Below are 72089 nucleotides of genomic sequence, written 5' to 3'. Positions count from 1 at the left end.
AAGTGACGTCAGTAAGTTCTCTGGGCCCCATCATGATGTATGTTTTATATCCACACCTTCCATCCATTTGCAATATCCAAAGAATGAGTTAAATCCACAGCTCCAGTGGACCCCAACACAAAACAGTGGGACAAGGAAGCCCACCGTTAAAAACTTTTAAAGGCCACAAAAGTTTTAGACCAAGCTGATATTTGTGTTTTCCCTTATTTCATGTCTTTTTTAACTTTTGAACAGGTTGGATTTCAAATAAACATTATGATGGGCCTTTGGATAGTTTCAACGGTGGGAATCACTATCCCGCTGTTTTCTGTGGTGGGGTCCACTACAAATTTTTATCTGCCTCATTCTTTGGCTCATGACTTAACATGATATCTAAAAATGGATGACGGTGTGGATATAACACATACATCATAGTAGGGCCGACAAAGCACCGACCAGCATCACTGGCCAAACCCGTCCGTAATGGAAACGTAAGTGGTCGTTCGTAGTTGTGGATATAATGTAAAATGGTGGTGATTTGTTCTTATCACTTGTGGCAATGATTTAGGGTTATCCAGACCATTCAAATAGTGGTTACACTTGTAGATTGTTAATATTGATAATTTTACCATATAATAAAATTACAAACAACTATTAGATGTTCCTTTAAATGTACGGATAATAACATATGACATTATTTAAATGATGTAAAACACACATTTTGTGGATTTGAATGCAAATTTCATTTTCGAAGAGGGATTTCTAAAACCCTTTATCGAATTCCATTTCCCCCCTCTTTTGTATTCCATTTCTGTTCTGTTCTTCGTCGAAAACGGCCTCCCTTTCGCCTTTTTCAAGCTGAGGTCTTCAATCTAGGTATGTACTCATTTATCTAATTTAGATCCCCAAAACCTAGTCATAGCTCCCTTCCATCTTTCTATTTTCGTTTCAAATTCGATTGCGTTGGTTATTGGATTCTGATATCTGGGTTTTTTGGAGTGTAGGATTTACGGATTTCTGGATTTGGGTTTTCTGGATATATATATATATATATATATATATATGTTGCTTTCTGGAATTGGGTTTTTCTACACTTTTTTTTCCAGGGAACAGGTGTTTGATGTTTGGTTATCGCTGTTTGTTTGTTTTTTTTTTTTTTTTTTTTGTGAAACCAGTAGTTTTCAGAAGTGAGTTTGTTTTACTTGGAATTTGGGTTTTTCTGTAATTGGGTTTTTGGTATGTTAGCTTATTACTCTTTGCAGTGGTGGGCAATATCTGGATGTTGGATTTTTACAAATCGGGTTCTGGGTTTGGGTTTTCTACTTTGAAGCTTGGCTGTTTGGAATTGCAGATGGTCGAGGGTTCTTTCATGTAATGCGTTCTTCAATTCTTGGCTTATTTCATTCCTTTTTTGGATATGTCAGTTTCATCCTAGAGGAGAAATGGGAATGGCGATAGTCTAATATTCATCTAACTGGAGTTTCTTTTGGCTCGGGTTTTTATTTTTTGTTGGAAAACATTATATGGTTGAGAGGTTTTTCAATGGTGTATACATTTTGGGAAGATTGAGACTGTTTCAGTTTTCGGAGTATAGGCTTGAGTGATAATGTTTATTTATTTATTTCGGAGTATGTTTCAACATTAATCTGGTGCCGTAATCAAACCAAATCTGCAATCTCTTCTCTACATATTAACAACTGACTTGTTAGAAACTGAAAGACGAAGAGGACATGACATAGCTTGTGTGTGTGTGGAAATGAGTCTCTTTGCATTTTGTTATGTGCCGGCACTGTGCATATTGGTGCCAATCGTGGACCCACCCAAATTGTGGAATAGAGCATGGCTAAAATTGCCACCGTTTTGGCAAAAATAAAATAAAAAATGTTTTAACATTAATTGCTGAAACTTGCTAAGATTTCTTTTCTTGAAAGATAATATGCCATTACTCGTTTGTGATTCGTATACATTTTACCATCGCATCTGAAGTCTAAGCCATCCTCTGCTTCATTCATACAAAGAAAGTTACCTTTTACACTGACCACTGCCAACTTCAGAATACTCATCTAGACATCAACATGCATTGGCTATGCATTTATCTAAGTTGGTCTTCATTATTTCACTTTGTATTGAAGATTCTGATCTTGGCTTTGTATCTGTTAATGCTTCAGCAATCTAGTTTCAGTCTGTTGCATTTGAAACCTTAAAACTCATATGATATTCCATTATGACAATAGAAATGGACTTGGTTGTCTCTCAAGAGCTAGATGTCTTAGACTTTTTCACCCCTAGTTTATTATGAAATAGTTCATCCTTAAATAGCTGTGATGGTACTTAGTTTAAGGTAATTGGAAATATCGTTGGTTGCAAAACCCAACGCTTTTTAGCCCATCATTCTTTCAGACTACTAAAAGGGTCAACTGGACTATTCCTGAACTGAATCATGATCTCAAAAATTATCTATGAACCAAGGGAGATTTAGAAGGAAACAAGAAGAACAATGGACTTGGAAAAATGGACATTTTATCATGATCTCAAATTTTAATTATTAGCTTAAGATATGCTTTGGAATTGGGAAAATGGACTTGATTTTACCACTATATTGGGTAATGTAAAGGGAATACTTGTATGCTAATTGAAGCTGTGATTTATCTAAAAACATCCTACTGCTCCCAGAGCTGTCACAGCAACCATACACCATGTTTGCAAACCTTACTCTGGATTCCCCTCACACTATCAAAAATCAAAGATGCGTCCCTCTTTAGTACCAAAATAGTATGTTTCCATTTCAATCTGCTGGAAAGGAAGCTTTTCTCGTGACATAGAACATCAAGATCCATTTCAAACTGGTTTTCTCCTCCTTTTGTTCAAGTTAGAAAAAGAAAGAAGATCCATTGGTACTTGTTTGTTCCCTTGGAGATTGGAGCCAATCTCCATAAAACCTGTTTCCTTTTGTCCGTATTGTTTTCCCAACTATACTTTGTATTGCTTTTATTTGGAGCTTGTTTATCCTTAATTTTATCGTTTGAGTTTTTGCCAATCTCCTCTGTAATTTTTGTTGTTCTTTGCTGATCAAGTTGCTATGTTACAACTTTTATTTTCCTTCCTGCTGCAAAACTTATGATTCTTCTTTGTTAGTAGATTCCCTATGATAAATTTCATTTGAGAACTTCTCTCTAGGCATTGTGAAGTTGGAGTTTGCTGTTAGTGGTCCTCAGTGGCAAGAGAAAGAGCAAATGATTACATCATTGGCTGCAGTTTACAAGGCTAGATGAAATTCCATGCTTAAGTAAGTTTTTGACTGCCTGTTTATAGTTTGCATCCTTGTTTCTGTTATTGTTATATGCAAAGATGAATTGCAGCTTTTGTTGTTGGTTGGAAAAGAGACGTGCCCAACCCAAGAGCCAAGGATCCAGCCTTGAGCCTAGCCTGGTCTGCAAGGCATCATCCAATGATGTAGCACTACTTGAAAGAATTGAACTAGGATACATTACTAGAAGATCAGAACCTCCAAGACTGTACCAAAAAATTGAAGGCATAGGATTAAGAAGTTTTGGAATCATAAACCTTCTTAATCCTATGTGGGATGCCTATCATTGATTTGAACCGTCTTTTCATTCACAAAACTTGGGGCAAGCCATAGTTCAAAAGTCACACCAAGATGATCGTAAACATCTGATCAATAGTGCGGAAAATGGACCGTCGATATTTTGTAAAACAAAATAGGTCCAGTCATCACTTGAAACATCTATTATATAGATCTCACTTTGTACTGTTTATGATTCCAAAGTAGCGTTTTGGTTCAATGATTCTAACCATGTGAGCTATGGCCCTTAAACAACAAGTAGTTGTAACAAATTGGCCCCATTCAAAAGCTTGGGATCATCAGATCGACGTGATTCTTGCACCATGGCTTGTTCCTAGTAGTACTACTGAATAAATTGTCCCGATTGATGATTGGATGTCTTACATGTCATTCAAAAGGATTGGGGACATTGCTAACATCCCCATAAATGTGTGGACGTTAGCAAAACCCATGTGCGCGCGTGCGCATGATGCATGCATGTAAACATGTGTATGCTTATATACAGGAGAAATGCTCCATTGCTCTCAGAGCACTATAAGTTAAAGAGTTCTCCTAATTACAGTCCAATTGATCAATCTGAACTAAGTCTAGGACACATTTCATGGACCACCACATAAAAATCACATTGATCCGATATCTCATTCATCCTTGGTTTATTTTATTCCAACGTATCTGTTTTCTATTGTTCTGATATTTTATTCAATCAGATCCATTCTCACTCTAAAGTTTTATTTCTTAACCATATGCATCATATATGCAGATGATATCCTAACCATATGTTCAGCAGGTCCAATTGGGAATGGACCTCTAAAAAAAGAAGATCAGTGGTTGGGCAATCCTGTTTAACCAATTTTGTATAAATGGACACTAAAGACAGGCTAGCAATGGCTCATCTTGAATGAAAAGTTCATTGATAAGACGGTCGGGAATGGGTAGGATTGTCCAGAGAAGGCAATCACTAGATCCATTCTCACTTTAAGTTTTTTTTTGGTTTGTGGCCAAATAATGGTAGGGTACATTGGATGAATGGTCTGAAACAAGTCCATCCCTGCATATGTATATAATCGTATGATACATTTATGTGTATGTATTTATGACTATAACTATATGATGGTTGAATGGATGGATGGGGGAATCAAAGATATTTTTTTGGGTATGGTTTCATGGACCAAATGGTAATAGAGATGTAGTTTCATAAATGAAAGCAGTTACAAGCACTGACAAGTTGTTGCTATCTTCTGATTGTGCAGGTGTATCTTGTTGGGAAATAGGAATTTTGTAGTTCCTACACTTTCATTTGGTCATTTTGTTAGACACTAGTGCATTAAATGCAGATTGCATTGCGCTATTGTGTATTGATTCCAACATCTAAAGATCTTTTCAAACTGTATTGTGCTCACACTGATTATCCAATTACTGATCTTTTGCAGATAATGGGCCATGCAAGCAGACCTCTATTGGACAATGCTGGGAAATGTGTCATCCTGTGTCATGCTTCCCGTAAGGAGTACTACAAGTAGTTTGTCTATGAGGCACTGCCTGTGGAAAGTCATCTACAACACTTCCTGTATGACAATTTGAATGCTGAAGTTGTTGTTGGAACTATTGAGAACAAGCAAGATGCTGTAGACTACTTGACATGGACATTCATGTACCGGAGGCTTACCCAAAACCCAAACTACTACAATCTCTAGGGCATCAGCCATAGGCATCTTTCGGATCACCTTTCCGAGCTCGTTGAGAACACTAAGTGATTTGGAAGCAAGTAAATGCGTGGCCATAGAAGAAATGTATCTCTCTCCTCTGAACCTTGGCATGATTGCAATTGCATCATACTATTGCATCAGTTACACTACCATCGAGCGCTTCAGTTCATCATTGACTTCGAAAACAAAGATGAAGGGTCTTCTGGAAAATTTGGCTTCAGCTTCTGAATATGCTCAGCTTCCAATTCGACCAGGTGAGGAAGAGCTGAAAAGAGTATTGATCAACCACCAGAGGTTTTCTGTTGAAAACCCCAAGTGCATGGATCCGCATGAGAAGGCAAATGTGTTGTTACAAGCCCACTTCTCGAGACATAGTGGTAGGAAATCTAGCAGCCGATCAGAGAGAGGTTCTCCTCTCTGCTAACAGGTTGCTTCAGGCTATGGTTGATGTTATTTCCAGCAATGGGTGGCTCAATCTAGCTCTTCTCGCGATGGAAGTGAGTCAGATGGTGACTCAAGGCATGTGGGAGCGTGACTCCATTCTTCTGCAACTTCCACACTTCACAAGGGAGCTGGCAAAGAGGTGTGAAGAAATCCAGGGAAGAGTACTGGAACAGTCTTTGATTTGATGGAGATGGAGAATGATGAAGGGCATGAGCTACTCCAGATATCAGAGTCACAGCTGCAGGACATCATCCACTTTTGCAACCGCTTTCCTAACATTGATATGGTGTACGAGGTGCTGGATAGTAATGATGTGAGGCCTGGGGAAAATGTTACCTTGCAGGTCACCCTTGAGCGAGACTTTGAGGGGCGCTCAGAGGTTGGACCAGTTGATGCACCCAGATACCCGAAAGCCAAGAAGAGGGGTGGTGGCTTGTGGATGGTGACAGCAAAAGCCAGCAGCTGCTGGTGATAAAGAGGGTGTCGCTGCAACAGAGGGCATAAGTCAAGCTTGACTTCACTGCTCCTGCTGAAGTTGGAAAGAAGTCATATATGCTGTATTTTGTGTGATTCGTATCTAGGATGTGACCAGGAATACAGTTTTACAATTGATGTCAGAGACGCAGCAGAAGGTGATTGAGATGGGAGAGTGAGTCAATTGCCATGGCAGCCTTTTGATCCTGGGCGATGAGGGCATGCTTGATGTACAAAGTGGGCCTCTGTTTATCTGTCAATTTTGCACTTATGTTCTGGTATTATCTCTTTCCATACGCGGTTTTTTCCCTTGCATCAGGTAAACACTGTTTCTGATGTTGCTTTCTGTTTTCCTCAATGATTGTAACTTAACACAAGGAACAACGTTAACTCTAGCGTTTAGCAGCCATAGACCAAATTTATCTGTTGCTACTGTTTGCTTTGGATGCTTTAGAACATAACTGTTTTCAGTCTTTCCCTCTGGATGAGAATAATTTTTCATTGTGAAAAAAAAAAAACTGTATTGTGCTCTCCCAGTGAATGCTATGTAGTTAAGAAATGCTTTTACCTGAACCTCTAATGGCTAGGATGAATTCTAATCTTTTATTTTGTTAAATGGTTTCAGTTGATTAAACTATGCACTTTTCATGGATTTGAGCTGGTTATTTGTAATATATGAAGGGTTGACTAAAGTAGTCTTTTCTTGGATTCAATCTGGTTGTTTGTAATATATGTAGGAAGGGCTCAAAAGAAGGTTGAACAAGAGAAGATACCAAGTAGCCAATTCAAGGCAAGGCATAGCCAATAGATGAAGTCCTGGGTAATTTCTTTTGTATGGGTCCTAGTTTAGGGGGGCAAGTGTTTAGAGGGTTAAAAGTCAATTTTTGTTGGAGTGGGCCACTTAGGTCATTTCCTCTTTTATTGAATCGAGTTGTTACCAATTTTGTGAATAGGATTCTTATCAAATAATAGTGTGAATTATTTTTTGAATGACTATCAGGTGCAAAATTAAAATAATAATAATAATAATTTATCAATATTTTATGGTATTCACAGATATTTTAGCGACGGACCAAATCCGTCGCTAATTTCTGAACATTGAAAATCAACGACGAATTCGCCGTCCGTCGCTTACTCATATTAGCGACGGATCTTATCCGTTGCTAATGTTTTAAGTGACGACCAATTTTTTGAATTTTACTGACGGATTTTTTATTTTTTACGACGGATTATATCCGTCGCGATGATGCGACGGACCTTATCCATCGCAGATTAAACGACGGATTTTATCCGTCGAAAATAAAAAACGACCCAGTAAACAGCGACGGACCAAGCGACGGACGAAGTCCGTCGTTTATTTGGTTTTATGACGGATTTTGACATTCAATTTCAGGATCTTAAAAAGAAAATCTAAATCTTGATAATTAAATTTACATAAACATATAATTTTAATTATTTGATTATTTTAGATTTGGCCACTTAGAATGTTAATCAAAGGTGGACCCCACTATGTAATACAAATAAATGAATAATAATATCATTGATATAATTGATAGGACTCCGGAATTCAAATTAACCTAATTACATTGCAGAGTCAATACTACCAAACTCAAGTGAGTAACGCAACTTGTCTCATAATTCATTAAAATTAAAATAAATCATGATGATTGTTTGATTGATTTACTGGTTTGAATATTTTGATATGATAATTGTATGATAAATTTATATGTGAATATTTTAATCGAGACAACTATGCCAAATATGAAAAATATACATTTACATATCATCTCTCATTCATTGCATTGCATAATGCATGGTCGATCCTAAGGGCCCTCCTTGGAAGAAATGTTCAATCTTAATAGAGCATTACCGGATGTGGGCTATACCCAAGCCTACCGAAAGGTGGAAGCCTACCCAACGGGTGGATGCAAGTTGACGACCTCCAACCCAAGCAGATGGACGATCATCTCATCTGATGCATTTACACACCATTTGCATCCATATCATTTTATATACATTTTTATGTAATTTTAATTACTATGATTATGAACCATGCTGGGTTATATCACTAAGCCTGGCCAGCTTACATTTTTATTGATGGAAAAACCGTACAGAGGAGCTATTAGCAGATGATGTGACGCAAGAACCGGAAGGATCTACTGTACCTGAACACGACCCACCTGAAACATGGGCATACTTATCTGAAGATGAAGTGGCGGCATTAGACAATTTTTTATTATATGTTTTATTTTGTTAGCATAGTTTGATAATGCATACTAGTATTTATTTTGAGACTTTAAGCAATTATTTAGATTTATTTCTTTGAAATAATGTTAGCATGGAATAAATATCATTATAGTATAATGGTATAATAAGTGAATGATTTTAAGGTTCATTTTATTTTAAGGGTCGTCAAGATTTATATATGTTTAGTTGATTGGTGCTAAGTATTATGTATGTGTGCTTGAGATTATGTTGAACCTTATATTAAATATAATTATTATCTCTGATTAAACCGATTAAGAAATTAAATTAGTATACTTTGTGTACGAGTTACGAACTGAAACTCGAGTCTGAGGGTGCACACTCTGTACCCGAATTTTGGGGTGTGACAAGAGTGGAGAGAGAGAGAGGGTTAGCTGGTTAGGGTTCGTGTGGGCGGCTGTGCGGCAATTAGTCTAGCATGGGGTGATGCACCTGTTAGGTGGGTGGATTTCACATAAACATGGGGTCGTCTTTTATGTGCTTTCTACTTTCTTGTGTTTTTTTTTTTTTTTTTGTCAAGGCTCTATATTACTTCCATTTTAAATCCGCATGGAACCACCACAAATAATGTATGCTCTTTCATGTTTCCCTTGGAACTAAAAAGTGAGGTTAATCCAAATCTGAAGTGGGCCAAACCCATATCAAATCGTTCTGAATACATCTAAAATTATTTGGAATGACCTGAATTTTGGGCTATCCATCCATCTAAGGTGAGAGCATCTATTGATGGCAAAAAAAAAAAAAAAGTGTAGGCGTGCACAATAAAAAGACATGGCTAGCCTCACACAATTTGGAAGCTTTTTAGTCATCAATGTCTCTGTCTTAATTGCTCTGTTATGGGTTTTGCATTAATGAATTATATTTGGATTAGCATGATGAGTATGCTGATGGTGGACCCCACATGGACAGGTGAATAACCATTAGACGGAGGTAATAAGTCCTCCAATTAGGTGATTACTGTTACACTGACCTCCTTGTATAATCAATATAAAGCAAAACAATCTAACTTCAGATTGGAATTGAAGCAACTTAACTATGAAAACTTGTTTCTATTGTATGTTTAACTTCATAGAACTTAGTAAGAAAATGAAAATCTAAATTTCTAAATGCACATAGATATTATGGTCAAACTTCCAAGTTTACTTCTTCACTCTCTCATCAAATTACTAAACATCTAATAATATAAACTAACAAGAATAGTGGAAAGAAATAATGTTAATCCAATGTGTATTTGAGAAATAATTTTAAAAAAAAAAAACATTAAATGCAATTATTCTTCCAACGCATCATTACGACGATAAGATGTGTGCAACCATATGGGTGGAGGCCAAATCATTCCCAAGTCATTGCTTGAATGGTATTGGCATGGCAAGGATGTGATGCTATTATCCTCCAAGTTGAACATGCCTAAATCATGACCCCCTCGTACACCAGCCTTATACGAATATACTGCGTCATCAGTAAAGTAAATACAATTTCTTTTGAATCTGGGAAAATCGTGAGCCGAGAGAGATAATGAGTAATTTGAGCCTAAGAACAACATACAATCACCAAGAGTTTTCACCTCAAACCTCTTCCCCCTACTTATATCCATCTTAAAAACTTTAAATCTAACGGTATAATATATCCAATTATGAATGTCTTCACAATATCTAACATCCTCACCGGTATGAATGTCTTGACAATATCTAACAACCTGTAACAGCTCCCCCATTGATTCCACTAAATACATTGTCTGTTGATAGATATCCCTTTGTAGCGGCACATAGATATTCATTTGTGGCATGACCTCCACTGCATCGGGAGGCCCATCAATGTTGCAAATTGCAACTCTTCCATTAGAGTCTACCACATAGAATTGTTCTTTATAACACACAATGTCACAATAAGGACACCATATCTTTTCAATTACGGTCCACTCCTTGTCTCCATGTCTACAGAATGCTAATTTTTGAAGCTCACCATGGATGGCCATAACAACATAGTTGGGGTTCGATGTAGGGTCTGAGGATACCACAGCCTTTTTTATAAAGCGGGTTCTTATCCATTCCGAGTTTGGAGTTTCTACTACACCATCGAATAAAGACCGTACATTGTACTCTGCACCCACTCTGGATTTGTCAAACCCTAGTACTTCGGAAAACGTTGTTATTGGAGGAAGTTCGATCTGGGTCTTAGTAAATGGATTAAATAAACGAATGACAGGGGTCTCATCTACTGCAACCAGCCAACCATTGGAAGAACCACAATACCTTCGCCCATGAACCTCTGATAGCTTGAGGTAAAATATCTTGTTATCAGATAAACTAAAGGCACTGTAGGCCTTGACGTTCTTGTCATATGGAAGCATTAACAGTGGTAGCTGGTAAGGGTAATGAAGAGGCATTTCCTCTACGGCTGATCGCCATGACTTGCAAGTGGCACGAAATGCTAGATAATCCCTATTGGCAGATAGTAATTCCGCGATTGTACGTAACAGTTCATTTTGAAGTTGGGACCAGTCAGCCATGTATATCCTTCTCAATATTACTGATCACTCAAGATTATGCAACTGTGTTTCCTTGGAGCTGGAAAAAAAAAGTGAAAAAAAAAAATGATATTAGATGAAGGGATCATGGTAAATATTACATTTCTATTACAAAAATACTTGGAGCAAAGTAAATCAATAATACATCTCAAATCCAAACATGCTTTAGCTTATACTACTAAATTAGGCTCATAAAACTTAAAGAATTTAAAATTTGTAGCAATCACCAGTGCAAGTGGATTTGGTGAGACCCCGGCCTCATCAAGATGGTGAGGCCCTTATTGTGGGCCCCACCTTGATATATGTATTATGTATCTACTCCATCCATCTGTTTTTCCGGATCATTTTAGGGTATTATCCTAAACATGAAGTAAATCCAATTATTGGATAGACCGTTTCATTAGAATTAATGATTATTAACCTTTAATAGGCCATGGAGGTTCTGGATCAAGCTAATATCTATTTTTTCCCTTCATCCATGCCTATGTGACCTTATCAATAGATTAGATGGCAAATAAACACTACGGAAACATTAAGGTGTGTCTTAAGAAGTTTTTAATTGTAGGTGGTTCAATCACCACAGTTTCTTATGAAACATTCCCCCCATAATTGGATCTGCTTCATGTTTGGGATAATGCCCTAAAAAAATATTAAAAAAACGGAGGGACAGTGTTGGTATGCAGGAGCATGTAAGTGTGCATGAACTTTCACAAATATCTGTCAGGCCTGCAAATCTGGCCTCTTGTACACACTCGGGCACTCACCCAATTCGCTACGTTCAATAGAATAAACACCAGACAATAATTGGTAAATTGGACACACCCGGGCACTTATCTAACCCAAATACAATTGATGAAGTATACTGTCTATTGCACACACGTAAGTGCTTAGCTGGAGAATATTGCAAACGATTATTGTACACACTTGGATGCTCACCATAAGGTAATTAAGGGACCTATTGTACACACCAGGATACTTACCCAAAGGTAATAATTGGAGTTTTCAACCCTGCAATGCATGAATCAAACAAAGTTCTTTCCAAAGTCTTTCACAATCAAGCACTTAATTTTTAAGACTTTTTGAGGCGTCAAAATATATTAATGTAATTATAAGATTTCTAACCATAGATCATTAAATTTTACATAAATCATTAAGATCGTCTCAAATTTATACCCTCTCAAAAGATAACCTCAAAAACAGAAAATAGCAATATGAATTTTCAACAAGTGACGACAGTGAAAACAAAATAACGAAATTCCAATTCATAAATTCAAACTACTAAAGAAGTCACAAATCCAACGATAATGTTACATAAGTCTAACATTCTTGAATCGAATTTTGAATCATGCTCATATGAGATTACTAATGCGAGAAGAGGTAAGCGGCAACTCACTTTATTAAATCAGACTAAACTCGGCGTAACTCGCCCTGACTCAGCTCTGACTCGGTTTCGACTCAATTCCTTTATCCTTCCTGTATCTCTCTTTCTCTCGTCAGGTAGGGTTTGTATAGCCATCTCTTGGACTCCACTAAGATCCGGAAATCCTGCTGCGAAGAACGAACGGTCTGGAATCATTCTTGGAGCCGAAGTTTCTTTTACTCAGTACGCAATCCGATTTCCGCATCAAGTTCGTGTGGAAGGATGCTGGGTGGGGCCCACTTCAATGTATGTGATAAATCCATTCCGTCCATCCGTTTTGCAAGCCCATTTTATGACGTGCACCTAGAAATGAAGTAGATACAAAACTCAATTGGGTCACACGAGAGGGAAATTTTGGAAAAGAAATGCCTACCGTTGAAACCTTCATGGGGCACCACATTAATGTTTATATGCTATCCAAACCGTTTATAAGGTCTTAAAATCATCTCTAAAAATGGATGGACGGGGTAGATTTCTCACAAACATTTCGTGGTTGAATCTAGGGGTGCACATTTAATCGGTAGAACCGTGGAACCGGGCTAGAACCAAACGGTCCGGTTTGATCCGGTTCTAGAGTGCACCGGTTCCGGTTCCAAAAATCAAAGAACCGGTGACATCGGTTCGGTTCTTGGTTTGGGGGTATATAGAACCGAACCGAACCGTGAACCGATCCGTAGAACTAAACCGTGGATCCGAGCCGTGGAACCGAACCGATGTATTTTTGCATATCTTATAATTATTTTCTCTAGAATAATTATTTTCGTAAACGTATTTTTGAACACCTTATACAACATCTAAACTATTCATCAAATGGACCACAACATGGATGGACATGGGCTTGCAATTGGGTTGGATTATAAAAGCCCGAATCGTGGAATCGATCCGGAATCGAACCGGTTTTAACGGTTCGGTTTCGATTCGGTTCTAGGGTGCCAACGGTCCGGTTTCGATTCCAAATTTCCTAGAACCATTAGGAATGGTTCGGTTCGATTTCACCCCAGGAACCCGGACCAAACCCCGTGTGCACCCCTTGAATCTCTGTTTTCTCTCTTCCTATCATTAGGTAGGGTTTTTATTATAGCCATTCCTCCTGGTTCGGAAATCGCGGGCGTATGCAGCAATGTGTTTCGAAGTTTTATCTATCGGTGGGGCCCAGCGTGATTTATTTATTTTATCCACTCCGTCCATCCATTTTATCAGATAATTTTAATGCTTTAGACAAAAAATGAAGCATTTTAAAACTCATTTGGATCACATCACAAGAAACGGTATGAATTTAATGAACACCTACCGTTGAAAAATTCTACAAGTTTTGGATCATGCCGATATTTGTGTTTTCCTCACATTCATATCTGTGTGATCTCATGAAGAGTTTGGATGACAAATAAACATTACTGTGGGCCCTATAAGGTTTCAACGGTGGAAATCATTATTCTGCCTATTTTATGTGGTGTAGTCCACTTGAGATTTAGATATTTTTAAGCTTGGCTCAACCCTTAAAATGAGCTGAAAAACATATGGACGGCTTGGATAAACCACATACATTCACGGTGGGCCCAACAAAGTTTACTCAATACGGAATCGGATTTCATCCGCCGGATCCTTGGTGCGTTCCAAAGGAAACAAAAAGAAGGGAGACGGTAGGAATTTTCCAACCCAACTTTTCCTTTAGTGCGGTCCACTTGAGTTTTGGATTCTTCTCAAAAAATGAGCACACAAAACGGATGAACGGGATGGATGTCTCACAGACATCAGGGTGGGCTACAACTAAGTTTCCGGTGCTGGAACTTCACCTAAGTTTCCGGCGCAGGAACTTCCTGCGAAAGTCTCTTGCAGGAAATTCGCGTCCGTGCGTTCCAAAGGAAACAAAAAGAAGGGAAACGGATTGGCTACTCCCTTGGCACCAGCCAATGGCTGGTGGTCGGTGCTCTGTCGGCCACCATGTTGTATGTGTTTCATCCATGCCATCCGTACATTTTTTCAGATCATTTTATCATACCGTGCTTTAATTGAATGGTCAGATGGGCTTAAAACAATGATTTGAGTAGCTCACGGACCTGCTTTGCATGTCAGGGTGTAGAGATGTGATTGGTTTATCATATCAAAGGTCATGCCATGCTTTAATTGAACGATGGTGTACGGTTTAAGGTGTACGCTCTACAACTACACTGCTTGTTGTATTTAGAAAGCAGGTGTATCAATGGGACGGGTTAGGGCCAGTCTAAACATCTGTCAAAGGCCGGCCCGTACCACTCAATGGAGGTCCAAAAACAGCCCGCGCCACAACGGGTGAAGCCCAAGCATGACCTAAGAATCCGCTACAAAGCCCATCCCGAGCCTGAACCCGGGCCCTGTAACTGATGGTGACGGTTCTAATTCATTAACTCTGTTTTGGAGACCGCTGAGAAAAGGACGTGGATTGATGCCCTAAAATGGACGATGTAGATATAGAATACTTACGTGAAGGTGGGGCCCACATTAAGAGCTGCACCATCTTCGGTGAGTCCTGGTGTAACACCTCAGAATTTGGCATGTAGGAGTATGTATGTGTGGATGAACTTTCTCGGTACCGTTATCAATAAAACATTTAGAGCAAGTTTCATTCAGTCGGGCTTACACTATTAACAAATCTTTGTGGGGCGTACAAATCTGGCCTCCTGTACACACCTGGGCACTCACCCAATTCACCACAATCAACTGAATACATAATAATTGGTAAATTGGACAAACCTGGGCACTTATCCAACCCGATCACAATTGATTAAGTACATGGTCTATTGCACACACGTAAGCGCTTAGCTAGAGAATATTGCACACGCTTTGACGCTCACCCGAAAATATTCAATTAGCTTATTGTACACACTTGGATGCTCACCTTAAGATAATTAAAGGAACTATTGCACACACTAGGATACTCTCCCAAAGGTAATAACTGACAGTCCCCCTGATAATTGGATCTGCTTCATGTTTGGGATAATGCCCTCAAAAACAGAAAATAGCAATATGAATTTTCAATAAGTCACCACAGTGAAAACAAAATAACAAGATTCTAAATTATTAGTTTTAACTATGTCTATAAGTCACAAATCCAAAGATTAAGGATGTCATATCAAGAGCCCCACTTTTATATTATGCAAAGAGGCCGGGTCTCTTGAGCAATATCGAAATGCAGCTCAGCAATCTCTGCAAAGGAGCTTCTAGAAGTTGCCCTTCCTGTATCTCTCTTTCTCTCGTCAGGTAGGGTTTTTATAGCCATCTCTTGGACTCCACTAAGATCCGGAAATCCTGCTGCGAAGAACGAACGGTCTGGATTCATTCTTGGATCCGAAGTTTCTTTTAAAAAAAAAAAACTTTCGTAAACAGTTCTGTCATGACGCCTGTGGTTTCTTACTAGGTTGGATTGGATTAGTGTTGCACGGATGAGATTTAACCGTTTGAACGGGTAGGATCTATTTAGGGTTGATTTCATGGATTGATCGAATTCCGGCCGGGACGCGGATTTCCTGCGAATACCTTTCGCATGTTCGTGTGGAAGGATGCTGGGTGGGGCCCACTTCAATGTATGTGATAAATCCATTCCGTCCATCCGTTTTGCAAGCCCATTTTATGACGTGCAACTAAAAATGAAGTAGATACAAAACTCAATTGGGTCACACGAGGGGGAAATTTTGGAAAAGAAATGCCTACCGTTGAAACCTTCATGGGGCACCACATTAATGTTTATATGCTATCCAAACCGTTTATAAGGTCTTAAAATCATCTCTAAAAACGGATGGACGGGGTGGATTTCTTACAAACATTTCTGTGCCCCCACCCAACATCCTTGCGCAGGAACTTCTTCGGGAAGGCTTTGGCAGGAAATCCGTTTCCGAATTTCCGGAACGAAAGAAAAGGAAGAGGAAGTTCCCCGGAAACTCTTTGGGGTCCACCATTATTTATGTATCTTATCCACTCTTGTCATCCATTTTATAAGATAAATTTAGAAATTTAGCCCAAAAATGAAGCATATCCAAGTTTTAATTGGACCACATCTCAATAAACAGTGTTAATTGAACGTAAAATTCTTGGAGTGCCACATAAGTTTTGGATCAATCTCATAATTTTTTTCCCTTCATCCATATATTTTTAATCTTATGAACAGGTTAGATGACAAATAAAAATCACTGTAGGCCCTAAGAAGATTTCAATGGTGGAAATCATTATTCCGATTGTTTCCTTATGGAGTGGTCCATTTGAGATTTGGATATGATTCAATGTCAGATTAACCTCTAAAATGAGCTGGAAAAACGGATGAACGGCGTGGATAAACCACATTCAATCACGGTGGGTCCAAAAAAGTTTATTTATTAAGTTAGTATTAGTGGGATCCTTGGTGCGTTCCAACAGAGAAAACGGAAAGAAGTGTTTCACGCTCGAGGATTCTTTCTTTCTTATTATTTTGTTTTTTTCATGCGAGTGGGCCTTGTTTCCCATGCGAGCATGCTAACGTGCGAGAGTATTCTTGTTTTAATCTACACGTGGGAATGGTCAGGGCTTGATTGTACGCTCGCTAAAAGATTTAGCATTTAATGGCCCACTAATTGAACAGTTTAGATCATCACAGTGAGTATTCAATTGACTTATCTAAGCCCAGTGGTTTAGATGAGTTTTTTTTTTTTTTCAAAATTAACAGTCAGATGGTCTTACAATTGGACTCGATTTCGCCCTACCCTCCGGTCTCTAGCCCCGAACGGGCAGTTCTATGGGCCAGCCCACTGTGATGTATCTGTTTATTCACACCGTCCATCCCTTCTCTCATATATTTTAAGGTATGTGCACGAAAATGAGTTAGATCCAACGCAATAATAAGCTTGTGTTGCATTAAATGCAAGATTCATCTATGGTGTGGTGTGGTTGGCAATCCGCTTTCGTTACAATTATGATTTGAGTGGCTCACTGAACTCCTTGACATATTAAGATATAAATATATAGACGGTTTGTCAAATCAATGGTCATACTTCAACATTCCCTATGAGAACTAATTAGGAATAATTATGTCTGATTTGTATAAATCAATGGATGTCTAATCGTCCAAATCAACATACAAGCTTGGATGATCTAATCAGTAGACCAGCCTGATTTTCATAGAAGGCCATCTTGATGGTCTGATGAATCTTTTGCACGGTTTGGATGTCCCACATACAAGACTATAAGTGAAAGCTCACATGCATGCAGTACCTGTACTTTACACATTAATACATTGCTAAGAAAGCACCAATCTTATTCCATCACGAATCGCTTTTCTCATTAATACATATGAGTACATGATTTATTACCAGATGGGCACTTCTTCCCACAAGTGTTCAATAGCAAGGTTAGGGAGACTGGGACATTGAGGTTTATGCCCAAGATATTGGCTTTAATGGCAGTGCAAAGACAGACAGCTGCTTCAAGGTCAACTATGCGGGAAAAAGATCCACGGAGACGTTTTCCAGATCCACCAACTGAAACAACCATAGGCGGGAAAAAGATCAGATTGCAGAAGCAATAGACAGTCCATCTACCACAAAAATGAACAAAGAGGGAAGATGGCAGAAACTATCTAATTAATTTTGAAATTTTTTGACCATTATTGTAAACAGCAATGCTGGATTCTGTTACACAGTATCATGTTCTGTTCAACAAATAATGCAAAGAAATGCTCTTCAGAAACATTTGAGGAACCAGACCTAGTAGATTACACTGGCTTTGCATTTACTCTGCCAGCTTGTCTCTTAGAATCAACTGTCTGTGTCGCCAATTAATTTCAGAAGCCCATCCTGTTTGACCATTATCAGACATGGACGACTTTTGAGACATTTCTGGATGCCCCCAGGCTTTTGGGGCAGCAGTTGAGGCTCCCCTCTGTTTCTCAGCACCATTCCCAGTTCAGTTCTTAGATTTCTTGCCACAGACCTCCCATGCACCATCTATGCTATGATGTGTCACTTCTTGAAACAGCTGATCAATCTTGGGGCTGTTGTTGCCAAAGTCAGAGCCTCCAGAGTAATGTCCATACAGGGGAACCACGCCTTTTCCATTACGTGATGAATTAGCAGCAGCAGCAGCCGAGGAGGCCATGCCACCAATCTTTTTCGAATTCGTTTCAGTATTGTGTTAATTACCTGACTGTTTTGGATAGGGTACTCCAGTCAAAAGCTAATAAAATAAGTCCAAAACCATTTAGCGTTCGGAAGAAATATGATAATAAACACATTGAAGAAACTGTGACATTAGTAAGATTCAACTAGATCCAAAGCTCCCAAGTAAACATACCATATACCAGTATACACAGTTCTGAACAAAGAAAATCACACTATCAAATAACTTACCATTCCAACCAATTTCATATGCTATAAGCATAATTGATTTCAATGATAATCCATTAGACTTGGATTAGAACTGGAAAATTTTACTAGATATATGCTAGTAAGTACACAAACGTCATCATGCCACCAGTTACACAAAGTAATCATTATGAAATTTTTACACACGGAAAATGTGGAATAATCATATAAAGCACCTGGAAGCCCATGCCAGTACAACCTATAGAACCATTGATTATGTGTTGGATTTGGCTGCCTGACTTGCGCTCTCAAAGTTGGTAAACATTAGCTCACTAATACTTTTTTTTTTCAAATAAGATTCTAGAGAGAATCAAGACATGATAGTGTTTGAACGATGGGCTTCGACAACCTGCGATACAATTACCAAACCTTTTAAACGGAACACAAGGTGACCTATTGTCGATTTGAACCATTCATGCAACTAGAAGCAAGCCATGTTGCAAGAATCATGCCGATTTGATGAACCTAACCCTTTGAATGGGATCAATTTGTTACATCTGTCTATGGCTTATGAGCCATAAATCACATGGTTAGAATCATCAAATCAAAGTGTTACTTTAGAATCATAAGAAATACAAAGAGTGATCTGTTACTAGATGCTTCAAAATGATGGATCTATTTTGTTTCTCCGGTCGACCTTGACTGTCCATTTTCATGTTATTGATCGGAAGCATAGGATCACCTAGTTGACATGTTTTTTTGCACCATAGCTTGCTCATTGTTGGATGAGGAGCAGTCTAATTTCTGTAGATTAACCTCCTAGAACTTGAAATTACAAACTTAACACCAAAATATTGCAAGATTATCCCCATTTCATAGATGTGAGACAATTCAGTCAAATTGAACTTACATAATGTTCAAGAATGGGAATAAAGGGTAAGGAGAAACAAAACAAGAAGTGATTGTATTCTTGCGCTCTGCATTCACTAGTCCTTCGACCTTCTTTCTCCCTTTCTTTAATAAAACTTTGTTAATGATCAAAAAACGGAACACGAACAAGAACACGGATTCATAGGAACATGCAAGGGCAAGACATTCAATGCCAATTAAATGGGTCGACACAACTTAGTATAGCCCAGATATATCCAACGCATTGCCTAGACACAAAACTTCACTCCCAATAGCATGCAGTTCTAAATCAAACAATTCTATGAGAACTGATGATGGGGATTTTGTAGGGCTTGACTACAAAATGAACTTCAGGCATGCATGCATATTATAACATTTCTACTAAAACTTAGAGACATGGAAGAAAACAAACGAATGGGATATAATAATTTGATTTTTCTAGAGCTCAAATGCTCATTACTACAACAACAACTTCACATCAAGTGGAGGTCCTTTTTCCTGAAGCTATGTTTTGAAAAAAAAAAAAAGAGTCAGATAATACTCTTAGTTTGTGATTTCCACACAAGATGCAAAGGTCATTAGAATTGACATAGAAATCCTAATGCTCGGATTGAAACAACAAAAGGTTAAGCTGAAAATTACTCAAAATTTGCCCGATACTAAACATCTGACAAGGGACCTTAACAATTGGACCTCTAATAGTATGAAAGGTTATATCAAAATGAGGAAAAACTGAGAAACAACAAAAAATCAAGCAGAAGTGAATGATTGGATGGAATTTGAACTGGATTTGAAGCCTTCAAGACATTTCAAATGATTGGATGGAATTTTAAGTTTGCCAAAAAAGACAACAACAACAACTATGCCATTTGTGCTAGATTTGAAGCCTCCAAAACATTTCAAGTCCTAAGTAATGTGATACTACATCAGTGCCACATATTAAAATAGAGACATTACTGGGTGAAAAGTAGCTACAGAAAACCCATTCCTACAAAAACCCATTTTTCAGAAAATCAATTAAGAAGACAGGGAGCCTCTATTTACAAAAAACTCCCTTTTCCTCATAAAACCAACACATAAACGTGGTTACAAGACAAGCGGCGAGAGGAGAAACAAAGGAGTTCAAGTAATGGCGAACGGTTATGGACCATCACAATGTGGGAAGGATCTAGACGGGTAGATAAATTAAAGACTATAAATAACAAAAGAATTCAGCAAGAAAAATACTCTCATACCAACCCAAACAAACCAAATCTATCCTTCAATTATCCTGTCAATTTACCAATCAAATTACATTTCATAGTGTAATCATTTACTTTTTGTGTCAAACAAGTTACATTTCCTAGTGTAATCTTTTACTTTTTAAGCTTACTGTTTTACATTCCATAGTAGTGTAATACGTAGCATTAACCAAGTAGCGGGTAACTTTTAGCTGTAATTTGAGCCTGCACTCGTGCGTTGGATTTTGTTCATCAATTGGAAAATTTTATCTGTATAGAAAAGTCCTTTCGTACAGAAGGCAAAGGTGCAACCCATCATCAAAGGACGAACCCCACCCTCTTAATATCACCTGATCCAATTTTACACATTGAGCGAGTGGTTGAATAGGCGACCGATCTCATCAAATCTCGATCATACACTACGTGTTTACCTATCTTGGTGCTTAGGGTCATTATTGTTCGGTTTGAATTGAAGCCGCAATTTCAATTCTGGCACGCCCACACACCCAGCGCCAAAAACAACAACAAGAAGTTTTTAGCATGCCCAATGGGACTGTGTCTAACTTACCGGTGTAGTATTGCCAACTATGAATAGAAGAAGTGCTCGTACTGCCGGGGTTGATCCCTCTACGCCAACCGCACCACCTCCAGTAGATGACGTGTGAGTTATGACAACCCCTGAGACATTGAATTTAAATAATAGTCCAACATCTGTTGCTAGGTATCAGGAAGGAGCATCAACTTCCCGAACTATTCTTCTAGACGAGGTAGTTATTGTGCTCCGAGATGTACAGATGAGCATTTAACTTGTGTGGGAATATGGAAGGGCCCAGGGAGAGTAATTTCATATTTAAGCTGAAAATATCAATCGATATATGGCTAATTAGACTGAAGCCATGCATCGATTGATAGCTATGATGGCCAAACGAACACTATCGGCAACATAATACAATGTCGAGGAAAGTTCTATTGGTAATGTAGCTTTATTGTCACACATGCCGTATCCGCAACGTAATCCACCATCGGTTCCTATCCAGGAGATGAGAAATGAGCCACCTCTTATGGGAGTTTGGTGACTAGAGAGAGAGGGTAGGAACTTTATACCTAAAAACATGAATCTAGGATTTCCAGGAGGATTCAATCTCCAACAGTTCCCTACATTCCAGGATAATGTGAACCGATTTGGTCCCGATCACCAACCAGTCTTAGAACCTCAGCAGATGGATCGTGACCAGATTGTACAAATTGTCCAAGAAGTTGTTGGCCAAGTACTCAGCCACAACACTCTCTCGGTGTATCATAAACCATACCCCGAATGGATAGATCAGTAACACTCATTGCCAAGAAACTATCGACCGGATTTTACCTTATTTTCTGGCGAGCCCGGTCAATCGACTATCGAATATGTTGGTCGATTTACAATGAAATGTGGAGAATTGGCCAACAACGACTATCATAAATTGCAATTGTTTGGACATTCACTAACGGCAATGGCCTTCACATAGTACTCAAACTTACTGTCAAACTCAATACACACTTGGCAAGAGATGGAAGAAAAGTTCCACGCTTAGTTCTTCTCTAAGAATAGAGATTACTATGTCCGACCTCGTACGTTTTCGGCAGTTGCTTAGAGAGACATGTGAGAGTTATATCATATGGTTTAAGCGGGCGAAGTGTTGTTATAAGGTTGTCATGGCCAAAGCTGAATTTATGCAACTTGCACAAGACAGGTTTGAATACAAACTTCGTAAGAAGTTTATAGGCACGGAGTTCGTAGATTTGTATGACTTGACCAAAAAAGTCTCTTGATATGAAGAACCTCTGCGAAAAGGAACTAAGCAAAGAACTCGTCATTAGGGACATATTTGATGCAGGACAATTGACCACTTGCTCTAAAAGCTCGAACTGTTAGAGTATGATGAATTAATCCATTTATAACATAGTCCAAGCCCCACGTCTCATGGGTTAGGACCTCGGCCGAACCCCCCTCGTGGGCTTGTGGGCCCAAAATCACATGGGTCACCCACCCCAAGTGTCTCCGCATCCCGCCCCACTCGAGCCCGATGTGAGATGCCCCTGTATTAATCACCCCCGGTGAGGAGTCTCGAACATGAGACCTCCCCCGTGGGCTCCAAATCACATGGGTCACCCACCCTGAGTGTGTCCCCGCATCGCACGGGCTACCCCACTCGAGCCTGGTGTGAAAATGCCCCTGCGTTAGTATTACAATGACTCAAATTACGAGATCACAATTGTTGTAGTGGTGGCTAAAAAGCCACCAGTGTGTTTTGTACTAGTCAAAGAGGAATCGACCGCTTCAGCCGAACAAAAGGCTCAAAAGGTTTACACCTTTAACGTCACAAAAGCTGAGGAAATATTTGATATTTTGTTGGCCGGGAAATTTATCAAAATACCATGAATCATAAGATACCCTCGGTCGATTGGTCAATGAGTTACAAAAGACCAAATACTGCAAATGGCACAGAACTCGGTCTCATTCAACTAACAAATGTGTCGTATTCAAGAACGTTATCTAGGATCACATCGATCCCGAATTACTGAAGTTTCCCGAGAAAGGTGAGGAAGCAATGTCGATCGATATAGACCCGTTACCATCCAACCTCGAAGTCAACATGGTCACGCCTAATTTGAGGAATCAACCAACCAGGCAATCAACGGAAAGTGTCACATCGAACAATACAAGGGCATCGATGGCCCTAACATTTGAACGAACGCCATTAGGAGAACCAGTCGGGGTTCCTAGCTATGCGACCGATGCGCTCGAAGGCTTTTTCTGGGTGGGGGGGACCCTCCCAAGTCAAGATGGGGAGGTCATTACATGGTCCTTGGCCAGTTAGAAGTCACGACTGTTCACAAACCCCTATTGCAAGGTTGCGAAGTAGTAATAACTCGATGAGACCGAGATCGAATCCACAGGGAATGGGGAATACAGCCTAGAACTAATTTAAGTCTAATGGTTTGTCTGGGTGTTTAATCCAGCGAGATAAAAATGGTTTTAAACAAGAAGAAAAATGACTATGTCCACTTATAGCAATCATAATATCTATTTTACTAATTCAAAGATTATAACTTAATAGGAATCGAAGTCCTATCCTATCCAATTGGAAGATAGAGCGGTTAAGCTAATCATAAACAATATTAGAATATGAATTTAATTAAACAATTCACTCATGAAGCACTCGAACATCAATTGTAGGGAATTAAAAGCATCTATAACATCCTTAGACAACCATAGATCAATCAATTATATAGATTGAATCATTCTCGAAATCAATGATAAACAATTGTTAAATCAAAGCATTCATTGTACCCAGAGTGCACAACAAATTCAAAAATAAACAACTAAAAGACTTTAAAGTAAATTCAAAATCTATTCAATCTAATATTATAATTCCAACCACTGTTTGTTGAATCAAATAAACTAAATAATGTAATGAACTATAAGCTTCATCCCTTAGCCTCAGCTAAGAGATTAGCCTAATATGGCTAATAACTTAGAAGAAAAATAAAAGAGACAAACTTGAATTGAGAAGCCGAAGAAGAAGAAAGCCTTTGTAGAGACTCCACCACCCACTGGTATCTTTCCCCAGCTCTAATTAGTATCTAAAACAACTAAGAAAACTCCTTTAAATAGTAAAAACTCACACCGACTTGCAACCAACTTCAATTTCCACACTTTTGTTATGCTTCGGTCGCACCAAAGTTGCATTCGGTCGCACATCGAATTTCATCTGAAAAATCTATGCAGAATCTATCTTTAGGTCCCACCTAAGCTGTCTTAGGTGGGACTGAAGTTGGCTTCAGTCGGACTGAAGGTCGAGCCAAATTAATTCTGAAAATTATAATTTCTTGTTGGGTTGTTTTGTGCACTTTTGATTGGCCGAACCGACCTTAGGTGGGACCGAGCACTCTGTTTTGTGTAATTGATTTTCTTGGATCTTTGGCATGTGAATTCCTCATTAATGACATCCAAATCTCCAATTCTTCAATATTTTCTTTTAAGCTCTAAATCCATCCTTTTAGGCGCATATTCATCTTTAGATCCAAAACTACCTCACATGATAAAAACATATATAATTATATTGGATTAACACTTAAATGGCAGGAAAGGTAATATAATTGAAAGGATAAATATGTAATATTTAGGTCTTAACAGTAACTGCCACCAACCACAATAGATGACTCCCAATCACCGCCCACGAAGGGAGCCATCGACCCAAAGGATGGTTAAACCTCCTACAACACGAGAAGGAATATGGAAACGGTTTACACACCCAAAATTTTCAGCAGTACCAAAAGCGTTGACCCAGACCCAAAAACGTTGATGGCAAGACATCGGGTTGCAGTAAGAAGGAAATCAAAGGAAAATGCAAGACCTCTTCGGTCATAAGTAAGCTTTCCTAGGCCTTTCTGGAGGATCCCAATAAACAAGGACCATGTGGCAGTGAATACTGTAGTAGTACTATCTCCCATGCTGCAAAACTGGGACTCAAATGCTCTCAACCAGACTGATCAGTCGTTAGTCCTAAGGAAGAAAGTTGTTGTAACTTATCAGACTACCTCAGCGAAGAGTGTTTCCTAGCTGATGAATGGTTGGCCAATGAGCTATCATCGACAGCCGAAGTACTGAAAATCATCTCACCTATTGATCCTTCAGCCAAGCTTGCGGCCAGTGAGTGTACAAGTTAGATGGAAAATGTCTTAAAAGAAGCAGGCCTCAAAACACCAAGGAGACGATGTCCATGTAATGAAATTGCATTTGGGACGTTGCCACCACTTGTATTTCATTGGAACATGGTTTTCACATTATCGTTTAGTTTTCAAGCTAAACCTACTCAGTCGAACAGGATGGTGGGCAATGTAGAAGAGTATACTCCTAGTAATAATACAATACGTTTCTTTTCTATTCGAAGATGTACTACAAAAAAAAAAAGGCAACACCGATGGCTAAAAACTGTCGGCAATCGCTTTCCTTGACAACGGGGCATCTGCGTTGCTCACCAATGGTTATAGCCATCGGACATGCCAACAGCTTTTTTCGACAGTTTTAGCCGTCATCATTTCTGACAAGTATTAACCGTCGAAATTATCTGTTTTTTTACGGTTATAGCCGTCGGCATTTATTTAAAAAAATAAAAATGCAATCCCAACATAAGTTCCCATGATTCATAAGAAAGTAGGTAGCAAATGCTTTTGGGTTGGATTTCGATGGATATTCTTTATTAGATATTTTGATTGAAGAAGAATTATAAGAAAAAAAATAAACGATATAAATAAACATGTGCACCCATAGCTTTGTTTACTAAATCACTTGAAATTGAGATTTTCTTGTCATGTGATAAGTGATAAGTGATAAGTAACAGAAGCAAACCAAAGTGCAGTTCAAATTGTATTTGGGACATTGCCATTCATTGGAACATGGTTTTCACATTATCGTTTAGTTTTCAAGCTAAACCTACTCAATCGAACAGGATGGTGGGCAATGTAGAAGAGTATACTCCTAGTAATAATACAATACGTTTCTTTTCTATTCGAAGATGTACTACCAAAAAAACAAGGCAACACCGATGGCTAAAAACTGTCGGCGATAGCTTTCCCCGACAACGGGGCGTCTGCGTTGCTCGCCAATGGTTATAGCCATCGGACATGCCAACAGCTTTTTTCAACAGTTGTAGCCGTCATCATTTCCGACAGGTATTAACTGTCAAAATTATCTGTTTTTTACCGTCGGCGTTTATTTAAAAAAATAAAAATGCAATCCCAAAATAAGTTCCCATGATTCATAAGAAAGTAAGTAGCGAATGCTTTTGGGTTGGATTTTGATGGATATTCTTTATTAGATATTTTGATTGAAGAAGAATTATAAGAAAAAAATAAACGATATAAATAAACATGTGCACCCATAGGTTTGTTTACTAAATCACTTGAAATTGAGATTTTCTTGTCATGTGATTAGTAACAGAAGCAAACCAAAGTGCAGTTCATCCAAGCTGTTGCTGGGCATGTATTCATATATCAATATCTTTTCTTCCACATGAATGCACCTTCTTTAGAAAGAGATGCTTGTGTTGGAGTTTTGCAATAAGTTCAACTTCATTCTTGTACTCTTCCAGGCATTGCCCATAACTCTTAGAAAGTACTTGTACTGATATTTCTTGACCTGTTAGCAACTTTACGTAAAAAAAAAAACCAGCATCACTGTTATTAATCCACTTTGCATTCACTATTTCTACCGACCTTCTTTCTAAAGAAAGGTTTAAAGTTCAACTAGTTGAACCACAAGTTGTCCACACTACAAGAAATGTGGGAATTGTCGGCGCATTTTTACCGGCAGCCAACACAAACTGTGGGTTTAGATATGAATCATTGGGGCTCACTCCTTAATGTAGGAAACAACTGCTGGAAAAATAAACACCAATGCTCTCTCGTAATAAAAATTCGTTTTCCCCTTGACTTTTTTTTACCATTTACGTCAAAAGCCTATTTCTTCTCCAAACCCCCAATCGTCGTTATTACAAACCCTAGCAGACTACCACTATTGTCCTGCTTTCTTCTCCAAACCCTAACCCATCAACCACCGCCGCTATCCAGAGTCTTCCCCATATCCGGTCGCAGCGGATCTTGTCCCAGTGGACAGCTACCCAACCTCCATCAACAGCAACTACCATCATAAGAGGCTGCCTGTCCCTCATCATCAACAGCAAAACCCATCTCCATCTGCAATCGTCCACCATTAAATCCAGCGCTTTAGTTCCATCATCCACCCGTAGTGGCAACCATCAAATCCAATAATCCCAAACCGGGAAGCCCAATCTGAGCTCGTGACACAAACATTGTTGTTCCGTCTTCATTGATGTCGTTCTCCAAATCCGCCATCAATGCACGCAATTGCTCTACATCTACATCTTGATCTGAGATCTAATGTGTTTTTCTGATTCATTGGATCAATGGCCCTCCTTACTGATGAAAGTGGCTGAAGATCGTATCTGGATCTGTTGTGCTCAAATTCCAAGTCTTCTTCATTGTTCGTATCTGCTGGACTCTGCATAGTTGTTGATCGCGAATATCTCTGGACCATTGAGAAGGAATCTGCCATTAATCTGTTATGGTGGGCCAGCATCTCTGATCACTTCTGGATCTTGATATGCTCGTGTTGACATTGTGGTCCCCCTTGGTTTGGACGCTCTCATCTGTTGTGATCGGACGAACTAGATGGTGCTGGATGGTTTAAGATGCTCTCTCTCTCTCTATGCTGAAATATGGCTTCCCTGCCCCTCATTTCCTTCACTTTCTTCTTCTACTCATCGCCTCTTTGCAGCTGCTCTTAAAAATGCCTGCTACTTGTTTGTTCAGAGCTGTAAATGAGATTCATAGCGATACTACGACGAAAAATAAGGAACAGCAATAGAAACTCCCCGTTGTGGTCTTGTAACCGGAGGAGATCATGTATTCCAGAGTCAATTCTGAGATACTGCTCTCTCTCTCTCTCTCTCTCTCGAGAGAGAGAGAGAGAGAGAGTTGTAGTCATTCTTTTATTTGGTTAGCTGACGTAGACCATTGTCACAAATGTTGCCGAGATTTTTAAAATACCACGACATTGTTTTGCAGAAAAATGATTAAACAATATTATCATGATAATATTGCAAGATATTTTAAAACACCGAAAATTTTAAATTTTCGCTATTTATTGCAAAATTATCTCAATCTTTTATGAAAAAATATATAAAAGTTAAAATAATTAATTTTATACCTGTATATTTAAAATTTTATAACTATTTATAAATTGATAATATTTTATTTTTGGGGAGATTTTACAAAAAAAAAATAAAAAATGAGAAAACATTGAAAATGAGAATACTCTATCCATATGTATGTATATCATGTCTAAACCATATCGCGGTATATGTATGTATTATCATGTCTAAACCATATCACGGGAACTACTGAATGTGCCATATAAACCATTTCTTGATGGATCTTCACACGGTGGCACAAGGGGTGAGCAGCTTGGGTGTGCATCTGGGGGCGAAACCGTCTTAGTATTCTTCTCCAACGACCAGATTTTGCTTGGTTTTTTTTGTTAGCTTTCATGTTTGATGAATCATGGCATTTTGTTAATTGGATTCTGTTATTTTTAAGTGCCATTCTTTTAAGGAGAACCCATTGAAGCTGAGATTTTGAGGATAATTTGCTACCTTGATCCTTAATTATTCAAGAAGGGTATTTCTTCAAGGTGTTTGGTTATATTTTTTTCAACCAAAGTACATCCTAGGAGAACTAATTGAGTACTGGATTTATTTTATTTTTGCTTGGATGTCCTTAGGAAGATGGGCCAATGGGATGCAGTTCTGCCAATTTAATGTCTGGTTTAGACAACCTGGTATGCAAAAGGCTGAAAAATCGTATTCTGGATGATGGGTTACTGATTTTCTGCAGTTGACACATATACATGCATTAAAACTAGTCATTTATAAAACAGGACAAGCTCCTAATGAACTTGACTGGAGTATTGACATTGGATCTTTATAGAGAGAATCTTCTTCCTTGACTATACATCTATACGGGCCCTTTGATTTGACCCTCGATGGATCTTTAGGATGCCAAGACAGTTTATGCATTATGTGCAAGTATTTAATGCGGCATCTTGCACTAACTATGCAAGCTTTCTTACCAATATCCACGCTATCCACCAACGTTTTTTAATTTATATACTTTTTTATATTCTTATGGTGAATTTCTCATGACTTAGTTGCTTTCTTGGAAATATCCAAGCTATCCACTAATGGTTTCGAATTTCAGGTTCCAAGTTCTCCGCATTGCTGTTAGTTCCATCTTAGCACTAATTGGCTTGCTTCGGAATTGGACTTCTGGATTTTTGGTGTGGAAACTTGGCTGACAGTCATGGTCAGCTGCAGTTGAGGCCACATGCACGCACATGTTGAAGGTGATACTTTTTCCCTTCTGTATTATATGTATGCAGCTGGTGCTTGATGTGGAAATCTGACCCCTGTTGATTTGGGGGTCCATGTTGATGTTTGGGTGGCGCTTTTACAATGACTTTTACTGGCGGTCACAAAACCACTGGAGGAAAGTTCACAAGAGTCTGCTTGTATCTTTAATTTCAGGTTCCATTTTTTAATGTCTGCTAGTTCTAGAAACAATTGATAGCTTAGACATGGCAATTTTTGGGTGGATCATTAGTTTGCATTTAGATTTGATAAAAATCATCTAAACAATGGGAAGGATCCTGTTACCATGGTTCCAATCGTAGTCCAGATTCCATGTTCCTATTGCTAGTTATGTTGCTCATTAATGTGATCATTCTAAAACTCTCACTTCTTATTTCTCTTGTTTGTGCATATTTAGCAGCTTTGACATGGAGGAGCATATGCGCACCGTCCATACTATTTATCTTGATCTACTAGATTTTCCTGAAGTGCAAGATGTCAAGGTGCGCCAATGTCCATTCCAAATTTGAGTTAGTCCAAACACCATGACCCTTGAATTGTTGGGACAGATCATGGGTGGGTCATGCCCTATTTTGGCTCTACTAATTTGCATTCGACAAGCTCTTTAAAGAAAGTAGCTTGTCAATGGTAGATTTTACTGTTATGTATGTACATACTAAAGATTTAAGATGATTTTGGATCCTCTATATTCCATTTCAGATATGCTTCTCGTGGCTAGTGATAGCATTCCATTTGGGCCAGTGCCAACCATAGCTTGCCAATCTCTCTCAATCAGATTCTCTCACAAATTTCATGTAGTCTCTCTCTCTCTCTCTCTCACAAAAGAAGTACTGGTTTTCACCTTAGATTTATTAAATAAATTAGTGAGGTGTGTGACACATCCAATTAAACCAGACTAACGAAAATGTAATGTAGCCAAAACTAATGCATATAAAATGAATGGGACTATGAGGTACTTGATAACATAAATTAAGGAAATTCTTGACATTGGATGGAAGCTTAGTTCAGAAAGGAAAAAAGAATAAGAATAAAAAAATGAAAGGAAGGATGTTGGGTTCACATTTTCCCTACTTGGATATAGGTATTTTCTCATGTCTGCATGCATGTAAGAAACTAGCTGGAACTTGTAAAGGCAACATCACCATTTGAGACTTTTGTACTATTGTTCTACTTCCTGGAACCCAAAACTGTATCTAGAGGTGCAATTGGACTTGACTGGAATGTGAAGCTTGAGTCCACCCTGGCCAGGTTTGGGCTTAGCCTAGAGGATTATAAGTCACATGTAAGCTGAGTTTTTAGTCCCACTTATGTAGATTGTATGTATGTGGATTGCAGATACACAATGATGGAACAACGATGTCACTTAGAACAAGAAGTTATCACAGTTTACTACTGATAATGCTCAGTGGGAAGATGAACAACTTCAGAGATCTGGGAATGTTAGAGGGTAGAAGTGCAGACTGAATTCGTCTGATCATAAATTAAGAAATTTCTTGCAAGCTATTTTTGATGGTCCATAACTATCTTGATAGACTGTTTCAACACACTCACATGACAGATACCGCCATGGCAGATTCTGCTACAGTGGAGTTGATAGTGAATGTGCTACACAGGTGCTTTCCATCATTTGATAATAGGTACTGTTTGAAATGGTTAACCAATAATTCTAGTTTTATATATGGAAATTCTTCTTTAGCCAGTCTATTATCAACAGGCTTTCACGTGATGCTTTCTTTGTTTGTTTCTTTCTTTTTTCTTTCATTTTTTTTTTTTTTTTAAAATATTCAGGTTCATGATTTCGAATATAGTCCAGAAGCACAAGAGAGCCAGAAACATGGTTTGGAAAGATTGATGCAAGATCAGGAATCCATGAGAAACTCTCTTCTGCAGTGGTGCTATGCTAGCTACGGGGAGGTACATTTTTCTTTTCTTTCATCTGTTCGTTATGAATAGAAGGATTAGATGCTTTAAATTCTAATTAGAAATTTTGAATGGGGTCATATGCTTGAAATTAAGTTTGTGCAGAAAAAAATTGATTTAGAAATATGATATCGAGTGATGATACCTGTGTGCAAACAGGTGAAGCATTGAAAAAGACTTTGGATAGAGTTAATGCTAATGGTAGCTGTTACGGGGAAATATAGTGCGACCATCCTCAGGGCCGGCTCGAGCTGACGAGCACACACTCCTACGCCACCGTGCCCAGAGGAGATGGAGTTCACTTCCCCAAGCGCAGTCTTCGGCAGTGCACGCCCCCAAGCTTCCACCTATGCACCTCACAAGGACTGTCTTGAAATGCCTTGGTCAATCCAGCTCAGCTCAGGACAGGCCCAAGGGGTTGATCGGCTCGGTAAAGTTGAGGAAGAGCTCATCGAGGACAGATGGAACTGACGAGAAGATAGGCCCAACCTCCAGCTCGGAAAAACCAATAGCCCAGATGACCAATATAGAATTTCCAAGCTCCTCAGAGCAATCCCTGGCCGATCAATCGTTGAGTTCAGCTCCGCTCAGGGAAACGCTCGGCTCGGTTCGGGTCTGCTCCATCCACTCAATCAGTTGGTCTAGTTCGGTTCTGACACAAGTAAACAGAGGTTCAGCCCGAATCTTTGTGATGTCCTACTGAGGGGTCCACACCGTGCTGACCCATAATGTCCTAACTAGAATCATGATGACCTACCTCCTCGGCTGGGCGGATGATTTTCCTCGACCATGCACGACTCTGGGGTAACCGTTGACGCCCATCAGTAGCGCCTAACCGTCCACCGCATAATTCCAGGGTAGCTGCCCACATTCACCACTCGCGCACATCCCGCCTAACAGCTGAAGTCGTGCCTAAGATTGTGGACGACCCTATCCTCCATACACTATAAATAGAGGACCTACTCCCACTGAAAGGGTACGCAGAATCTCTCGCCCTAAACCCTTCAATCACGACCAAACCCAGATTTCAGGCCTGATTTTGGCATCAGAGGATCTCCTTTGTTCTTCTCCTGTGCAAGTGCTCGGAGGTCGGAAGAGGGCGGTCCAGATTCTTGCCTCAACATTTTGGCGCCATCTGTGGGAAACGACATCAAAAGTCGTTCCTGCTTTATCAAAAAAGAACAATGGCGAAAGGAAGGAAAGCCTCTCCCACCACTGTTGCTGCCAGCCCTGAGCCTGTTGGGCAGCCCAATCGCAGAACTTGTCTTCCCAACTCCAAACCGAGTCCGCTCCCACGGGCCCGATGCAACGATCTCGGAACCGAAGAGGCCGCTACCTTTCCTTGCAGAACCAGGTCGAAACGCTGGCCAGTGAGCTCGGCCAAATGAGGCAAATGCTAGAAAGGCAACTCCCCCTCCCTAATCAGGAGACGGTTGCCCAGGCGGCTGCCGAGAACTCTACGCTAGCTAATTCTCGGAGAGAAGTATCTCGTGGCATATCCGCTCAGGCGCCGTCTCATGTTTCAAGGACCTCAATGATGGAGCCTTCCGATCTACATCATGAACTGGAGAAGAGGAGGCACGGGAAAGCACCTGAGAAAGATCTGACCCTCGAAACTGTCGCCGAGAACAAGGATCCCTGGGAGGTCTAGCTTAACGAGCTGCGGGGTCAGATCAGCGTCATGCACCAAGCTTATCGGGCGCAAGCCCCGACTTCGATAGACGTAATGATGGAGGAAACAGGGCCACCATTCATCAACGACACCATGAGCTCTGCTCTACCCTCGAGGTTCCGGATGCCACCCATCACCCCATATTCGGGTTCTGGAGACCCTACAGAGCATCTAAAATCCTACAAAGCTTGGATGGAGCTCCAATCGGCGTCCAAGCCAAACATGTGTCGTGCCTTCTCCTTAACCTTGACAAGAGATGCACAGAGCTGGTACAGGCAACTAAAGCCGAGGTCGATCAGCTCCTTCACCAACCTCAGTAAGGCATTCCTAACATAGTTTATTGTCGGGAAGGAACAACGAAAACCGTCTACTCACCTGCTCACCATCAAGCAAAGAGAAGGAGAAACCATGAAAGACTACATTGTGCGGTTCAATGGGAAGGTAGTGCAGGTTGACGATTACTCGGACAAAATAGCTCTGACCGCTACGATAGTCGGTCTCAGGGAAGGGAGGTTCCTCTTTTCAATAGGGAAGAACCCTTCGACGACCCTGGGAGAGCTCATGAATCGAGCACAGAAGTCCTCTAATGCCGAAGACCTCTTCAATTCCTGAAAGGCTACACGGAATACCGAGAGCTCGGCGAAGGACAAAAAGCGCAAAGAGTAAGCCCCACCCCGGGCGACCTATAACAAAAAGAGACCCAACGAGGACAAAACAAGAGGTCAGCGGCCGAGCAGACGTCCTGAGAGTCGGTTCAGTAGGTACACCCCTCTCAATGCCTCGCCAAAACAAGTCCTTCTGGAAGTCCGAGATAAACGACTGCTGAAGTGGCCGAGTTGTATGAAGACCAACGCAGACCAGTGGGATAAGCGAAAATAATGCCGCTTCCACCGCGACCACGACCATACCACCAGTGATTGTTTCGACCTCAAGGAAGAGATTGAGGCCCTCTTCTACAGCAGACAACTATGAGAGTACATCAAAGGGGAATGATTAGGTCGGAAAGCTGAACAACCCAACAGAGCCGTCGACGGTAATCTCGAGATCTTTACCATCTGTGGCGAGCCGGGAGGAGGTGGTGACTCAAACCGAGCCCGGAAGGCCCGTGCTCAGAGTACCGACCTAGACCATTATATTCATCTCACCAGCAGACCCTCCAAAGAACAGCGGATGCGCCCATGCAATCTGATATTTTCCAAGGACGCTTGCGGTATCCAGCACCCACACAACGATGCTCTAGTCATAGCTATGACTATAGCTAATTGAAAAGTATATCGCATTCTCGTAGACATAGGCAGCTCAACCGATATACTCTTCGCCGAAGTGTTCAATAAGATGAGGATTGATAAATCACGTCTCCAACCCGTTAAGACCCCGCTGCACGGCTTTGCGAGAGATAAAGTCATCTCTGAGGGTTCTATCCTACTCCCTGTCACTGTAGGAGAAGGGTAGAATCAGACCACCACAATGGTCGACTTCTTAGTGGTGGACTACCCCTTAGCATACAATGTCATCATCGGATGATTGTCCCTTAACTCCATGAGAGTCATGGTATCCACATACCACCTCATGATGAAATTTTCTACTGATGATGAGGTCGGCTATCTCTGAGGAGACCAGCATGAAGCTCGGCAGTGTTACTCAACCGCTCTGAGAACTAACGCTCCCGTCCAGACCCTAGTAGTCAACTCGCTTGACCTTAGGTAAGATTCATCAGAAAGAGGATCTCCGATAGAAGATCTTTTGACTATTCCCCTTGACAAGTCTGATCCGACCCAATTAGTCCAGATCGGATCATTGCTGGCTCTCGACTCCCGAAAGCAAATGATGGATCTCCTCCGACGCAATGCCGACGTATTGGCCTGGTCCCATCAGGATATGCCAAGCATTAGCCCCTAGGTGATGGTCCACAAGCTGAACATAGATCCTGATTGCAAATCGGCCAGACAGAAGAGGAAAGTGTTTGAGCCAAAGCGATATGCCGTAATCGTAAAAGAGGTCGACAAGCTTTTGGATGCAGGGTTTATCGAATTAGTCTATTACCCTGACTGGATCACCAATGTCGCCCTGGTGAAGAAGTCCAACGGGAAGTGGCGAGTTTGCGTCGACTATACCGACCTGAATAAAGCCTGCCCCAAGGACAACTTTCTTCTCCCCAGAATTGACCAACTGGTCGATAGCACGATCGGACATGAGCTCTTAAGCTTCATGGACGCATACTCAGGCTATAATCAGATAGTCATGCACCCGTGTGACAAGCAAAAGACGACCTTCGTCACCGACAATGGTCTTTACAATTACAGGGTCATGCTTTTTGGATTAAATAATGCTGGAGCTACATATCAGTGGCTCGTGAACAAAATGTTTGCTCGACAGATTGGACGGTCCGTGGAGGTCTACGTCGACGACAAGCTGGTGAAAAGCATCAAGGCCACCAACCACGCAGCTGACCTCGACAAGGCTTTGTCAATCTTAAAGCAATACCAAATGAAGCTGAACTCGACCAAGTGTGCGTTCGGAGTCGGCTCGGGTAAGTTCGTCGGTTTCCAGGTTAGCCAGAGAGGAATTAAAGCAAACCCCGACAAAATCAAAACTCTACTAGATATGAAGTCACCTCGGACGGTGAAGGAGATCTAGTGCCTCACCGGCAGGATCGCCGCCATCAATCGCTTTGTGTCCAGGGCAACCGACAAATGCCTCCCCTTCTTTCAGCAGCTGAAGGGTAATAAGAAGGCAGAATGGACCCTAAATTGCGAGCAAGCGTTCCAACGGTTGAAACAGTACCTAAGATCACCCCCGTTGCTATCAAAACCAGAACAGGGAGGGCCCTTGTTATTGTACTTGGCAGACTCCGCAACCGCAGTCAGCTCTGCTCTCATCCGAGAATTTGAAGGGAAGCAACGTCCGGTGTACTACGTCAGCAAAGCCTTGGTTCTGACCAAGGCGCAATATCCAGACTTGGAAAAACTGGCTCTAGCTCGGATAATATCATCTCGACAGCTTCGCCCATACTTCCAAGCTCACACGATAATAGTCTTAACCGACCAGCCTCTCCGCCAGGTACTTCAGAGGCCCGAGGTATCAGGGAGGCTCACTAAATGGGCCATCGAGCTTAGCGAGTTCGATATCAAGTACCAGCCAAGAAGCGCCATTGAGGGTCAAGCAGTGGCTGACTTCATCATCGAGCTTACTGGTCAGGAGAACAAGGCTGCCTCGGACAGCCCAAAAGAACCTCTCGACCCAGCCAGCAAGTCTAGTCAAGAAAGCAAAGCCTACCGATCAACCACCACGCCGAATGATACAGGGCTCGGCCAGTTGATCAAAAACACTCGGACGACAAAAGTTGACCATAGCATCTGGACGTTGTATGTGGACGGATTGTCCAACTCCAAACATGGCGAAGCCGGGATCGTCCTCCTAGCCGTCGACCTAACATCAATCCAGTACGCTCCGAGGTTTGGTTTCCGAACTTCGAACAACGTGGCTGAATATGAAGCGCTGCTAGCGGAACTCAGGTTAGCGATGACTATGGGGGGCTCGGGTCCTCAAAGTCCCTTGCGACTCTCAGCTTGTCATCAACCAGATCTCCCAAGAATACCAGGCAAAGGAGATGCGCATGATTGCATACCTGTGCGAGGCTCAAGAATTGATGGGCAAATTCGAAAAGTGTAGTGTCAATTTAATCTCAAGGGCGGAAAACTCATGGGCGGATGCGCTAGCAAAGCTAGCGTCTGCGATTGAAGGGGTCATCCCGAATATTGTTCCAATAGAGTTTCTATCGAGTTGAGCATCAATCAGCTCAGGTCGAATGTCATTCTACCCGTATGCATGACCCCAAGCTGGATGGACCCGATCATAGAGTACCTCAAAGAAGGAAAGCTCCCCGATGACAAATTGAAGGCACGACGACTCAAACTCAAATCGGCCTGGTACGTGATGATTGGGGACGTCTTATTTGAAAAGGCGTTCTCCCTGCCCTATCTCAGGTGCCTCCAACCAGAAGAGTCTGACTACGTCCTGAAAGAAATTCACGAAGGAATATGTGGCAATCACTCTGGCAGCCAAGACTTAGCCCACAAGGTCATCCGGCAAGGCTACTTCTGGCTGACCCTCCAAGATGACGCTAAGCGCTTTGCTCGGAAATGCGATAGTTGATTCCCATGAATGGACCCTTGCCATTTGCTCAGTGGGGTATCAACATCATAGGGTCATTACCCCCAGGCAAAGGGTAAACTTGATATGCTATTGTAGTATTAAATTATTTCACAAAGTGGGAGGAAGCCGAGACCGTGGCCAGAATCACCGAGTAGAAAGTCACCGATTTTGTATGGAAGAACATCATCTGTCGATTTGGTATCCCACACACCATCGTCTCAAACAAAGGGAGGCAGCTCGGCATCCAAAATGCATATTCGTCACCTCAGCACCCTTAATCGAATGGACAAGTCGAAGTGATCAACAAAATAATAAAAAATCATCTCAAAACCAAGCTCGAGAAGGCAAAAGGTGCCTGGGTCAAGGAGCTCCCTTTCGTACTTTGGGCCTATAAGACTACAGCTCGGTCTTCAACCAAGGAGACCCCGTTCTCCCTTTCATTCAGAGTCGAGGCCATTGTCCCAGTTGGAGTGGGACTCCCTACAGCACGTGTGCGGTCTTAGGACGAGGACCAGAACGTCGAACAGATGACTATGAGTGATGCAGGACAATTAACCAGTTGCTCTAAAAGCTCGAACTGTTAGAGCATGGCAAATTAATCCCTTTATCTCATAGCCCCGGCTTCAAATCCATGGGTTAGGTCCTTGGCCGAACCCTCCTCATGGGCTCAAATCCATGGGTTTTGCCCCCTCGTGGGCCCCAAATCCATAAGCTCCGCCTCACACGAGTCACTCGCCTCCACGGGCCACACACCTCAAGTGTGCCCTTGCATCCATGGTGTGTCGTTACGAGGCCGTAAAGGCCGTTACATAAAGGTAACGGTGGCAACCGTTACACATTACAGGGTCGTAACGGCCGTAACAGTCGTTATGGAAAAAATGACTCGTAATTGCTGTTAACGGCACATTACATCCCCTATAAAGGCCATAACAGCCCCGTAATTGTTTGTTATAGGGCAAATACAAGTTTTCCATACTTTTTAATCAACATTACAGGGCAAATACAGGTTTTTCAGGATTTTTTTCAATAAAAAAAGAGATCGTAACGGCCGTTACAGGGGTCATAACAACCATTACGACCCGTATCGTAAAGGTAACGACGGTGACCGTTACGGCCACCGTTACCGTTACAAAACACCTTTCCTGCATCCCACAGGCCACCCCACTTGAGCTTGGTGTGAAAATACCCCTGCATTAATCACCCCCAGTAAGGAGTCTCGAACACTAGACCTCTTGCTCTGATACCAATTTGATGCAGGACAATTAACCAGTTGCTCTAAAAGCTCGAACTGTTAGAGCATGGCGAATTAATCCTTTTATCTCATAGCCCAGGCCCTAAATCCATGGATTAGGTCCTCAGCCAAACCCCCTCATGGGCCCTAAATCCATGGATTTCGCCCCCTCGTGGGCCCCAAATCCATGGGCTCCGCCTCATATGAGTCACCCGCCTCCACGAGCCCCAAATTCATGGGTTATGCAGTCCACCCACCTTGAGTGTGCCCCTGCATCCCATAGGCCACCCCACTCGAGCCCGGTGTAAAAACGCCCCCGCATTAATGAGTCTTGACCTCCTTGAAGAAACAGGAGAACTGGCCAAGCTCAAGATCATGGCTCGGCAACAACAGGTTGCCCGATTCTACAACTCCAGGGTCAAGGTTCGAAGGTTTAGACCAAGGGACCTGGTCCTCTGCAAGATATTCCCAAATACTTCGGAACCTGGAACGGGAGCCCCGGGACCGACCTGGGAAGGACCGTACCAGATAATCAGTACAGCTCAGCCCGGTTCCTACCGACTCGAGGACCTAGATGTTATCGTATACAATTTTAGGATGTTACCGTATACAATTTTAGGAGTTTATACAATTTAGGACTATTAATATTTGTTGTACAGATTATCTTACCATGTATAGATGCTAAATATTAGGAATCAGTTAGACTCCGTGTATAGCATATACTTCCGTGTATAGATGGAATTGGAAAATAATGAAAGTGGCTGAACTGACAGAGGCAGTTTTTCCCAAAATTTCTCTATGTATTCTTTATTTTAACATGGTATCAGAGCAAGGTTTGAAAATCTTGCCTGTTTTTGAATTTTTTTTCTTTTCTCGGGGTGGTTCCGGTGTTGATTTCGGCGCTGTTGTTGATCTTTTCTGGTTCCTGTGTTTCTGTCGACGCCTTCTGTGGTTGATTCTTGGATCTGTTCTTCCTTTCAGCAACTTCTGTTGCGTTTTCTGGGTTCTATTGTTTCGGTGCCCTCTGGATTTTGGCTGGTTCAATTGAGTTGTTTCGGTGCATATTTTCTGGTTCTTGGGTTTCTATCGACATCAAAAGTGGGTGTTTTTGGTTCGGTTCTTGCTGTTGGCACCATCGGTTGCGTTTTCCAGTTCTGAGCTTTGTTTTCTGTTGGTTGTGGCTTTCGGAGATCTCTCGTGCCGTGTGCTTCTTTTCGGTGTAATATATTTTCTGGTGCGTGTTTGTTTGTGTATTTTTTTTTCACGGTGCAAGTTACAATTATCTAGGGGATATTCTCTGTCTCTTAGTTGCATTATGTCATCGGATAAATTGGAATCGTTCCATATTAGGTTTACTGACAAAAATTATTCTGCTTGGGAGTTTCAATTTAAATTATTTGTTAAAGGAAAAGAATTGTGGGGTCATATTGATGGGAGTGCTCCCGCACCTCAAGGTGTCGAGGCTTTGTCTAAGTGGGAAATTAAGGATGCTCGGGTTATGACTTGGATCCTTAGCTCGATTGAGCTTCTTGTTCTCAATTTAAAGCCTTATAAAACTGTTGCTGCTATGTGGAATTATCTCAACACGGTTTACAATCAAGACAACTCCACTAGGCGATTTCAATTGGAGTATGAGATGGGTAATTTCACACAAGGCAGTCTCTCAATTGAGGAATATTTTTCTGGTTTTCAAACTCTTTGGGTTGATTATTCTGACATTGTTTATGTTAATGTTCCCGCTGCAGCTCTCTCTGCTGTCCAAGCAGTGCATGCAACTAGCAAGCGCGATCAATTCTTGATGAAGCTACGACCTGACTTTGAAATTGCACGGTCTAATTTGATGAATCGTCATCCTGTACCATCTCTGGATGCCTGTTTGAGTGAACTTCTTTGTGAGGAGCAGCGTATCGTAACTCAGGCTGCCATGGAACATCGGGCTAATGTTAGTGCACCTATTTCTGTGGCTTATGCAGCATAGGGGAGGAATAAGGGTAGAGATATGCGTGCTGTCCAGTGCTTTAGTTATAAAGCTTTTGGTCATATTGCTCGAGATTGTCCTACGAAGTTCTGTAACTACTGCAAGAAACATGGTCATATCATCTCTGCTTGTCCCATTCGACCTGAAAGGAAGCAGGGTACTGCATATCATGCCTCCATTGGTGCCTCTAGTTCTGCTGCATTGCCTGCTGCCTCGCCGGTTATTCCTATTCCTGCTCATACAGCCTTAGCAAACCCGAACCCACTCACTCCTGAAATGGTACAACAGATGATCATTTCTGCTTTTTCTGCCTTTGGGCTCTCAGGTAATCCTAAAGTTTCTTCTAAGCCTTGGTATTTTGACTCCGACGCCTCTAACCATATGACCAATGCTGTTGTTCCTCTTTCTAATGTCAGAAATTATGATGGCAATCTGAAAATTAACACCGCTGATGGCAGTTCTCTGCCTATTAGTGTTGTTGGTGATCTTTACTCTTCCTTAACTGATGTTTTTGTGTCTCCTGACCTCTCCACAAATCTTATTTCTGTTGGTCAATTGGTTGATAATAATTGTAATGTCCATTTTTTCCGTTCTGGTTGTGTTGTGCAGGATCAAGTGTTAGGAAAGATGATCGCGAAGGGCCTAAAGTGGGACGCCTCTTTCCTCTTCACGTTTCTCCTTCCGCTATTATTCCTAGTTTTTCTTTCCTTTCCTTTGCATGTAATGTTGTTGGTTCTGAAAATAAGATGTGGCATAGACGTCTAGGCCACCCAAACTCTGATGTACTTCGTACTTTGTTTAATTCTGGATTATTGAGAAATAAAGCATGTTCTTCTTTTGATCTTTCTTTTGATTGTACATCATGTAAACTTGGCAAAAGTAAAGTTCTACCTTTTCCTCATCATGCATCTCGTGCCTCACAATGTTTTGATATTATTCATAGTGATGTTTGGGGGATTGCACCTGTTGCTTCTCATGCGCATTACAAGTACTTTGTTACTTTCATTGATGACTTTAGTCATTTTACTTCGGTTTACTTCCTCTGAGCTAAGGCCGAAGTTTTTTCAGTCTTTCAGCGCTTTCTTGCCCTTCTTGAGACTCAATTCTCTGCCAGCATTAAGGTCTTGCGCTCTGATTCTGGTGGCGAATACATGTCTAATGAGTTTCAGGACTTTCTTCAAAGCAAAGGGATCATCTCTCAGCGTTCTTGTCCTTCGACACCACAATAAAACGATGTTGTTGAGAGAAAAAATCGCCATCTTCTTGATGTGGTCAGTGTTCGAAATATCGATATCATCTGTTCCTCCTCGCTTTTGGTGTGAAGTCCTTTCTACCGCAATTCATTTGATCAATCGCTTACCCTCTCCTACGTTAAATCATGTTTCTCCTTTCTTTAAGTTGTTTGGTCATTCTCCTTTATATTTTGATCTTTGTACATTTGGTTGTGTTTGTTTTGTGCATCTCCCTACTCATGAATGACATAAACTTACTGCTCAGTCTGTTAAGTGTGTTTTTCTTGGTTATGCTATCCCTCAAAAAGGTTATGTTTGTTATGATCCCCATGCTCATCGTATACGGGTTTCGAGGAATGTGATTTTCTTTGAAAATCAATATTTCTTTCCATCTCATGTTGAGCTGCCATCTGCATCTTTATCTCTTCTACCTAGTTTTTCTGATTCCCCAACAATTGTGGAAAGGTTCACACCTAGTTTTGTGTATGAAAGACGTAGTCGACATGAGTCTGGTTCCACTTCCTCTGTGCCCCCTTCCGATCTTGACCCGGCGCCTGATCCTGCTCCTTCCACCACTCTTCGTTGGTCTACTCGTCCTTCTCGACCCCCTAATTGGTATGGTTTCTTCTCTCCTGTCTCTCTTGTCACTACTTTATCCACATGTCTTCACCAAAGCTATGACTCAACAGCGGCATCAATTTCTTGTTGCAAATTGTTGCTAGTTGACTTACCAGCATCAATTTGAGGGGGGATGTTACCGTATACAATTTTAGGATGTTACCGTATATAATTTTAGGAGTTTATACAATTTAGGACTCTATTAATATTTGCTGTACAGATTATCTTACCATGTATAGATGCTGAATATTAGGAATCAGTTAGACTCCGTGTATAGCATATACTTCCGTGTATAGATGGAATTGGAAAATAATGAAAGTGGCTAAACTGACAGAGGCAGTTTTTCCCAAAATTTCTCTACGCATTCTCTATTTTGACACCAGAGAACCGACCTCTACTCCATCCATGGAATGTCGAGCATCTAAAGGTCTACTACCCATGAGCTGAGTCACGAAGAAAAAGCGACCGAGGTCAAAAGCTACTTGTATTGCATGTAAATTCCTATGGATTTTTGCAATAAAAACTCCTCAGCATGGAAGATTTTCATCTAAACTCCGCGTCTGCTTATTCACACTACCAAGGACCTCCTTCAATGCAAGGAGAAACACTCCTTTGATGGGCCGACCCTTGAAGAAGTGGTCACTCCATTAACTATAACTACACATGTCAACGAATAAGCCAAGTCAACGCTTATAAATCAGCGCGGCTAACCACACTACTACTACATACAAGTGCACGACCCTACATATCTACTAGGCGAAGAGCCATCTCCCCGAGCATTGCCTTACACGCGGCCACACCCCATTAGCTCTGTCGATCCAAATTCCCAAGTTGCGCCACGTCTTTAATGAGCAGCATTAAATGCCGCAGACGAAGAGTCCTCTCCTCGTCCATCACTTTACACATGGCGATCTCTCATTCGTTATGGCCAATCTGCATTCTTAGTCGGTGCAACGCGTCAGCACAACATGGGTCCGTAGCCAAAAAGTTGTCATAGCAGAGTACAGCACCTCGACTATAGCAGGCCATCATTGCGGATTTTCCTCGATTTAGTTGCCCCCGCTAGCTGGCAGTTAAAGCGTAACATCTCGTCCGCCCGACCTCGTTCCACCGACTTACTTCCCAAGCTCACATTGTAAACTCAAGATGTAGGGGGCTTCTGTTATGGGGAAATATAGTGTGACTGTCCTCAGGGTCGGCTCCAGCTGACGAGCACACACTCCAACACCACAATGCCCAGAGGAGCTGGAGTTCACTTCCCCAAGCACAGTCTTCGGCAGTGCACGCCCCCGAGCTTCCACCTATGCACCTCACAAGGACTATCTTAAAGTGCCCTAGTCAATCCAGCTTGGCTCGGGACAGGCCCAAGGGGTTGATCGGCTCGGTAAAGTTGAAGAGCTCATCGAGGACAGATGGAACTGACGAGAAGATAGGCCCAACCTCCAGCTCGGAAAAACCAATAACCCAGACGACCAATACAGAACTTTTGAGCTCCTCATAGCAATCCCTGGCCGATCAATCGTTGAGCTCAGCTCGGCTCAGGGCGACGCCCGGCCCATCATCAGCCGATTGTTGGGTTCAACTCGGCTTGGTTCGGGTCAGCTCCATCCGCTCAATCAGTTGGTCTAATTTGGCTCTGACACAAGTAAACGGAGGTTCAGCCCGAATCTTTGTGATGTCCGACTGAGGGATCCACATCATGCTAACCCTTAATGTCCCGACTAGAATCATGCCGACCTACCTCCATGGCTGGGCAGATGATTGTCCTCGGCTATGCATGACTCCAGGGTAACCGTTGGCGCCCATAACTTGAGCGTAACCGTCCACCGCGTAATTCCAGGGTAACTGCCCAGATTCACCACTCGCGCACATCTCGCCTAACGGCTAAAGTCGTGCACAAGATTGCAGACGAACCTATCCCCCATGCACTATAAATAGAGGACCTACTCCCACTGAAAAGGTACGTAAAATCTCTCGGCCTAAACCCTTCAATCACGACCAAACCCAGATTCTAGGCCTGACTTTGGCATCAGAGGGTCCCATGCTCTAGCCAAGGTCTCCTTTGTTCTTCTCCTGTGCAGGTGCTTAGAGGTCAGAAGAGGGCAATCCAAATTCTTGCCTCAATAGTAGCTAACAACAAAAAAGAAACCTAGGGGAAGCTAATAGTTGTCTTGCAGTAGGCATAAGAAATTTCATTAATTCAACATCTTTTGGTTTCAACAAGATAAGGTTGAAGAGGAACAAAACTTTTTTTATATTATATTTTATCTGATTTTATGAAACTAACCTAAATCAAGTGATGAGCTGATTTAAATTTCTCCATCCATTTACGCTACTAACTGCTAGGATTAGATTTCAAAATGTGATTTAAAAACTTGGTATTGACATTAGAGATTTATAGGAGGGTGACAATGTGGTGTGAGTGCCTGGTTTTTGCTGAAACTTGATAGATGAGGAACTTGTTGATTTTGTAGGACCGATGGAACCGCTTCATGGTGCAGTCTCTTTGGGGGTTATGACTGAAGGGTTTGGAATCTTGATAAATTGGGATGCTTCTCAGTTAAGTTGATCTATTTTTTCATTTCCACTCCTCCCCTATCTACATTGGATCCCATTCATTGCATATAGGCACAACAAGAAATAAGAGAATATGTTACTGCATTAGATATCCATCTATTATTCTGTAAGTTGTGGATCTATTGTTGTATCTGCAATAAATCTAATGTTTATGTATCATCATCATGGATGTAGAGCTGAAGGCGAGTAGTGATCTCGCCAAGGATGTAGAGCTAAAGGGCGTGTTCTTAGCCATTGGTTAGAGTGAGAGGCTATAGAGGCTATTGATGCTTATTGGTTGAAATTTAAGTTTGTTAAGGTAAGCATGATTTTCAAGCATGGATTTTTTCGGACTTACGAGTCTGTTTCTATGATAAGAGTATTTGTCTATACATAAATGTGACAATGCTTATTAGTTGAAATGGGCTTTATACGTGGCCATGGACATTGCTCAATATAGTTGATATATGGGCATGGCTATAAGTATTGCTAAACATGGGTATTTAAGATGTTTTATTTGTTTTGTATCTATCACACCTGTTTAGACTCATTGTATAAACAATTTGGATCATTGGAAGACAATCCAGATTCAAAGATAAAGCCCCAACATATGACATTGTGATACGGTGGGACACATTTGACCAAACTTCCAAGTCCCATGTCCTTTTGAACCTTGTTTTCTAAGAATTTACCTTAAGAAATTCAATATTTGTAATTTCTTCACCTACACTATATATAGTTATCCTTGGTTGTAGGAACTTTTTGTGCATTGTTCCAGTCCAAGATCTGGCTCCTGATTTGGTTTCTTACTCGTTCCTGCACCTGAATTCTATCCTACTCCCGATTGAGCATTGTGCAATCAAGGGAGAATCTCTTGAATTAGGATGTGTATCAATGAATGGAATCATGTAGTGTAGTTATCTTGTGCATCATGTAGTTATCTTGGTTTCTACTTATTCAGCTGAAGCGATGAAGTAACTAAAAAAAGTTACTATTAATTAATCTTAAACCAAACTTACTTATCTCAAATAAGTTACGTATCTACTACTGTAAGTAGAAAATGCAACTTATTTGGTGGTATCCAAACGGGTCCTTGGTAGCATGGCTATATTATCTTAAACTAGTTCTAATAATTTAGAAACTGTTGGTCAGTTAAATTTGCTCTTCCATGGAGCTTTAAATTCTGGGATTGGGTTACAGAGATTTCTAAACATGGAAAACTAACATAGAATCCTCAAAAAGCCATGTAGATATGGAAAACTAACATGGAATCCTCAAAAAACTCCCATAGACAATTTAGAAATCTGGCAGTCTCATTTAACAAGTTATTTGGCAGTATCATTTTAAATGTATTAGGGATAAATAAATTTTTCATGGTGACCTGAATCCCACTGTTTCATGTGATATGGTCCACCTGATAATTGGATCTGCTTCACTTTTAGCATAATGCCCTGAGATGATCTGGAAATGCGGATGGACAAAGTGTATCCACAGGGATTAGTCTCACCGTAGGTGATTGCGTGTATCTGCAGGCATTAGTCTCACTGTAGGTGATTGCGTGTATCCGCAGGGATTAGTCTCACTTCAAAAAAGAGGTGGGGACACCCTGTGTCTTCAAAAAAAAAAAAAAAATGGTCTGGAAATACAGATGGACAAAGTGGATACAGAATAAATACATCAAGGTGGCCCAAAGTTGCAAATGTTGTAATTGTTTTAAACTCTTGCATAATCTGTGTCATATGCAATGGATATACCTATCTCATGATTCTCATTTTGCATATGAAAATCCACATCACCCAAAATTTTGGTTTTGAATACCCAAATATGCACTATTTTTGTGGTCTTTGTGAACAAACTTTCAAGGACCAACCCAAGCAAAAGACAACAAGCTGAAAATTATATAATAACAAAGCCACAAATAAATAACAGAATGAAGATGCAAAAGATTTCACATGTTCAAACCACATCTGGAAAATGCTTAAAGATGTTGTGCAATGTTAGAAGAGGATGTTGAGGAAAACACGCGCGCAAAAAGCAGTTATACCAATCTATTAGTAATCACATAGAAGACACCCAATCATTAAATAAATTCAAGGATTCCAGCTACTGACCTTTTACTGAAGAACTTGTAAATGCATTCAACATCACGATCAAAGTACCTGAGACAAGGGGAGGTTTTCAGAAATATAATGATTGCGAGGACGGTTGTTAACAAGTAAATAATGGGCTAACAACGTAAAACATTGGAGGATGTATTACATATATTTGTGCATTGCGATGCGAAACAGACAACATTTGAGGGAAATCAATCATTGTAACCTCCTCATTATCATTGATCTATAATAGAACAGTTGAGTCATTTGATTAAAGGTGAGTATAATTATCAAATGATGCATAGCTGAATATATATTGAGGAACTTATAATGAGGAGGTTGCTTACTAAGGGCTAAAGCTGATAATTGTGAATGGCAAAAAAAAAAAAAAAATGTGACCGGCATTGCTCACAACTCTGCACACACACATGCCCAAACACACATGCACACACAAATTGGTTACAAGTTCACACACGCGATACACACCCCCCCGCACACAAGAAAATTGATTGTAACAACTTCAAAAACGAATGATACACACCCACCTGCGTGCGCGCACACACATGCATATTGCTTGCAACAACTTCACACACGTGTGGCACACGCACATGCATAGGGAAAACATAAATACAATAAAATAGCTACATTCCATATATTTGTATCATATGTTTATTCAAGAAAAAATAACTTGCATAGAAATCAAGCAAAAGTCATTATGAACTCTTCTGTGATAGAGTTACAGCCACATTAAAAATATCTAGAAAAAGAAAATAAATAAATCATGATCTGCTGATTATAGCACCCAAAAGTTAGGAAAACAATAGAATTTCAACAATTCTAAGGAAATGTAAAAAATGGAATCATTTGCCTATCAGAGATAATTGCATACCATAATGTTAAATTCATTGAAGTCACAGTGTATGAGACCATGTTCTGCAAAACAAACAACAAGACCAACAATTGCGTCAAAAACAGTGTCTGGGTTTTCCAATTGCTTCACCTGTACGCTGCATGGAGACAACTCACTGAATCATAAACTGTCATTTTCCAGCAAGCAAACCTCAGAAAACATGTAAATTTACATAAGGATAAAGAAGAAAACCTGCACTTCTGATACATGTTGAAAAAAACGTTCTACAAGTAAATCAAACATCCCCTAGTAGCCAGAAAAGGTGGGCTTCGAAATCAAGAGTATTTCAGAATCTTAAAAGGATATCTTACAGTGGATAACCTTGGACAAGCAACATAATTACACAATGCCTATTGCAATCTACAGCAGTTGGAACAGGAACACTACCAAATGACCACCTATAGAAAGAAAAGAAGCACAAAATATTACAAAGTGTGTTGGTGCCAAAAAGATGGAGAACAATATAAATACTCACATATGAACAAAAAACTGCTGCAGTTCACCAGCCAGACAGCAGTAGCTCATCTGAAATAGAATCCAAACAATTTAGCGCACCAGAAACGCACACAGACACAGCCACACACTTATGAACACATTCGCGTGATGTGTGTATGCTTTAGTATATAAATGTATAAACCAGTGCTACATGCACAACTTAAAATTTACATAAACAACAAACATCAGGCATTTTATGTTATCCTTCAAAACAAAAAATTTAAAAAAGAAAAAGAAAAAAGAATGGGCATATCCAGATAGGTAGTCACAGGTGGCATTGCAAATACTGACGATAGACATTAAACTCAAGAGCGTGGAATGGATCTTAAATTTGAAGATGCTAAAGGCAATCAACATATTAAGCAGCAAGCTTTTACCTTCAGAATATTTGGCAAGAATGTTCAAGAGAAGAGCTTTTACCTACAGAATATTTGGCAAATGCACCCTTATGTTTTTCATCTTTCTTTCATGTCAAAAATTTCCCTCCCTCAACTGGCAAAAGGAAATTATTGAAGTACAAATTATTAAAAAAATTGATGGAAATATAGTACGAAATGTTTATTAATCTATGAACTTGAACAAAAAGAAAAATTATCATACGGACGAAAGAAAGTGTAAACTTATCAAACGAGGAAAGAATAATTTAAACTTTCATAATCTTGTGCAAATGATCCAGCCATACTCTAGGAATCATTATGAAAAAGATACCTTTGATTCTGTGATTTCACCATAGGCAGCATGCTCCTTTGGTACAGCAACCAATTGAGCACTTACGTGGGCTTCTAATCCTATTAATAAGAAAGTTCATCTACAATCCTATTAATAAGAAAGTTCATCTAAACCAATTATAAGAGAGAGATTAAAAGAAACCGTCAAAGTAAATTCAGGTTGAACCAGCAGAATTGAAGACCAAACATGACAAATCAATTCCAGAAGACGAAACTTCAGTGGTAAGAATGTTGTCTCAGGCTGCCCAATAATTTTATCAGCTTGAGAGGCTTAGATTGACTTCAAAATTCCTATATATAAATTCTAAAGTTAATCTAAGCCTCTCAAGTTAATAAAACTGGCGCGAAACTACAAAGCAAACAACCTTTGAACAAAATTTGAATCACTAGACTTCAAACTTGAAGCCCACTCCAAAAAACTCGACTTCAAACTTGGACAGCAACAAATGTTGCCGGAGGGTAAAAGTAAGTAGTTGTAATAGACATAGTACAGAATTTGTAACCAGTAAAGAAAGAGCATAAGCAATTTGATGGCCATACCTGAAATCAAATAAGATATCATAATTTTTATTGGTAAAAAAGCTCACAAAAAATAATTAAAACGAAGCCTGAAGAAGTATAGGAGGAAACAATAATACCAAATTCCCTGCTAAGAGACACAAGGCGTCCACAAAAGAGGTGTCAGGAGGGGAAAAGTATTTGCAAGGTAAGCCTAACTTCATTAGCTGATCTAGGAACTGGATTGCATAATTAAAAGAAATGATCTAAGGAATAGAAAAGGATTGTAGATTAAACACAGTTACCAAGCATTGTCATAAATAAAAGTCTCAAGAAATAGTCATGGAGGAGAAAGAAAATATGTTGCCCGATCAATGATGTGCTAAGAAAATCTGTTGGCTGATCAATAATGTGCTAATCCTCCACACTAATTATAGTTGATTTACAACATTATGCACCATTTAAATTAGGGGTCATTTGGAATCATGGATTCTGAGGGTTTGTGGGCATTTCAGTTTCTTTAGACTTTAGTAGCAAGGATTTTGAAGGTTTGGATTTTTATTCTTCCAAAATCCCCCCAAAGAGTCCTTTTTGCATTCCCACCTCAAAGCTGATTTGTAAAATTCACTCAATTCCACAAGTTTCAAAATCCACTGGATTCAAGAGGATTTAAATCCATACTGCCAAATGAATCCTTCTATAGACCATTCAAATCAATCACACAAGGAAAGAAGCCATTCTTAGTTACTTGCAGGTTCATTTCAATCTCCCTTCAACCCATAATACATATGCAAGAAAAGGCAGGTAACTTGTGATGGTACCCCAGAGTGTAGTTCACACCATATGTGGGACACGCCTCAGTGATTGGAACGGTTCTTCTGGTGGACCCAGCATCGAAGGCCAATAACCAACAAACTAAAATGTAAAACCAGTTAAGAGTAAAAAAGGTACAACCTAGAGTAACGCTGCAATGCAAGCACGGTGTATGCCTTGGAAGTATGGTCTTGACCGTACATGTAGAAATGTGTATGGAGATTGGACCGTTGATATGGTGGGTCATCATGTAGATGGGCCATGGCTCAATCTAACTGTTTGATCGCTATGAATTTTACGTGTTGAATGTGGACCATGATTCATCTTCCTCAATCCTTTCCTAAGCTACAGATCAAATGACTACCATAGTTTATAGCATTTATCTTAGGATGTGGAAACCTGATGGCCCACCAAATCAAGGCTTCTGATCACTATACACATGCCATGTGTACAGTGGAGGTAGCACTTCTCAGGAGGATTCCTCAAAAATGATAATCCCTTTGGTAAACAACCCAATACAAGTTGATTCTCTCCCCCACAACCAAAAATAAAAATAAAAATTCAAAGAATCGAAAATACACTAAAATTAAATGCTAACAAAGCAAGAGAAAATTCAAAAATCCTATTCAAAAATAAAAATCAAACAAATCATAGAATCCAACACCAGCTTCAAAAAGAAGAAAAAGAAATCGAAATAAATTACATTTTAGATCGGAAAACTGAATCCAGATCCAGCGTCTCGATCCTCTTGCAGGAGGACTCCAATCTGCCTTTGGAATCCGAAATGCTCTTTTTTTTCCTTCTCCGTTCAAGTGCACTCCAGAAACATAAATGAAAAAACGGAAAAGGCAATAAAAATCGAAATATTCCTGCATTAGGGCATGTGTGGATGCCTGTAAATTCTTTTAAGTGGTAAGTGACATACCTGTAAGTCACTTACAAGTGTAAGTTATTGGCAGGCAAACCTGTTTGGATGTAAGTTGTAAGTCAATTACATAAGTTGGTTTTTCTATTTGCAAAACCTATAAGTTACTTACAGGTAGAAAGTTGTATATTCACATCAAGCATAGCTTAGATTAAAAAATTGTTCTAAAATATCATACTCATATAAAAAAAACATGGGATAAAATATGTCATTTGTTTTTATTAAGCTAAACCAATCATCAAATGGGCTATAAAAGTAGGCCCAAGAATTCAAAATACCTATAATATAGAGTAATAACTCAATTTAAACATTGAGAATAAACTTCCTCCGTAAAAAACTCAGCAACACAAACAAGGTGGGCCTAAAATCCCTGATGGAGAAATAGTTGGGCAGAGTGGATATATCATACTCATATAAAAAAAACATGGGATAAAATATGTCATTTGTTTTTATTAAGCTAAACCAATCATCAAATGGGCTATAAAATTAAGTTCGGCCCACGGTAAATATATACGGTTTATCCAATCAGTCCATCCATTTTTTTCTTCTACATGCAGAGGTCAAGCCATAAAATTAAGCATATCCAAAGCTCAAGTGGACCATACCACAGGAAACAATGAAAATACTAATTTAAACTGTTGAAACCTTTCCAGTGCCCATAGTGATCTTTATTTATCCTCCAAGATGTTCATGAGATCACAAACACCAGGATGAGGGGAAAAAAAATCAACTTGATCCATAACTTTTGTGGCCCCCCAGAAATTTTCAACGGTATACATTTTTATTTTTATTTTTGGGTTAGCTTCTTTGTACACACCCATGACAGTGCACACACTTCATGTTAGCCACCCTCGCTAGGGATCATACCAAGACCTCAAGTGTTGAAACGAGCTATCTCCACTCAGTCTGCCATTTGAGCTATGTTCAACGGTATACACTCAATTCACAATATTTCCTGTGGTGTAGTTTACTTGAGCTTTGGATATAGCTAATTTTTAAGATCAGGACTTAAATTTAAGTATTAAAATAGATGGACAGTGTAGATCAAATTCATATATCATAGTGGATCCCACAGAGTTTACTCATTACTCAGCACTCAATCCCTTCCAGCAGAATACTCAGCCGCGCACAAGTTGGCAAGAGTTCTCTTGAGAACTTTTTAAGAACTCATAATACGTGACTTGAGTCCAAAATCTAAACGGTCCATGTGATGCAAAACCCCATGAAACCCCTATGACCCAAATTTTACTTTGATCTAAAACATTGGTGGGCTATGACAAAAGAAAACATTTTCCTACCTTAATTTGCATCTCCCTTTGATATGGCCCACCAGAGTTTTAAATCAGTGTGAAAATTGGTCCTTGATGGTTTTATGGGATGCTGCATCACATGGACCGTTCGGATTAGAGATCCATGACACGTGTGAAAAAATATGCACATGCGTAGGTGCGTATAAGTGAGCATGCCTGATTGTGATTGAATGTTTGCCATTAAAAATCTTCTTGTTTTTTCTACGGTTATTGTGATTCGCCGGCCACAAAATAAGCTGTCAGGGACTCCAATGGCACGTTGTTAAAGGAACTGTTATAGAATAAGGTCAAGCTAGTCATGGCCGACAATAAATCTTTCTTAACCACTTTGAACTCTAATGATAGGGGTGCACATCAAACTGGTAGAATCGTGGAACATCAAACTAGTAGAATTATGGTACTGGGTCAGAACCGATCAAATGGTCCTATTTGGTCCGGTTCTAGAGTACACCGCTTCCAATTTCAGTTCCAAAAATCAAAGAACCATTCGATATAGTTCGGTTCTAATTTAGGGGTAGGTAGAACTGAACGAAACTAAACTGTGGATTTGAACTGTGGAATCCAAAGTAGAACTGAAATTGGACATTTGTGATTAGTGGAATCCAATACTATTGCGGTATTTGATAATGGATGGAGAGAGTAAATTCGACATGAAGACCCCTGGACCCGGGACGTTTTAATGTTGCACGTATGCAAGGATATTTTTGTCTGCAAATAATGTGTCCGTACGTAATAGTTGGAGCGTTTTGAAAAGACGCCGGGTAAAAGGTGGCATCTACAGTGGTCAATTTCTCTTGATAACTTCTTATTTTGCGTGTGAGTATGCTCACGTGCGGTTCAATCTGGTTTTAATCCACACGTGAGAATGGACAGGATTTGATTATAGGCTGACCAAAGATCTAGAATTTAATGGCCCACTAATTGGACGATTTAGATCATTAGAAGATGTTTTCAGTTGACTTATCTAAATCGAATGGTTTGTATTAGTTTTGTTTCAAAACTAACGGTCAGATGGCTTGAAATTATGATTTGAGTAGCTCACGGACCTGCTTTGCATGTCAGGGTGTAGAGATGTGATTGGTTTATCATATCAAAGGTCATGCCATGCTTTAATTGAACGATGGTGTACGGTTTAAGGTGTACGCTCTACAACTACACTGCTTGTTGTATTTAGAAAGCAGGTGTATCAATGGGACGGGTTAGGGCCAGTCTAAACATCTGTCAAAGGCCGGCCCGTACCACTCAATGGAGGTCCAAAAACAGCCCGCGCCACAACGGGTGAAGCCCAAGCATGACCTAAGAATCCGCTACAAAGCCCATCCCGAGCCTGAACCCGGGCCCTGTAACTGATGGTGACGGTTCTAATTCATTAACTCTGTTTTGGAGACCGCTGAGAAAAGGACGTGGATTGCATGAAATAGTGTTAGGTGGGGCCCACCGTGATGTTTGTAATAAATGGAGCGAATCAGCTACCTGGACATGACGGAAGAGAGTCAACTGTTGAAGTGACGTCATCATGTTCTTTGGACCCACTATTATGTATGTGGTGTATCCATACCATCCATCCATATGGAGAGATCATTTTAGGACATGGTCCAAAGAATGAGTTAGATCCAAAGTTCAAGTGTACCCCACCACAGAAAACAGTGGGGATAGTGACCCACCATTGAAATCTTCCTAAGGCCTACCATGATGTTTATGTGAGATCCAACCCGTTTATAAGTTAACACAAACATGAAATAAGGGATAACACAAATATCAACTTGATCGAAAACTTCTGTGGCCTAAAGAAGTTTCTAATGGTAGACGTTCAATCCCACTGTTTTTCTATGGTGGGGTCTACTTGACATTTGTATCTGCCAAATTCTTTCCATCATGTCCTAAAATGATCTCTCCAAATGTATAGAGGGTGTGGATATAATACATACTTCAGGGTGGGGCTCATAGAACATGGTGACGTCACTTCAGTACCGATAGTTGCTACCATGGGTTTAGTAGCTAATCCGCGTCCATAATAAATTCACTTCGTGCATTCATTTTTCTGGATAATGGTAGGACTAGAGGTGAACACGAACAGAACTAGCTCGGTTAGCTCACTCGACTCAAACCCATAAAAGCTTGATTTGACGCGGTTCGAAGCTGAGTTCGAGCTAAGTTGAGCTGATTTTTTTAGCTCGAAAATGGGTTCATGCGGAGTTCGAGCTGGCCCTAGCTCGACTCAACTCGGATCGAACCCAACTCGAATCGATCTCGGATTGAATCAGTTCGGTGACTCGATTACTTTGACAGTGATATTGCTCACTAAGTGTTTGATGAAATGACTCAACGAAGTGTGGCTGGTGGTAAAGAAGGTATGTACATGAAACAAATACCTATTTTTTCTTGGTTTTTTATGTTGCTCGGAAGGTGTTTGATAAAATACCTGTAAAATCATTATTGTTGTTTTACATATAGTAAGATTTTGAAGGTGCAATTCAGGTGTTTGTGAAAATGTTGCACAGGCGAACTTGACTCGACTCGAACTGGCCTGAGCTGCTAATTGAACCGAGCCGAGCTGAGTTTGAGCTGAGGTCAGCTAGTGGCCGAGCTGAGTTCGAGCTAAGGTCAGCTAGTGGTCGAGCCGAGTCGAGCTAAGGCCAGCTTGACTTGGTTCGGCTCGATGTACACCCCTAGTTAGGACATTAGTTCAAAAATGAGGTAGATCCAGAAAACAAGTGGGCCAGTAGAGAGGAAAAAGTGTGTAAGGAAATGACTACCATTGAAACTTCCCTTAGATCTACCGTAATGCTTAAATGCCATCGATGGCTTTCATAATGATGAAGAGCAGGTCACGGATACTTTCATGGCAAAAACGAATCAGAGAAGGTCCGATGCATAAGTGATTAGGACCGTCATAACCCTAAAACAATCCTATCTTGTAATGCGAAATGAGTTTTTCCGTGTATCATATCTGATTTTGGGCAGGAGAAGCTAATTGAGCCAACCAACCCTGCTAAGATGTACACCCCGTATTTTTCAATACTCGGGCATTACAATATATAAATTGGATTGCATGTGTGTGAGAATATACGTAACTTACCTTACACATCAATCATCTAGTGGTCCTCAATCAATCCATCTCGACCACCTAGTGCAATCTTCATTCATATATCAATTCATCTGACCATTGATTCTCAAGAACAAATAATTATCTCATCATGAAAGTGACATTGATCTTTAGGAACCCACTGTATTGTTAGGATTCCAATGGCAATGAAAGTCTAAATCCCGCCTTATTAGCTAGATTGAACCATATGTATTCAATCTTGAGCCTTAGATCATCAAATTTATCATTGGTCAGATCCATATTGTCCAACTGAAAGGCCCGCTACCTGATCATCACACTTAGACCAACGCGCCGCTAACCGTACCACGAATCTTCATCTAAACAAATCGTAGGACCCTTAGGACCTTGAATGTCAGATCTAAAGATGATCCGATTGTCGAATTGATGGGAATCCACAAATTGAGACCTAAATCATCAGTTCGCCATTGTCCACTCCTCAACGAACCATCAATCAAAGAATAGTGGAACTTCATCAACCAACCTTTAAAGCTCAACTAAAAAACCCTATCTAGACGGTCATTGGGTCCCTATGACTCGTAGAAGCAGGTTGATCAAAGTTGAAAGCCATCCGACCATCAAATTATCTAAGATTTGACGCTTACAATGAACTTCATTATACAGGGCCCCACTATGATTAAGAGATGAATCTGCACCCTCCACGAGTTTCTAACCAACGGATCAACCGTCCGATGATGAAATGTCATCAAAGGGTCGGTCATCTTCCTCATATGGCCGAAGAACCCACCAAACTCTAGTGGGCCCCATCTTATAATCAGTTCATTTGGTGGCCCATAGTCCTGGATGACAATCCAAAGCTATAAACTCCATCCATGCAAATTGAAATGAGGGGTGCGGTTGTTCATCCAAGCAGCTAATGGCAATAAATAAACGGCTGGCAAGCACAGTCAAGCACCAACCCTAAAGCTATAAATGGACCACGCACGCCTAAGGATTGCATCCGAGATTCCAGCAAACAGAAAGAGAGAGAGACAGAGAGAGAGACAGAGAGAGAGAGAGAGAGTATCGACGCAGCTGTGGTGTCGCACTACACCAGGCGATCGAGTTAACTTGACTCGGGGCGGGTTGGGACAACCCAGTAGCCCTGGTCCTGAAGGAAAATAGGAAGAACAGAGGAAGAAGAAGGTGAGAGAAAGAGAAGGTGAGTGAACTTGGAGTCCAGCGGGGTTCGGGCTTGAATCCAACTTCTCGCTTTGCCGAGTGGACCTGTTGAAGCTATTGGGGTTGTTGTGTGGTTTTTGAATCATCGGGTTGACTTAGCCAGCCCCATGTTCATCAGATACGCTGGGAGTGCCTTGCCGAGTTTAGGTGGCCCAACTCCTCACTCACACCGGAAAGGCCTCCAAAGTCAGGGCCTTGCCCAGACCAACATAGGCTTTAGTCCTTCAGGTCAGTAGTGGGGCAACTCGGATTTAGGCCAACTCAGTGGGCCAAGGCCCGATGTGCGATCCGATCCATGGCCAATCAACCATCGTTGAAAACCAGCCATCTTAGCAGCCCATGCTGATGATGGTAGGCAAACAAGTTGAGCAAAGTTCTCCATTTGAGGAACCCACATAGTGTGACTCGGTGACTCATCGAGTCCCTGTCCATTTCTCGTTGGTAGGAAAGCAGCGTGCCTCTCTTGGGTCAGCTCAAGTTTGGGGTTAGGGCTTTGCTTAGAAAGCCTCCCTTGGACCAGTTTGGATTAGGCCACTCCATCCCATAAAGGAACGTAAATCATTTCCCCACTCTTAATAAGAAATTCAAATTTAGTTGACCTAAATTGATTGATAAAACTAGAACCCAAACCAAACTTGGGAGTATGACTTTAGCCACATGCAAAATACAAGACTTGAATCTCACTCTATGAATGCACAATTTAGGGAAAAATTCAATCCTAAGGAGCATGCACACCTTGTGGCAACACTAGTAAGCAAACCAAGGTAGGAGGTGATGAATCTTTCCCCTTGAGCTTTCCTCTTCCTTGTTAATTTAAGTAATAGTTCATTTTATTTTCAAGTGATAATTGATATCTCTAACTCATGATAACTTGCATTAGATATTGAATCTGATTATCAATCATATGCTCAACACTTAGCTTGTATGAATATTTATATGTTGTACTTCTGTATCTTTTCATATTTATAGATTGTTTATGGATTGCTTGTAGAACTTGAATTGCTACATCTATTAGTAGAAAAAACCTCACTTATACATGTACATCCAGACTTGGGATGTAACTTGACTGATTGTGATTGTAATGGACCCTCACATGTGGCTACTTTGATTAATGGATTAAATGAAACATTGATGTAGGCTTACCATCCATGGGTTGTTATGCCTACGTGGCTTTTTTTGATTGATATTTACCTCTTGCAGCCCTAATTGCATATTTGCCCAAGGCGTCTTGATGTATTATTTTGTGTGACCATGCGATGGCAAGTCCCGTTTGTTAGATTTTGATTGGCCATCGGTTGATGATGATGTTATTAAACATTCTAATGAATGAGTTTCATGAGCCGGGGATGGTAGAATGAAACACTATGCCCAAACTGTAGGCCTATGTTGGGTGGCGAGCCCCCTATAGTGTTCTTTGAGCTTTCTTAATTTTGCTGCTTGCAAATTGGAATAATAATGGATGAGAGTAATCATGCATTCATGGCACTTGCATTATGAATCTACTGTTTGAAAGGTCCATTCACTTACTTAGGATGAACCGATTGTTTGAAAGGCCCATCCCCATGCTTGAATGAGCCGATTGTTTGAAAAGCTCATTCTTGCTTAAGTGAGCCGACTGTTTGAAAGGCCCACTATCTTACTTAAGCGGGTGACTATTTTGAAAGACTCGTTCTCTTGCAACTTGAATGAGCCGACTGTTTGAAAGGCCCATTATTCTCTTGCCTAATGGACCGACCGTTTGAAAGGCCCATTATTCTCTTGCCTAATGAACCGACTGTTTGAAAGACCCGTCGTATTGCTTGAATGAGCCGACTGTTTGAAAAGCTCATTCTTACTTAAGTGAGTCGACTGTTTGAAAGGCACACTATCTTACTTGAGCGAGTCGACTGTTTGAAAGACTCATTCTTTTGTAAGTTAAATGAGTCAACTGTTTGAAAGACCCATTCTCTTGCCTAAATGGACTAACTGTTTAAAAGGTTCATTCCTCTATTAGGGATGAGCTGACTGTTTGAAAAGCCCATCCCCAAGCATGAATGAGCTAACTGTTTGAAAGGCCCATTCATGTTTAAGTGAGCCGACTGTTTGAAAGGCCCACTACCTTGTAAGTTGAATGAGCTGACTGTTTGAAAGGCTCACTCTCTTGCATGAATGGACTGATTGTTTGAAAGGTCCATTCACTTGGCTAACTGGATGTGCATCCCTAGTTGATGTGCATTTACACATCCATGCACTTAAACAAGATCACATCATGGATTATTTTGCATGTCTTATTGTTTAAAACTATGCTTAACTAATGCAACGATGTGTAATCTTGAGAGAAATTCACACTGTGTTGGCCACTCATTCATCGAATATATAACCGTACAAGTAATGCAGATGGCTTAAGTGATATTCATGAGAAGCAGGGTACAATTGTCAAGGATGCATGGTTGTATTTGCTAAGAGAACCTATGTGATCTTGCTGCTCAAGACTAGTTACATTTTATTTAGTTTTATGTATTAAATTGTTCATTTCTATATTTATTAGTATGAGACATGGGTTTGTATAAATCATTTGGGCAACCGCTTGTACATTTTGAATATATATGAAAATTCTTTTATGATTGATTTGTTAATATTCCGCTAAGCTGCTAACTCTGATAAAAGAAAAAAAAAATACATGAAATTTCGCCATCTTTAAAGGTTAACACCTGATTTTTGGAAAACGAGTCATATACTCGAGTTCCAAAAACCCTGGGCATTACATATGATGGGTTGCCCATGCTAGATTTATGAGATTCCATCAGATTGATGGTCAAAAGTCCATTTTGTTTTTGTTTTTACTATGAATAGTAAGTTTTAATTATGACCGATTTGGATAGTATTTTAGCAAAAAACAATGGAGTCTAGTACGAATTATGACGGTGTATAAATATCAAGTTTACTATTTATAATAAGTCGCATTTTTTTAGAAGTTTGATTGGAGTTTGAGTCTAAAACTTCTTCCTAGGTTTGAGTTCACTATTTAAAGGATTGTAAATTCATTTTTATCATCAATCATTTTAAATCAAATTATTATAAATTATTTCTATTTTCATCGCACGTGGATTCAAAGAATCTCGATGAGGAGTCTAGAGAAACTCTATGGATTCATAGTTATCACTGAGGAAGACGATGATCATCCTTATCACGTCCTCCCCTGTGTCACACAAGGTCATTCCCACTGAGATAAATGAAAACAAAAATGATAGCCTCATCCAAAACTTATGTGGCCCCATGAAGTTTTCAATGGTAGACACTTAATCCTAATTGTTTCCTGTCCCGAGGCTCACTTGAGTTTTGGATCTGTCACATTTTTTGTCTCATCTTCTTAAATGATCCAGAAAAAACAAATGGACGGAATGGATTTCTCACAAACATAACAGGGGGCCCCTCCTAGCCTCCTAATTCACCAAGTAAAGACTGTTTAAGTAGGGTGTCGCTTCCATGCCGAGGTCAGTGGATTCATGACTGTGGACCTAGCTTGATGCATTTGGATTACATCCACAATGTCCATCATATTTTAAAAAGCATTTTTGCACATGATCCAAAAAACGAAGTTGATGTTTATCTTAGGTGGACCACACCACGGGAAACAATGACAGGTGGGGAATACTAACCATTAAATTTTTTTTGCCAGTCACCAAAATGTTTATTTTCCATCCAACCTATTTATAAGGTAGCAAAGACCTAGATGAAGTGACCACACGAATCTCAACTTCATCTAAAACTTTGGTGGCCCATAAGAAGTTTTTAATGATCAATCGCCACTATTTTATATGATGTGATATGGTTATACCACTATTTTGTATAATGTGATATAGTTCTCCTGAGCTATGTATGTCGTGGTTCAATATCAAATTTGGTCACGTGGTTAGTATAAGGTCAATAAGGTGTTTGGCCAATAAGGTCTTATGTAATGTTATTAGCAAGATGACTACGGCTAGATTAGAGGCGAAATTGGAGAACCTATATATGATAAGATTGCGTTATAATCATTTGTTTTTTAAGAATCAGTTTTATAATGTGAAGATGGCAGAAGGGACAAATTTCAATGAACACATCAGCAATTTGAATAGAATACTTTGCAAATTGATAAGTGTGGAGGTGAATATTGACAAGGAAGATCATTCGATAATCCCGTTGAATTCTCTTAGGGCGTGTTTGGGCGTTGGGATTGGAAGGGATTCGGTGGATGGGATTAAAAAAACATAATTACCCTGTTGCCATGGGATAAGAATAATTCCATGCTTTGTTGGTAATCAGGTGGTACATTGAATGGATATACTAACCATCATTCAAAGTTATTTAGAATAACACACATGTGTTATATCTAGACCGTTCATTTGTTTTGTAACCTCATTTTATGACATGAGCCTAAAAATGAGGTAGAAACAAAAATCTCTCTCTCTCTCTCTCTCTCTCTCTCTCTCTCTACTATGGAAGGAGAAGCAGATGGATACGGTTGAATCGAAGAGGTTTGCAGTTAGTGCGGTTAAATAGGCTACCTAACCGCTTAGTTTCCGTGCAAGAGATGTGGTTTAAGGCTCATACAGGCATCCCCCCCGCGCACGTTAACATGACCAAGACCAGAGCCACCATCACCGCCCTCCTGCTACCGCTGTCCTGCGCGGCCCTCAATGATTTGAAAGGAAGAAGGTCGTTGCAGTGGTGGTGGCAGAACTTGAAATTCCACAAAACTCCAATCTAACTGCCGTGTGTATTTGACGGGACTTTTCTCCCTCTTCTCTATCCGTCCTTTTTTTTTTTTTTTTTTTTCCTGTTTTACCCTCGAAGGAGGTAAAAAGGGCGGAGGAAAAGAGCAGTGGGAAATGTGTCGCCTGTCGGTCGACCTTTCGCCAGTTCCGCTTCTGTCGTTTGGGCTGATAGAGGGTGTGGTGTACGTACGTTAGCAGCGTCTTTTTCCACGAACCAAACCTTCTTTCTAGCTTTCTTATTCTCTGTAAAAAAGAGGATTATATGATCTGGACGGTTCAATTTGAGTTTTATATATATCAAGGGTACAACTGCTAGGTGCATGTTTATAAAGCATCATACTCTGCAGGAGTATCAAACCTTTCCCTTTTGTTTTCGTCAGATGAATCATTGCTTTATAACGGAAGGGCCACGTCTACCGTATGAAGCTTCCGAGTTTCTTGCAAATGGGGCCCACGTTAATATAATATGCATCGACGATCGAAAGCAAAAGATACGGTGAGACTAGTCTCTTATAAATAATTTAGACTACTGATTCTTGCATTTGGTGGGGTCCACTCACGAAGTTGGTGGTTCCCATAATACATACCGATAATTATTTTAAAAAAATTATGCTCCAGTGCACTATAAGGATTGTAAGATATAGTGCTCCTAGTTGCACTGGGGCAGTTAGATAACCCAGTTCATTGAGGTCTTATATAATGTTATTAGCGAGATGACTACTGCTAGATTAGGGGCGAAGTTGGAGAACCTCTACATAATAAGATTGCTCTATAATCATTTGTTTTTTAAGAACCAGTTTTATAATGTGAAGATGACAGAAGGGACAAATCTCAATGAACATATCAGCAATTTCAATAGAATACTTTGCAAATTGATAAGTGTGAAGGTGAATATTGACAAGGAAGATCATTCCTTAATCCCGTTGAATTCTCTTATAAAGTCTTACGAGAACCTCGTAAATACTTTTTACCATGGCAGGGAGACCATTGACGTCAAAATCATTATTTTAGTTCATTCAAATCAGTTGAGAGAGAAGAATGGAGGTGACAATATCTCTACGGATGTATTAGTTATTAAGAGAAGAAGTTTTAAGCGGAAGAAAGAGAATTCGTGATCGAGGTCCAAATCTAAGTGTAAAGGTAAAATGTATTAGAATTGTCGGATAACCGGACATATAAAGGATTGTTGGTACCAAAAAACCCAAAAGGCTGATAATTTAGATAATTATACAAGAGAGGCCAATTTAGTGAAAGTTTGAATGGTTGGGAAAACATGTCACTTTTATTGAGAGTAGATTTAGAACAGGGATCTTTGTACCACATGACCCCTCACTTCTTCCGATGGTGCTTGCCCCATCAATTCAACTTACAAGTGAAATTAATACTTCTCTATTATCACCATTAATTACACCTTCCAATATATTAAAACTAAATTAAATTAGATTTATGAGATAATGACCATGTGACCATGTAAGATTTACCATGCTCATAATAAGCCAAAAGAGTACTAACCAAAATCAAGCACCCTCTAAATAAACTCCCAAAATAAGTCTACTTGAGAACAACTGGAGCTTAGAAACTGATTTTGGGCCAATCCAACCATTGACACTGTAGGAAATGAGAAATAAACACCCATACCTCATAGTGTGGCCCATCAATTCGTTGTATCTACCAAACCCTTGAATTAAAGCCCTAGGGAGTCATAAAAAAACTAACCAACGGTCTAGATTTTCATGAACTTAGTTAGTGGACCCCATAGCCAACCTGCTTGTACGTATTAACACGTACAACTGCAGGGTGCCGAATGTTATATCGGGTGAAACTGACCCGAGCCTGCCCGAAATGGGGAAGCAAATTGGCTTCTGTACCACACATCAGCTATATAGCTGATATATTGACTTATGTATTGTATTGTATCCAAACCGTCCATCAAATTTTCGACCTCGTCTCAAGGCTAGAGAAAAAAATAAGACAGGTATAATTATCACAGAAAAAAGCAGCGGGGGATTGAACGTATACCATTGAAACCCTTTTAGGGGTCATAGAAGTCTTGGATCAATATGAAATTGGTTTTTCCTCTTAATCCAGGTCTTTCTGACCTTATGAACGTACTGGATGGAAAATAAACGTTGTGGTGGGCCCTACGAATTTTTTAACGGTGAAAATCATCATCCCTACTGCTATTTGTGGTGTGGTCCATTTGATCTTTGGATATGATTCATTTTTTGGATAATATTCTAAAATGATCTTTAAAAATGGATGAATGGTGTGGATATAAAAAAATACATCACTGTGGGGCCCATGTAACTTTGATCGACACGTACCCAATAGGGGAAGCGGATTGCGTAGTGAGTTACTCACTACACTTAGCGTACTGAGTAAACTCTGTGAGGTTCACCATGATTCATGTATTTCATTTACTCCGTCAATCCATTTTATCAGATAATTTTAGGGCTGAAAAGAAAGGGAAGCATATAGAATTTTCAAATGGACCACACCACATGAAACAGTGTGAACTGTATGTATACCATTGAAAATTTCTTAGGAGCCAGCGGAATTTTTCGATCAATCTTATATTTATTTTTTTCCCTTCATCCGGGTCTGTATGATCTTATGAACAGGTTGGATGACACATAAACATTACTATGTGGCCTAGAAAGGTTTCAACGGTAGACATCATTATTCCTATTGTTTCCTGTGGTATGATCTACTTGAGATTTGGATATGCTTCAACTTTGGGTTCAACCCCTTAAATGAGTTGGAAAAATGGATGAACGGTGTAGAGAAACTACATATATTCATAGTGGGCCCAATTGAGTTTACTCAGTATGATAACAGCGTCGGTACGCAATCCGATTTTTATAGCTGGTGTGTGGTACACCAGCCAATCCGCTTCCTCGAGATGGAATGCTAACCTCCTCTTTTCTTTCCCGCCAGCTACGATTCAAAAGGACGAACCGCTGTCATGATTTTGCCCACTAATGAAGATCTAATCGATTAATCCAGACCGTCCATCGCGAGAAGAAGAGATCAATGACCGAAAAAAGGGTCGGATCTCACGATGTAAGGTTTGGGTTTGAACACAAGCCCAGGCCCAACCTACCTAACTGCAAACACCAATCGGATAGGAGAAATCCACGTCCCCTTTGTTCAGCTGGAAAATAGAGTCCTAGTCACACCAACCTAACGGAAATGGTTCCGCCCTTGGCTGAAAGCGGAAAGAATCTGAATCTTTCCGTTTTAAGCGCTGGTGCAATCTCAACCCTTCCCTGCCTTCTAGAAGAGTCTCACGATGAATCTGGAATGCTGGATCTAGGGCTGCCAGGAGCCTAGTAGCGATCAGACAATTTGACGAGCTTTTAGTGAGAAATTGCAACGGCGCGAGATGTTTTTTTAACACATCCTAATCTACTGCCCTCCCTTCACCAAAAGGTGGACCCCACAAGCCTACTGAACACCATCCGAACCAATTAAGAGACTTAGATCATCAGATCCACCGATCAACCAAAAATCGCCATGATAGATGAGTCATCCTCCTCGCCGGCTGAGAAAACCCATTTTCTTTAATCCTGCCACATTCACCAATCTAAGTCGTTCAATGTAAGGCCCACCTCATCAAAAACAGATCACGAATAGCCGCTCGAACGCATGCAATCGTTAAGCCTAGTTTAGGAGCCCTTGAGCAAGAATTTTCTATCCACCCAGCGCTAAAAACGCGACTAATCCCGTAATTAGTATAGAAATTTCTAAAACTGAATCAGAGCATTTAAATAGCCCAAATGTTAGGGCAACTTTCAAGGAATAGTAAGAAAAGAGAGAGAGAGAGAGAGAGAGAGAGAGAGAGAAGATAGCGGCTAGACCCGGACCACTGAGTGGAACGAGTCAGGAATTGATTCCGACCCGTTCACTTGCTGAGAAGAAGAAGGTTTGAAGGAGAGGGAGCTCCTCTAGCTACGCCAGACCTGGATAGAGAATCTTGCCGTTGCAATTTCTCACCAAAAGCTCGTCAAATTGTCGGATCGCTATAAGGCTCCTGGCAGCCCTAGATCCAGCATGCATTCCAGATTCATCGTGACTCCCAAACACCACCTGTAAGTGACTTCCCTGTAAGTCACTTCCCACTTACCCACTTACATGTGATTGTCATGCTTTGTTAAACGGTAGTGAACCAAATGTGAATCAATCCAAACCGTGCAAATCATTTCGAAAGGGATTCAATCATGGTCCGCCAACTCCACTGTGGATGAGAGTAGGACCCACTTAACCATGGATGGGCCATGTGATCTTCTTGACCATTCCGAATCAATTGAGTTCAGTTCGGCTCAGTTGCAGCCTCGGAAGAAATGATTGATTCAGTACCGTACTAACTCAATCTTCCCTGCAATACCAAAACTCTAGTGAAACCAAGCTTTCCAGACTGCCATCGCACCAGAATTGTTGCCTTTTTTTTTTTTTCCTCCATACATTGATTATATTGTCATGTTTCTTTATCATTGGCCGATGCTTTTAGACAGCTCCACTGTTTTTTTTCTACAGATCCAAGTCAACCGAAGCAGCTATGACAATGTGATCGGTTAGCTTTCATATCTCAAAGTAAATCGAAAAGCAACCTGAGGTGATTCCATCTCTTGGAAAGTATGCTTCAAATTTCTTGGTTTTTCTTGTTGTAATTCTCAAGAGATTTCAATAACTCTTAATGCTTCAGTTGCTTTTTGAATCTCAATCCATAACTGCAAGCACCATTTGTTCATGTGGTGGTGGGTTTGTCCAGCTTCTCCAAGTGGGTCTTGTGACTCTGTGATCTGAACTGTTGATTTGATAGGCTCCACCATGGATGTGCACTGAAAATTTCAAGATTGGAGATCCTAGCTGTTGAATCTTTGGCTCGGCAAATAAAATCATGGAGCTAGCAGTCGATAGTTTACTCCACTTCCAAATTTTTGAATGGTCAGGAAGATCACATGGCCCATACATGTTTAAGTGGGTCCTACTCTCATCCACAGTGGCGGCCCACTACCGGACTACAATTTCACTTTACTAGTCTGCGGACCACAAGACTCGAAACTAATCAATCAGGAGAGAGAGAGAGAGCATTGCAAGATCATATAATGGTCAAACTAGAGTGAAAGCAGTAGGGTTAGGTTTCAATTTGTAGATAGGGCCATGGTTCAGTGAACTAAACCGTCAATGCAATGGCCCCACTCTGGATGACCATGCACCACAAATCACTCAAATGGAAATTTGGGTCTTCAAATTGGTATTCATCCACATTTGACCAACAAAAAGCCAAAGATTCAAGAGCTAGGATCTCTAATCTTGAAATTTTTGGCCCACATCCATGGCAGAGTCTATCAAATCAACAGTTCAGATCACCGAGCCATGGGACCCACTTGGAGAAGCTCGACAAGCCCACCACCACATGAACAAATGGTGCTTGCAATCATGTATTGAGATTCAAAAAGCAAGCAACTTTTTTTTTTTTTGTTTTTTTACACGCACACAAACACCCCCACACACTCACGCCTTAGTGGAATTTCACCACCTATGGATACTCGAACCCTAGACCGGGTGTTGAAACTCTAGAGAGTCTACCACCCGAGCAAGGGTAAGGATCCAAAAAAAAAGAAGAAGCAAGCAACTGAAACATTGAGAGTTATTTAAATCTCATGAGAATTACAACAAGAAAAACCAAGAAATCTGAAGTATACTTTCCAAGAGATGGAATCACCTCAGGTTGCTTTTCAATTTACTTTGAGACATGAAAGCACACCGATCACATTGTCATAGTTGCTTCGGTTGACTCTGTAGAAAATAAACAGTGGAGCAGTCAAAAAGCATGTTGGCTAAAGATAAAGAAACATGAAAAAAAAAAAGGCAACAGAAGCTTTTTTTATGCATTCCTTTTACTCCGTGGATGCTGAATAGAGAAAGTTAAGGACTGAACCACTCCAACCATCTTCCTCTGAGGCTGCAACTGAGCCGAACCGAACTCAGTTGATTCGAAATGGTTAGGAAGATCACATGGCCCATCCATGGTTAAGTGGGTCCTACTCTCATCCACAGTGGAGTTGGCGGACCACGATTGAATCCCTTTCGAAATGATTTGCACGGTCTGGATTGATTCACATTTGGTTCACTACCGTTTAACAAAGCATGACAATCACATGTAAGTGGGTAAGTGGGAACAGATCAGTATTTTGATTTTCAGGCTTCTTATTTGTGAGCAACTACATGAAACTGTGTTGATCTTGTAACCTAGGAATCATACTTCTTGGCCCCACCTTTTAGTAAGCTGGCCTGTTGATATGCTGGGTTCCATCCTCGGGTGGGCCTGTTGATTTACTGGCCTAATGAAATTTCTAAATATGTACTTCTTTCTTTATTTGCGATAGCATTAAGTCGAGTCCCCTTTGCTCAGCTGGAAAATAGAGTCCTAGTCACACCAAACTTACGGAAATGATTCCGCCCTTGGCTGAAAGCGGTCATGGGAAATGCATGGAGTTGCCACAAACGATCATAGCCATTAAATCAATCGGCAAATAAAATCATGGAGCTAGCAGTCGACAGTTTACTCCACTGCCAAAATTTTGAATGGTCAGAAAGATCACATGGCCCATCCATGGTTAAGTGGGTCCTACTCTCATCCACAGTGGAGTTGGCGGACCACGATTCTACATCAGGATTCCACAAATTCCCTGGCTTCAACCATGAATGAAAGCATGTACAAGCAACCACTATATCTAATCTTGTAAGTGTGATGAAGAAAGGCTAGTTTTGTCCATTGTAAACCTGTTTTTTTTTTTTTTTGTTTTATTTTTTATTTTTAATAACTCGGTGACTCGTCGCTTAGTCGAATCAGGAGTAAATCAGTCCAACTCACTAGAGTTGAGGGTGACTCACTGGTATTGGTCCCGAACAAAAACGAGTTCACTAGAATGAGTCATCAAACCATGATTGTAATTATTGGTTGTTTGGTTTTGGAGTTAGGCTTTCAGCAGGTCGAGTTCGGTTCATGTCCTACCAGGGTCCGATACTTTTGAGTTGGGTCTGGATTTTAAAAGACTCAAACCTAGATCCGGTCTAGGTACCCATCGGCTCTCTGGTCCTTGGTTTCAGTCAGGTCCAGGTCTGAACCAAGTCGGGTCTAGGTCAAACTTAAAATCAAACCCATAAGAATTGGGTGGCACACATTGTACCAAAAATATTCAAAGATTGGATGCTAGTTATTGACAGGTAGAGTTGGGGTGGGGCCAAGCCCTGCTCAAACCAGGCCTGCATTGTTAAAGCCCCCGAGCCTAGCTTGGGCTCGTGATGAGCTAAAATTGTCTAGCCCTCTCTCTCTCTCATGATCTAAAATTGTCCAGCCCTCTCTCTCTCTCATTCAGTGTCTCGAAGTTAGTCTTGCAAAGAGCGAACGCTTATGGGTTAATTTGGAGGAGGGAGAAGTCTCGAAGTTAAGTCTCGCGAAGAGTGAACTCTTAGGGGTTAATTTGGAGGAGGGAAAGTCTCAAAGTTAAGTCTTGCGAAGAGTGAACTCTTAGGGGTTAATTTGGAGGAGGGAGAAATCTCAAAGTTAGTCTTGCGGAGAGCGAACTCTTCATTGTTAATTTGGAGGAGGGAGAAGTCTCTTCTTTAGCAAGGTGATTGGGATGTTAGCCAGGTTCTTTTCTTTCTACTTATCTGGGTCTCTCTATGTGTGTGGTGGGAAAGCTTGTCAGACATTTCTAAGATTTGGTTATTGAAAGGATGAAGAGGAAACTGTCCCTATAGTGGGGAAGATTGATCTCTTTGAGAGGAAGAATTACTCTTATCAAATCCCACATCCGCCCTATTGAACCTTTCCCTTTAATTTATCTCCGCTTTTCGCTACCCGAAATCATTCTTAAGGATTGAGAAGTTACATAGGGACTTTCTCTGGCAAGGGAGAGGCAAGCAAAGTAAGTTCCACCTTTTGAGTTGGGAGAAGGCCTGTGGGTCTTTTAATGAGATAGGGGTTGGGATTAGAAAAACCTAGAGAGGGTGAACTTTGTATTATTGGAAAAATGAGTTTGGAGATTCGAGCTGGAGGAAGTCATCGTGGGCAAATATAGCATTTCGAGCTTGGGTAGATGGATCAAATACAGAAACCCATGTTTACCTTTTGTCCATAAAGGATGATGTATCAGTGGTGCTTCTCTTTATCCATTGCCCTTATGCTTCATAAGTGTGGGACAAAATCCTCTCTACTTTCAATATGTAATAGACAATATTGCTGAACATTTGTGAAGTTTTATTTATCATGCCATGTGGGCAATTCTATCTTTTTTGCTTTTGTTTTTCTATGTTCAATTTTCTACTGGGTCTTTTGGATCTTTAAATAAAATTATCAATTCTAAAAAACAAAACAAAACAGCTAAATAGGATTGCATGCAAACGATCTAGTCTGAAAGCATGAAAGTAAACGGATCCTATGTCATCAGTGGAGCTCTATCGGCTCAACCAGGTCAGCATACTGTCCTTCCTCTCCATACTCCTCATTAGCTACACCAGGGGTGTCGCTATAGGCGCCGTCTTCCTCTTTCATACCTGTGTCTATTTGCTGCAACCGCATGATTGGATGAGAGAAAACTCAGTAAAAATTTTCCTCATATATTCAATCATAACACGTCATTCCAAAATAGGTTAACAATTCATATTTAATTCATAGAGCAATACAACTACTAATGCGTTTGCATAAATATATGAATGTATGTTCAAGTCACAGATCTGGGTATGCACATCTAGCTGTTAAAATAAAAGATCGCCCGTGGTAGATAGACTACCTGGAAAAGGCCATGAAGGTGAGTGTGCCCAATGATGACCTGACTCCTGGAATAATACACGAGGTATGCCCGATGGGTGTCTGATCCCGGAATAGCCTCATGTAAAATAAGAGCGCCCAAAGTGGCTCAAATGTACAAACTCTGGTCATTCAACTGATCTATCAGTAAATTGAGCAGAGTGTGACTAACATTAAGCACTTGAAAAATCTCACATGTCATGTGTGAATGTCATGCATGATGATACTCATGTACATTCCATAGGATTGTCAAGATTATTCTCACAAACATGATCAAGGTTTAACTGCAGCCCATAAATGTAGCATATCTTACCAAGTTCTCACGACATCCCACTAAAGGTGGCACTTCAGACCCAAGGTGGCATTTCTTACAACATTGATAATAGATGGATACATCATGTCATATATTGCTACTTGGTAGAATATAACTCCACGTTGGACTATTACTAACATGACTTGGAGAGTACAATACCAAGTCCTAATCACATGTTTATCACACATAGAAATCAAGTAATTAGACATTTGCATATTAACTCATTCTCAACATAACCAATTAAGAATGAAAGAAATAGCGTACTAGTTCAAGACTTGATCATGCACATTAGCTTCAAATCAAAATGGTTCAAGCATATGAAATGGTTTATGGAGTGAATTTACCATTTAGATAGAAGCAAGATTTACTACTACTTACATGATGAAATGTACATATAACTAAGCAAGTCTAAATATGGAACCAAGAGTATGATGTGAATTTCTACCAGAACAATAAGATATGAATATTCCCACATGGTTAGTAAAATTAATTCAAATGCACAATTAATATCTCTACAATTTCGAGCTTAACACTATCTTAGAATTTAATGCAATGAAGAAGCTATGGGGGATATCCCTCACCTTGGATGGGTAATTTCTCTAATTTTGACCGTTCTTATGAGGTGAGTGTAGGGATCCTAAAATCCAAGTAAGCATAAGTTTTAGACTTCCAATCTCAACTCACTTATAGACTAATGTTTACATGAATCCCAACTTCTACTCACTTGTTGAGGTTTGTTAAAGGAAGAAATGTTTCCCAAAATAGACAATTGCTGGTAGTACCTGGATAAGATGTAACAAGACATCTGTAAGTCACAACTGAGTCGACTCAATTGGGAAACTGGACGTGTCAACTCGCAACCGAGTTGAACGAGGTTTTAAAGCTAGATAGTAGGCGTTGTTCTTTATACCTGAATGGCGATTGTTCACAGCCGTTGAAGAGTGTATGAGGTATGATTAACTTTCAGTGCAGTCAGCTAAA

At 40.4% G+C, this 72089-nt stretch overlaps 2 protein-coding genes, 1 long non-coding RNA gene and 1 pseudogene across 8 annotated transcripts; 2 read left to right on the top strand and 2 right to left on the bottom strand.

Annotated features, from left to right (window-relative positions):
• The first annotated feature begins 4875 nt into the window (after positions 1-4875).
• On the top strand, positions 4876-6671 carry LOC131217064 (DExH-box ATP-dependent RNA helicase DExH12-like; annotated as a pseudogene).
• A 2768-nt stretch (positions 6672-9439) lies between these two features.
• On the bottom strand, positions 9440-12393 carry LOC131257551 (F-box protein SKIP23-like). Its single transcript, XM_058258345.1, has 2 exons — positions 12372-12393; positions 9440-11018 (listed from the first exon to the last, which is right to left on the bottom strand). The coding sequence occupies exon 2, from the start codon at positions 10958-10960 to the stop codon at positions 9722-9724; it is 1239 nt and encodes a 412-aa protein (XP_058114328.1). The 5' UTR covers positions 10961-11018; positions 12372-12393; the 3' UTR covers positions 9440-9721.
• Positions 12394-17887: 5494 nt separating this feature from the next.
• LOC131217063 (uncharacterized) lies at positions 17888-51592 on the bottom strand. 6 transcript variants are annotated; one of them, XM_058211795.1, is made up of 9 exons: positions 51425-51592; positions 49391-49498; positions 49103-49174; positions 48663-48712; positions 48499-48585; positions 48167-48284; positions 47448-47521; positions 47296-47343; positions 19043-19112 (listed from the first exon to the last, which is right to left on the bottom strand). In XM_058211795.1, exons 4-9 carry the CDS (start codon positions 48710-48712, stop codon positions 19064-19066), a joined length of 426 nt encoding a protein of 141 aa, XP_058067778.1. In that variant the 5' UTR covers positions 49103-49174; positions 49391-49498; positions 51425-51592; the 3' UTR covers positions 19043-19063. The 6 variants fall into 6 exon arrangements, 3 of the variants coding, with proteins under 3 accessions (XP_058067775.1, XP_058067776.1, XP_058067778.1); XM_058211792.1 differs by lacking the exons at positions 19043-19112; positions 49391-49498 and adding an exon at positions 17888-18545; XR_009157171.1 differs by lacking the exons at positions 19043-19112; positions 47448-47521 and adding an exon at positions 19119-19717 and having other exon boundaries at positions 48167-48210.
• A 13265-nt stretch (positions 51593-64857) lies between these two features.
• LOC131257550 (uncharacterized) lies at positions 64858-66716 on the top strand. Its single transcript, XR_009177493.1, has 2 exons — positions 64858-65339; positions 66514-66716. It is a non-coding gene; the product is annotated as an uncharacterized LOC131257550 (long non-coding RNA).
• Positions 66717-72089: the final 5373 nt, after the last annotated feature.

Source organism: Magnolia sinica, chromosome 10 (assembly GCF_029962835.1).
Source record: "Magnolia sinica isolate HGM2019 chromosome 10, MsV1, whole genome shotgun sequence".
NCBI lineage: Eukaryota > Viridiplantae > Streptophyta > Magnoliopsida > Magnoliales > Magnoliaceae > Magnolia > Magnolia sinica.
The sequence above is the reverse complement of the archived record's forward strand: the minus strand, read 5'-3'. Positions and strand labels throughout refer to the sequence as shown.

Coding starts and splice junctions, on each gene's coding strand:
- LOC131217063 (XM_058211792.1), bottom strand. CDS start 48,712: ATGAGCTACTGCTGTCTGGCTGGTGAACTGCAGCAGTTTTTTGTTCAT. Junction 48,285..48,498: donor CTTGTCCAAGGTTATCCACT/GTAAGATATCCT, acceptor GTCTCCATGCAG/CGTACAGGTGAAGCAATTGG. Junction 18,546..47,295: donor TACAAGTTCTTCAGTAAAAG/GTCAGTAGCTGG, acceptor TATCCAAAACAG/TCAGGTAATTAACACAATAC.
- LOC131257551 (XM_058258345.1), bottom strand. CDS start 10,960: ATGGCTGACTGGTCCCAACTTCAAAATGAACTGTTACGTACAATCGCG.